The 72,089-nt window shown below is 35.0% G+C and overlaps 2 protein-coding genes across 2 annotated transcripts; one reads left to right on the top strand and one right to left on the bottom strand.

Moving 5' to 3' along the window:
- The first annotated feature begins 42,420 nt into the window (after positions 1–42,420).
- LOC133834450 (pentatricopeptide repeat-containing protein At2g13600-like) lies at positions 42,421–45,451 on the top strand. The gene has a single exon (XM_062264066.1). The coding sequence runs from the start codon at positions 42,865–42,867 to the stop codon at positions 45,406–45,408; it is 2,544 nt and encodes an 847-aa protein (XP_062120050.1). The 5' UTR covers positions 42,421–42,864; the 3' UTR covers positions 45,409–45,451.
- A 16,788-nt stretch (positions 45,452–62,239) lies between these two features.
- On the bottom strand, positions 62,240–68,875 carry LOC133780271 (2-oxoglutarate-dependent dioxygenase 19-like). Its single transcript, XM_062220107.1, has 4 exons — positions 68,636–68,875; positions 65,837–66,060; positions 64,822–65,155; positions 62,240–62,683 (listed from the first exon to the last, which is right to left on the bottom strand). The coding sequence occupies exons 1-4, from the start codon at positions 68,822–68,824 to the stop codon at positions 62,432–62,434; spliced, it is 999 nt and encodes a 332-aa protein (XP_062076091.1). The 5' UTR covers positions 68,825–68,875; the 3' UTR covers positions 62,240–62,431.
- Between the last annotated feature and the right edge of the window lie 3,214 nt (positions 68,876–72,089).

Raw genomic sequence — 72,089 nt, 5'->3', positions numbered from 1 at the left:
TGTGCCAGTTCATATTAGATCTTTGACACCCAGCTCGAAGGAGGTGTTCAGCTTGCGGAAGCTGGTCATGATGCACAGAGAAGGATCCCGAAAGACTAAAAAATTCCTTATACGCTCATTAATGCTAAGATATTATTATGTATTTATTACTCTATATTGTGGGCATAAAATCAATAGGCATTAATGCATTTATGTAAATGAGATGTTACCCAAAAATGTATGTTACCGTATTTATGCATGGTTACCCAAACCCTTCTAGGCAGAATTCCCTATAAATACATGGGAAAATTGTATATTCTAAAACTCTGGTGAAATTGTCACAAACACTTTCATGGTGAGAACAAAACAAATTAATAAGAGTGACTCGTGGACTAGGTGAATTTTAACCACTGAACTGCGTAAAAAGTGTTTGAGTGCTCTTGATATTTTTCATTTGTCCAATTATGGTTTAGCAAAAGCCTAACTCTCTATTTTCAGATTCCTTAATTCATTGTTGGCGAAAAACCGTGTCAACAATTAGCATGTCTGATAAGGATAGAGTCACAAATTTTACATATGTTTAACCATACTAATAACATGTTAGTATCGATAGCATCCCTCCTCCGAGGAAGAGGCACACTGCCGGGTACCACGTGCTATGGCTACGTCTGAGATGGAATGATAGCTAACGAAAAAGTGACGAACTTAGGTCCGACTTAGCCAATACCACTGAACGAATAACTTGGGTCCTCGAAGAGGGCCAAAGTCACGATTGCATTGCATTTAGCATGTACGATAGGAATAGAGTCATGAATTTTACATATGTTTAACTATACTAATAGACCATGACATTACTAAGCTAGTTTTCTGCTAGTTTTGTTAATGATGGGAAATAAATTATTTTTTCTTTATATGAAATTGGTATTTTTCCAAAGAGAAATTATAGGAAATGACCCAAAATAAAGCCATCAAGAAGCTAATGTTCCCATTTTTTAAATTGTAGATAAATGATCCTTTTACATTGTTGATTACCTAAATTTCTATTTTTTATAATTTATTTATTTATTTAGGACTGTATGACTTTAATATAGTGGTATATGTATATTAGTTTTGTTTAATTAGTTTTTATTTTAAAGTTATATTGATTTTTTAAGTTTTTTATAGGTTGTTGGTATATTATTTTCCAATTAGTGTATATGTTTTTTGTTGTATGGTATATAATTTTTTTTTTATGATATTTAATTTCTATTTTATTATACATAGTGGCAGTATATAATTTTGTATTATGGTATATACATTTTAATGGTAGTATATAACTTTGTTAGCATAGTATATACACTTTTAAGTAATAATTTTGTAAGTTTTGATTATATATTATTTTTCAACTCAGTATATATATTTTGTGGTATGGTATATCATTCAACAACCCATAAAAAACGAAAAATAAATCAAAATAACTTTAAAATAAAAACTAATTAAACAAAACTAATATACATATACCATAATATTAAAATATTTAGAATAAAATAGTAATTTGTTAAATGGTGTATTTGGTAATATGTGATATTAAATAGATAATTAGACTATTTTACTACAAAATTAAAAACATGGATTTTTACTCACTTTCACACAACATTAATGACCATTTTGCAACATGTCATTTTTCTTCGGCCCAACAAACAAGTATCGAAGTAGGTAGGCCCCGACATTTATTTAAACTATATGAAAAAGTTAAAAGCTTTTCGTACGACGTGGGACTTCTGACATGCATGTGCATTTTCAATGTTTAATCACACATGTACTTGTTCTCTTAATCATTTACGAAAGTCTGCCTCACAAAATTGGTTAATGCATGGAGTGAGCATATTGTTTATATTCATTTCTTTGGTTTATTATATATTTTTTGGACGAGATGATTGCAATCTATAGACTCTTCATCATGTTTTTCCATACGTAAATATTGGAGAATACTATATATAATAAGCCGTCATGGAGGATAAAGTATCACCTTAGTTTATATTAGTATATGAAATTTACTAGATAAACTTATATTATGCTATAAGCCTACTGCATAAATGAATTTATATGTGGACAATCCATTAATGCTTTGTATGATAATATTTTAATTCTGATATTAAGAAAATCACTTGCCCAATATGCGTTGAAATCCTAGGCCAACTTGTCTCCATTAGCAGCTGGATAGTCTTGAAGCCGAAAATGGGTGGGGTTAATGACTTTTGGAAAAATAAGTAAAAAACAATACCAGTACATACCATAACTTTGCCTACTCCCACTCTATTAAACCCTAATTGTATACCTAAAACGAGATAACTTTTTAACTTAGAAATCATAACACTACATAGTTTTAGTCACAATAAATTTTGTGACTAAAAAAATTGTTTTATGTGTGTCATTACTAAAAAGTATGTGGTTATTAGTTACAAAATTCATAATTTATTATTACTAAATGTATTTTTAGTCACAACAAACTTGATCACTAAAAATAATATGTTGCCACTAAAACTAAATTAGTAACAACTTGTGATTAAATATGACTTTTTAGTCACAAATAATTTTTTATTGTGACTAAAAATGGCATTTAGTCACACAAAATATATGTTGTGACTAAAAAATTGTCACATATATTTATTTGTCGTGACATACTAACTTCACAACTTTATTAACTATGCAAGGTCTAATCTGCCCACACCCCTACACCCTGATATAATCTCAATGAGCGATTCTCCAATGGTGATGGTTGTTGGGAATGGTTTAAGAGTTTTTCCTCATTGAAAAAAGAGGAATTTAAATTAAAAAAAAAAAAAAAAGTAATGATCAAAACCCTCATACGAATCTGTACAGTACAAGCCCTTCTAGAGGTCCGTAACGTGTCATCCTTTGTTGAAAATTAACCATAGGTTACTCTAACATAATGTCTTTTTCACCATAATTTTCTTAGACCTGTGCGCATGAAATAAGGGACAACACTTAAAGTGGAAAAGTAAGACTTCAAGGACAAAAAGCATTACCCAAAGCCAACCTCTTCCATGCAACGTCTAATCATACTATCCCATAAATCGTAATTGCAATTTTTTTAAACCAGGATTTAAGGGATATGGATTTCCAAAATCTAATAAAGCATGATAGGGTTTTGAACTGATGTTTTTAAATTATGAATATATTGACAAATTCTAATTGATTGTATTCCACCATTTTGGTTGGCCCATGAGATATCTCAATCCAAAAACAGTGCATTTCATTAGAAGTGTCGCTAACACGTGACCTTTACGAGTAAGAGATTACATGGTGAAAGAAACCATGCATTCCAATGCATATGTGACCTCAATCTACTTATTAATTCTTTTAGAAATATTTATAAATTGATAATGTTCCCACCTTTAAGTTACATAAATTTGTATCACAAGCAACTTAAGTTTTTATAGGTTTGCAATTATAACTTGTTTACCGAGTTTTTCGGAAACGAATACAAACAAAATAATAAAAAGATAAGAACTGTAGAAGTGCGGAAATATAAATAAACAAACAGGTTTTTTACGTGGTTCAGGCGTTAACGAGCTTTAGTCCACGAGTCGATGTTATTATACTTGTAGTGGATTACAGTGAAATGGCTGGTGTATAAGACCCTCACAAACTCACAATGTTTCTCTCGGGTTCTCTTGAAGAAGATGAAGCTAGAGAGATTTCAGCAGAGTTCTTGCTATGTAATCTTTTTGGCCGTCCCCTCTATCGTAAAATGAGGGGGTCTTTATAGCTAGGGTTTTGGATTAGGGTTTCACTCTGCCCCCCTGAGCCTTAATTACACCAGCCATAAATAGGGGATACAATTACCGTAGTTGCCTGGCTACCAGACTCTATGTGGGTATATTTACATGAAAGTATGGGGAATGCACAAAGGCAGCTGTCTTTTCCAGGCTGTCAGCGGAACAGTAGACGAAGTGGTACCTTTAGGCGTGCTGGGATGTGTGCGGCCTCGACCTGTCAGGCGTGTCAAGCGGGATCCTATGTCAGGTGGAGATCATTCCAACTATGCCTCCTCCATGACTCGGTCGCTTGGTCTTCTTTCGTGCGAGGCACGGGACTGTATCCGCGAAGGTAGCCTGAAGAGCTTCTCCTGGAAGAACCTTCCCCGAAGGATATCCCTTTGGGAGTCCGGGAGAATTGACGAGCTTCCGTGACCTTCGGTTGCTTGAAAGAGTAAGCTTGACACTAAACGGGAGAGGCGAAGCCTTTCTGTCCATCCACGAGCTCTGGTCACTTTTCGTGAAAGACTTTGATAATTCTGCTTCCCCGAGGCTATCCATCTAAACGCTATCCGGAAATCTGGATAACATAACTGTAATTTTAAAAAATTAAGATTCTGAAATGAAAATTTGAATTTAGTAACTAAAAATATGTTTATAAAAATATAATTAGTTTAATGACTATAAACTATTTTTTAATTTTAAAATACTAAATATGTGAAAATGAAAAAAACATAATTTTATTGTTTCCTATTTCCTTCGTAAAATCTAAATCTAAATTCTGATTACCAATCATGTATTTTGACTAAATCTAAATTCTGATTACCAATCATGTATTTTGACGCTCCCACTTATTTTAAAAATCTTGGAGCCAAATTGGATATCAATCACACACTTAAGCATTGTTAAAAAGAATTGTACACTAAAATCACTCAAAACTTGTATCTACACGGTCGTGCAATATCTTCTGATGAGTTCACCACTCCAATCCATTCGATCAGGTTCGACAGCCCTAATGCATCCTACAATGATCGAAATTCAACTCCTCGAAGTGGAAGCAGCCGTCGACTCACCCCTGGAAGTGGCAGTGGCCGACGTTCTACCCGCGCTCAATGCGAAGCCGGCGTCTCCGTTCCGCCGCGGCTGGTGCCTGCACCAACTGCGTGGTGCAATAGTCCCTTTATTCTAGGGGGAGACGACTACTTTGTTTGGCCACCGATACCATCGTCGAAGTTCATCAGACTTGTCTCGAGTTGGCTACTATGATGTATGCACTAGTTGACGCGACACACGCATGTAGTGACAAACTAAGAGATATTACACGTAACATGGACGACATGGAGATTCCTGTCCCAGACATCGTGCACATTGACTGAGTTTTTGGTATTATATGCATATATTAAGGATTCGGAATGAGAAGAATGACGGTGGTTTCGTTTGAGTTTTTGGTATAACCACTTGTACATTGTATGAAACCATTATATATTTTACTGTTTCAAGCCATCCTTGGCTTTAATTTTGTTTGTCTTCGTTTTGTTGTCCTGTGTAGTGTGTGCTATAGTGTCCATGGGGGATGTTATTTTGAATATGTGTCTGTACTAATCTATTTAGTTTAATGAACTATGCTTTGACGCAAAATTGATTTCTTTTTCCATACACATCTTCAAAATCTACAAAATTTTTTAATATGCCATGCACATATGGCTACATAATATTCAATAAAGCAAGATAATAATGCTGCAATGTTGAATGCAAGCTGAACCAGTTAGTCTTAACAAGATAATACTTCATATATCCCATATTAAAGTAGTATCAAATACTCAAAACATAGACATTTATATTCAAAATACCACTACAGATGGTAGATATCATAAGATAAAGGAATGGCTACATAATATTCAAAATGCAAGCATAAAAACAAATACAACGCAAGGCAGTGCAACATATTATTTGTTTTCTCCATCATTTTTCACCGTAGCATCTCTGTCTCTGTTTGATTCATCTTTGGTGGGATCATCGTTCTTGATGTCGGTGTGATGACTAGAGTCTTCGCCGCCGATTTTGCTTGTGCCCGATGTTTCACCGGTGTCTCCAGCAAGATCCACCTCCTTCTCGGCTGAGTCACCTCTCCATCTGTGAAAAACGTGTGCTTGTTGATGACACACCCACACCCACACTCAGTGAAAGTGTGTTTGAGGGGGGTTAAATGTCCCACCATGGTAGCCGTTGAATGCAGCAACTTCTTGCACAAAGAAACGATATGGAACAATAATACGTTGGATTAAAATCTTATTTTATGATCATGTATAATGAATAATGCTATTATGAGGTTAGATACAAAATTAAGTGATTAATTATATTATAAGTAGATATCATATGCTATTAAAGTGTTATGAATTTAATGTATAGAAATAGTAAAGTGAATTTTTAATTTTACAATCAACAAAATTGAAAATTATTAATTATAAATTAAGGTTGTAGTCACCTATGTAGCAGTAGAACAAGAGAGAGGAAAAGTTGAGAAAAGAGCTCTGAAGTAATGCAATGACTGGCTTACATTCAACAGAGACAAATGTTTTTATATAGCTACAGAGTTTATTACAAGACAGAATATAATTCTGTTATAACAGATTTAGTTAGTAACAGAAAACTAACTAATCCTATTTTATTAACAAGCTATTAGTTATCATCCCCCCTCAAGCGAAAAGGGGAAGTCACCACTTTGAGTTTGTCTTTAAGATAGTGAAACTGATCGATGGGAAGAAACTTTGTGAAGATGTCTGCAACCTGATCAGATGTTGGGACATAACGCACTGCCAATTCATTGTTGAGTAGCTGATCACGGACAAAATGCTGGTCAATTTCAATGTGTTTGCAGCGAGCATGAAAAATAGGATTGGCTGATAACGAGGCTGCACCTTGATTATCCACCCAGATGACAGGAACATCTGCTAATTGGACTTGTAAATTAGTGAGAAGAGATCGGAGCCACTTGATTTCGGCTGCTGTGTTGGCTAAGGTACGAAATTCAGATTCTGTGGAGGATCTTGCTACCACTTGCTGCTTCTTTGCAGACCAAGAGATGAGATTGGAGCCTAAGAAAACTGCATGCCCCCCTGTGGATCTTTTGTCATCAATACAACTTGCCCAGTCAGCATCTGAGTATGCTGCCAAAGACATTCGAAGAACAGGTCGAATGAGAAGACCATCAGATATGGTGCCTTTCAAATATCTGAGTAGGCGCTTACAAACTTCCCAATGAACATGCGTAGGAGCATGAATAAACTGAGAGAGTTTATTAATAATAAAGGCAACATCAGGTCTATTTAGAGTTAGATACTGAAGAGCTCCTAATGTACTTCTGTAAAGAGTTGTGTCTTCAAATGGAGAGCCTTCCATGAGAGAAAGTTTGTGAGAACTCGAAGTAGGCCTAGAACAACTCTTAGCTCCTTCTAAATGAGCTTTAACCAAAAGATCTGTGATATATTTTGACTGAGACATATAAAGACCTTCTGGGCTGCGGTGAATCTCAACGCCGACGAAGTAGTGAACTTGTCCCAAATCTTTTAGAGAAAATGCAGTGTTGAGATCATTAACCAGCTTCTGAATAAGCTTAGTATTAGGCCCTGTGAAAAGTATATCATCCACATATACTAAAAGAATGATTAAGTCAGGTCCAGTACCATAGATAAAAAAGGGAGGTGTCAGCCTTGGATGCAGCAAATCCCCAGTGAAAAAGAGTGGATTTGAGCTTGTCATTCCATGCCTGAGGAGCCTGCTTAAGGCCATATAATGCCTTATGTAATTTGCAAACATGATTAGGTTTGCTAGGATCTTGAAAGCCGTGATGTTGACACATGTACACTGTCTCATTGAGAGTACCATTGAGAAAGGCATTTGCAACATCAAGCTGTCGAATTTCCCATTGAGATGAGACAGCTAATGTTAAAACAAGCCTGACCGTAACTGGTTTGATAACTAGACTGAAAGTGTCTTCAAAGTCAATGCCCGGTTTCTGAAGATAGCCTTTAGCTACTAATATGGATTTTAGCCTGTCAAGAGTACCATCAGCAGTAAGTTTCACTCTATGCACCCACTTATTGCCAATAAGATGCATCTGAGGCTCATAAGGAACTAATGTCCAAGTGCCTATTGAAAGAAGGGCATTATACTCTTTTTCCATTGAAGCAAACCAGCCTGGATGTTGAAGAGTAGCTTTGAGTGATTTGGGTTCAGTTGGCAATAATGATTCTGGTAAAGGATGCTTAGTAGCCATATATGCTTTGGGTTTATAAATGCCTTTTTGAGATCTTGTAACCATAGAGTGTGTCCTTAAAGGAACTGGTCTGACAGAAGTGTATTCAGGGGCACCATTTGAACAATCTGACTCAGTCGGGGCATTAGGTGAAGATGCAGTAGGAGAAGGAGAAGTTGCAGGCACAGGATATGGCAATGATGAACCATCAGATGAGGAGGATGACTTAGGTAATGAAACTTCAGAGGCATCAGCAGCAGCAGGAGTCATTACATGCTCAGAAGGAGAGGACACAGGAAAGGCCGGTGAGGTAGTCGATGCAACAGGAGAAAACATGGGATTAGTTGCTGAAGCTACACCACTTGTAGAAAACTGAGCAGTAGGGAAAGAAGAAGAGGAGTCAGATTGTACCTATGGTGATGAAGTAACCCAAAGTGCTGGGTATACAGATTCATTGAACTTCACATGTCGAGCGATTAACATTCTTCCAGCCATATTTTCACAAAGATATCCTTTATGCTTGGGTGAATAACCAAGAAAAATGCACTCTTCAGATTTGAACTCGAGCTTGTGATGGTTATATGGCCTAAGATGAGGAAAACAAGCACAACCAAAGGACTTCAAGGTGCTGTAGTCAGGAGCCTGTTGAAAGAGACATTCATACGGGCTAAGATGATGAAGAACAGGCGTAGGCATTCTATTGATAGAGTAAGTTGCACACTGAAATGCATGCCACCAGTAAGACATGTCAAGACCAGATTGAGCAAGAAGAGTTAAGCCTGTTTCAGTGATATGCCGATGCTTCCTTTCCACTCTCCCATTTTGTTCGTGAGTGTGAGGACAAGAGTGTTGAAACTGTATGCCCTGATCTTTTAGAAACTTGTCAAAAATTCTGTATTCACCCCCACCATAAGCTTGAACTCGCTTTATAGGCAAGTTAAATTGTTTCTCAACCAAGGCTTTGAATTGAATAAACAATTCAAAAGGTTGTGACTTAACAGTCATAGGAAAAACCCAAGAAAACCTGCTGAAATCATCAATAAACACAATGTAGTATTTGTAGTTATCTTTGGAAACAACATGTGACGGCCCCCATACATCAGTGTGAACAAGTTCTAAAGGTTGGTTAGCACGAGTTTGAGACAATGAGAAAGGTAATTTGTGACTTTTACCTCTTTGACATGCAGAACAAAAGTGCAGATTTTTAAGGGAATGAGGAATATGGGCTTGAGTCAATATTCTGGTGAGAATGGCAGGCGCAGGATGGCCAAGTTTGCAATGCCATAGATTAATATCAGTAGATAGGACTGAGTTATAGACAATAGCAGGTGAACTTGTAGAATAGGGAGATATCAAGTCTTTATTCATATTTGTAGAATTACATGAAAGTGGGGTACATTTGTGATTACAAGAATGAACTGTACAATTATTTGAAACTAAAAAAGCAGTAGACTCGGCTAGATGACATTGAATTGAAGTGTTTGACAGACTCGAACCATCATCCCCAAGGAGGTAAAGGCCATCATTAAGTTTCCCTTTGATTAGAACAGCTCCTGTTTGCTTGTCCTTGACAAAACAGCAAGATTTATGAAATTCAAGAAAGACATCATTATCATTGGTGAGTTTAGAAACACTAACCAAATTTTTAGTGATAGATGGAACTTTCAAGACAGAATTTAAATGCAAGGGAGAAGAGGTTTTGGAAGGAATTAAAGCTTTACCAATATGAGAAATGACAAGCTTCTTACCATCACCAACCGCCACAGTTTCTTGTCCACCATAAGGCACAACACTCTCAAGAGGGGCTTCATTATAGGCAATATGGTTTGTGGCGCTAGTATCTACATACCAACCTTGATCATCACCAAAATCAGAAACCATTTGAGCTATGTAGGCAGACGGGTCATAGTCAAGAAAGTGCTCAGCAAGATTGGCTTGAGGTTGAGGTTGGCCAGATGCAGATTTAGGGGTGATCCAGTTCTTATCAAACCGATAATGACACACTGGAGCAGTGTGTCCATATCGCAGACACACTTGACACAATGGTCTATTTGGATTGTACGAACGGGTATACTGAAAGTGTTGAGAAGTAGGATGGCCACGGGAAAATGATCTTGAAGAAGGCTCATGTGTAGTGCCTCTGCCAACACCAGTAAACGATCGAAAACCACCATTTCTTGAGCCAAAAGTGAGATTAGCAGCCATCTTTTGGAAAGATCCATCATAGTAGTGTGTCTCTCAAGCCGAGTTTCATGAGACATGAGTAATGCTTGAACTTCTTCAAGAGAAAGATTGTCACTCCGAGATGTAATGCCAGAGACAACAGGATCAAATTTGGACCCAAGACCATTCAAGAGGTGGAGAATTAGATCAAAATCAGAGATAGGATGTCCAGCTATGGCCAATGAATCACAGAGAGCTTTAAGTCTATCAACATAGTCAGATATGGATTGAGTACCTTTATGAACATTCGACAACTGACTTTTGAGCTAGAGTAGTCGAGCCTTCGATTGACTGGAGAATTTCTGCTCCAAGGCTTTCCAGACCGAATTGGAACTAGTGTAGCTGGCCACCGTGCCAAGAATACTCTCGGTCATAGAGGACCTAATCCAAGAAAGGAGAAGTTGATCTTTCTTGTGCCACTGAGAGAATGCAGGATTAGGATCACCATTGATGAGATACTGTGGTGGTGAAAGATCAGTAAGTAGAATTTCATCCAAATCATGGCCAATCACTGTTGGAAGAACTTGAGATTTCCAGGCAAGAAAATTTGTGCGATCTAACTTGATAGTTAGAGAAGAAGTGAGTGAATGAGAAAAAGGATTCCAAGCTTGAATCGCAGGAACATTTGGAAGAACACCAGGATCGGAGATGCCCGCTGGGGACGAGTGGTCACCAGAGGAAGCCATTGACACAGGTCAGGGGCTGTGATACCATGTAGCAGTAGAACAAGAGAGAGGAAAAGTTGAGAAAAAGAGCTCTGGAGTAATGCAATGACTTGCTTACATTCAACAAAGACAAATGTTTTTATATAGCTACAGAGTTTATTACAAGACAGAATATAATTCTGTTATAACAGATTTAGTTAGTAACAGAAAACTAACTAATCCTATTTTATTAACAAGCTATTGGTTATTAACCTATATATATGTATCATTTTATTCTATCCACAATCTCATTTACTGAGAAGAAAAGTGAGACTCTTATCTCATAGAGATACATATTATATAGGAAGATTTAAACTTTATGTGTAATCTCCAATAATAGTTTCAGGTTAGTGCTTCCACTCTCATGTTCATCTTATTCTTACTTTTAGTAACATAATTAGGATTTAGGATTATGTATTGAAATATTGATATTTATGCATGTTGTTTGGGTGTTTTATAATTCATAACAAGTAGTATGAGAGCTACTTTTGCTAAATTAATTAAAGATTTGATAATTTTATTCATAGAAATTTAGAGATTTTCTAAAATTAGGATTTGGATCTTTATTAATACTGCTGGATTTTTTAATCTTAAATTAACGCAATTCAGATGTTTCTTTTCTTTAGATATATCTGTATAAATATATATATATATTTTTTGGGTTATATTGTCCGGATATATATATATATATATATATTTCTGGGTATATTGGTTTCGACGGTGACTTTTTGGTATCTCTTTATGTGATATCTTAATGGTTTTTCTGTTTTCTGCCGTATACCTTTTGACTGCCGCAATATAATGGTTCAATATTCTAAATTTTACCTTTATCATATAAAATGAAATTTGAAATATTTGTTGGCTTTTTGTTATGTACATTATATGTTTTGTGGATTCCAATTTTTGGTTTGTTAAAGTTTTGTTTTATATAATCATGGCTTCAACTTTTCCTTTTGTTTATATATACACATGATTCGTGTATATGTATATATATATATATATATTCTTATAAAATTTATTTAGATACTTTTGTACAAATTTTTAATTTAGTTTATATTTAATTGAAAGATAAAATATTAATTTCTTTAGGAACAATTAAATTTAAAATTTGGTTTTGGGAATTTTCTTAAGGATGTCTAATATTTTAAATAGGTTAATTGAAATAACAAGTCACCAAAGTGACATTTTTTGTGTAGATTAAATTATTTAAAATATCAAGATACTTGTGTGTTTGTAATTTATGCATATATTAACTGACCCAAAAGTAAGTGAATATTTCGTTGAATTTCATACACACCTGTGGTGATAAATGTGTGACAATTATAAGGTATTTTGTGTGAGCAATATGTTAGTCCAAAGATTGACTTATTGTTTGACATAATTTATTGTCAATGTTTGATTGCTATAACAAGAGTATCACTTACAGTTAATATTATTGTCCAAATATTTAATATTAATGTTGTGCTTGGTATCTTGAGATGGGATTAACCAATTTTTGAATTTATTGTTTGATTATGCATATTGATGTGAGCTTGTTTTGTTTGTTTTGTTCTATATTCAGCTAGTTCATCTTCTGCTGCCTCAATATCTGCTAATATTAATTCTATTCCTATGCTTAATTGGACCAATTTCAAGGATTGGAAAATTAACTTACTTATAATTTGGAGATGTATGGATTTAGACCATGCATTAAGGGGTGAACAACCTACACCTCTCACTAGGGAAGCACCCGTGATGAGAAAATGATTTTTGAGAGATCACATGAATTTAATGATTATGAAACACAGCATCCCAGAAGCTTTTTGCGGCACAGAATCCGAAGGGATTACTAAAGCCAAGAATTTCCTTGAACAAATTGAGGAACGTTTTGCTAAAAACAATAAGGTTGAAATGACAACACTGCTGGGAATAGTACCCTTAAAACAATTGTAGTTGACAAATATTTTAAATGAAATAAATAATTGAATTGAATTATTATACACTACAAGAAATTCGACATTTACCTACCAATTTTATTTGTGGGTAAAAATGGTATATTGGTAGGTAAATCCATTTACCTACCAATTTTGACTAATAACATATTGGTAGGTAATAGTTAGTCGAGAAATGTATTATTACCTACGATTAGTATATTGGTAGGTAAAAATCATGTGGACCCCACAAAAAATGAGTCAACATCATTAATCTAGTGTTTGACGTGGCATCATACGTGGCAAGTTACGTGGCACTTCATGTGGCACATGACATAGAAATTATGTATCAAGAAAGATGGCATGGCAAATGACGTGTCTTCCACCGTGGCAGGTGATGTGGCAGATGATGTGGCACGTGACACTAGCTTATTGGGTCACGTGGCAGCGTATTAGATTTGGACATTTACCTACACTTAAATATGTGTAGGCAATAATTTAATTTATTGGTAGGTATTATAGATAGCAGTAGCTTATTGGGCCACGTGGCAGTGTATTAGGTTCTGACATTTACCTACACTTAAATATGTGTAGGCAATAATATAATTTATTGGTAGGTAGTATTGAATTATTATTTTGGAAAATATTTAAAATTAATTATTTATAGATGATAAATTAATTTAATTAATTAAAAAACATACAACTTTTATAAAATAAAATAAACATACATTATAAAATGTTCAAACAAATAAACATAAAAGATAAAATGTCCATAATAATTTATCTTTAAAGTTTTGAATTAAAAACATAAAAAAAAAAACTACGAATCATCTTGTTCCTCTAGAATTGAAGGGACAGGGAGAATTTCCCACATTTGCATCAGAACATTGATCTGACAAAGGCGATGGCATCATATTGTTTTTCCTTAGTATTTCTATAGCAATACTTAGTTGGTCATTTGTATAATCAAGTCGGTTGTTTGCTTCATCAAGGCGTTGGGCTAGCTCATCATATGTTGGCTTGTTTGACTCAGTTGGATTGCGTTGGGAAGTATAAGTTGTACTTGAAAAAGATCGACCCCAACCTTTCAAGTGTGCAGAAGAGTGTCCAAGAATACGATCCATAATGTCTTTATCAGACATTTCTTCTAGAGTGTGTTGAGCTCTTAACGCCATCATTTTATCCTATATACTCATTTTATTTTCAAAGTAATAATGATAATTATAAATAAGTTACAAAATTAAAAATTAAAATTTATACTTACATATATTTTTGCTAAATCTGGTCCAATCCATATTCCCTTTTTCTCATCATAATGTTTTAGACGCCAAGTCTCGATTTGGCCAGTGGAAGATGTTAATACCATTCCCCTTACAATGTGATTTCACAGTGTTGAAACAAATCCATTTCTAGACTCTTACTTTCTCTTTGAACGATTAGCATTATTCTTCAATAAACTTTCCTAAAAAAGAGAATAAGAAAAGTTATTAACACAAATAAAATTAATTTCAAGAAAATAAATAATTACCTTAAATTCGTTGGAAAACCAATGATCACACAACATCTCCCAGTCTTATTGGCTATCATCCTTCAAATCAGGATGTCGTTTCCTCTTTGTCATTTGAACATCTTCTTCTCCTCCAATTTCTTTGAAATATCCATGTAACTTGTACTTGAAATTCTTCCAAGCTTTCCCATTTGATCATCAATGCATTTTATAGTGGTCTCATCATGCAAGTCAATATCAAATGAATCCTACAATTATATAAAATAAAATTAATAAATTTTTTATATTAGTTTAATTTATAACTGAATTTTTTTTAATATAAAACCTACCACAAGAAGATATCGTAATGGAGCTCTCACATCCTCGGGGACGAATCTCCAATCTTTGTAATGAAATGTGCCATGGTTGCGAACAATAAATCGAATCTCGTTATTAAATTTCTCAACATTTCCACAATAGGCTGACGACACTCAGCTTCAAATACAACAGGTAACTTCCAACTTTTAGTTGCCTTAGCATCACTAGCAGTTTTGTATCCACGAGTAGGCCCACATGTTTTGCTACTACTAGGACCACTTGATTCTATAAAAAAAAATGTAAGTTTAAATTCATCCTAATTTTAAAACAATAAAATGTCAAATGTATGAGACATACTAGATGATGTTTGAGATACATTATGTTCAGTGACAGAGTCAACAGCAGAGGCTTCTTGTTGACTCTGAACAATAGGGGGAATGCTACTTTCAGGTGGATCACCCTGAGTAGTAGAGCGGGTGGTGGGGGCATTTGGTCGAGGTGGTAGAACATGAATAGTAGAGCGAGTGATATAGACATCTAGTTGTTGACTAGCCTGCTGAGTATGAATGGTGGAGCGAGTAGTGCGAGCAAGTTGTTGCATGGCAGTATTAGACTCGAGCATGGGCAATGGAACGAGTTGTACGACGTCCAGGTGCCATGATAACTAATAATTTTATAAAATAAAAAAATATTAGAATACATATATAGATACTACATGTATAGAACGCATAGAATACATGTAAAATAAAAAATGATAACTAACAATTTTTTTTTAAGATTTCGTGTCATCATCAAATTGTTCTTCTAAATAATTTTCTACCTCACTATCACTAGAACATATCACTTCCCCATTAAAGAAGATATCTCCATCATCAAATCTTTGTTAAGTTCAATAAATTCTACTTCATCTACTTCCGCGCCAATATTCGTTTGAACAAATTCGCTTGAAAGACTTAAATGTGCAACATCTCTATGCACTAAGGACGAACTTTCAATCAAATCCTCTATAATGACCCAAATTTCCTAAAAGGTTTAGGACTTTGATTAGGAGGCAGGGACGACCATAATTGATTTATTATGTCATTAAATGATTATATGCATGATTATGTGAATTATATTATTATATGATGATAAATGCATGCATATGGGGTCTACTTTTCATTATAAGGGCATTTTGGTAATTTGGCCTGTTGATGGCATATTTGTATATTTTCATGCATGTTGGTGAATTATGAATAAGACCACATTATAATGTGGATTTGTTCGAGCCATTCGGCATGAGACGATCTTTGAAGGCAAGTTAGCGGTTTGGGGTTAATTTCGAGGCTCAGGGTGAGTCCCGGGGCAATTTGATGATTAGTACATCTCTGGGAATTAAAGGGTAATGGGATATGATGTATTAGCATTTGAGAATATTGTGAGTAACAGGAATTGGAGGACGTTAATTATGATTAGCGGGATAAGTGGGAAATGACATTTTTGCCCTTGGGGGCTGTTAAGAAAAAGAGATAGGCTTGGGGGCATTTAGGTCATTTGACCTTAGGATATGTTTAAAATTAGTAAGTTGTAGAAGAAAGAGACCAAAACAGAGCTTCTTCTTCTTCTCCTCCTAATCATTTCCTTCTCATTTTTCCTTTGATTGAGGCAGTGAGAGATTGGCCTAGACCGAGCAACGTTCCAGAGGTGAGAAGTTTTCTAGGATTGGCAGGATATTATCGGCGGTTTGTTGAGGGGTTCTCCAGGATAGCTACACCGTTGACAGAATTGACAAAAAAGAAGACAAAGTATGTTTGGACAGACAGATGTGAGAACAGTTTCAAAGAATTGAAGCGGTGATTGATCTCTGCGCCAGTGTTGAGTTTGCCGACAGATAATGAGAAATTCGTGGTTTACTTTGATGCTTCTAGACAGGGTTTGGGGTGTGTTCTGATGCAAGCTGGTAAGGTGATAGCCTATGCATCGAGACAGTTAAAGGAGTATGAGCAGAGATATCCCACTCATGATCTGGAATTGGCAGCGGTGGTATTCACACTTAAGATTTGGAGACATTATTTGTATGGTGAGAAGTGTGAGATATACACCGACCATAAAAGTCTGAAGTATTTCTTTACTTAGAAGGATCTGAATATCCGCCAGAGAAGGTGGTTGGAGTTGGTTAAGGATTATGACTACGATATCCTATACTATCCAGGGAAGGCTAATGTAGTGGCTGATGCATTGAGTCGGAAAGGCACAAGACAGTTGTTCAGTTCGAGACAGATATCTGATAAACAAGCTGAGGAGATTACTAGAGCGGGAATTGAATTAGTGGTTGGCCGGTTAGCCAACATCACTCTTTAGTCTACAGTTCTTGAGAGGAACAAGGAGGCGCAGGGGAAGGATTCCCAATTGAGAGGTCATAGGGAGAACGTCTTAGTCGGAGTGGCTAAGGACTTTTCTATTTCAAAGATGGGGTTACTGAAGTACAAGGGTCGGATTTGTGTTCCGATGGATTCTGATATCCGGCGGGAGATTCTAAATGAATCGGATACCACTCCCTACTCTTTACATCTAGGTACAATGAAGATGTACCAAGATTTGAGAGCTTTATATTGGTGGTCGGGCATGAAGAAGGATGTGGTGGATTATGTGGCCAAGTGTTTAACGTGTCAGCAGGTCAAGGCTGAACATCAGAGGCCAGCAGGGTTGTTGCAGCCTCTAGGGATTCCAGAGTGGAAGTGGGAGGACATTACCATGGACTTCGTAGTTGGTTTGCCAAAGACCGTGGGTCAGCATGACTCGGTGTGGGTGATTGTGGATAGATATACCAAGTCCGCCCACTTTTTACCTATCAGGACGACTTATACTGTGGAGCAGTATGCTTAATTATATGTGAAGGAAATTGTTCGACTTCATGGAGCTCCGAGGTCGATAGTGTCAGACAGGGACCCTACTTTCACCTCCAAGTTTTGGGAGAGCCTGCAGAAGGCTATGGGCACGCGGTTGCGGTTTAGTACTACTTATCATCCTCAAGCAGATGGACAGTCTGAGAGGACGATTCAAATATTGGAAGACATGTTGCGAGCCTGTGTGTTAGACTTTGGGGGATCTTGGAGTAAATATCTCCCTTTGATTGAGTTCTCGTATAATAACAGTTATCAGGCGATTATCGGAGTGGCTCCGTATGACATGTTGTATAGGAGAAAGTGTAGATCACCTATCCATTGGGACGAGTCGGGTGAAAGGAGTTATTTGGGTCCGGAGATGGTTCAGAGGACCAATGAGGCGATTGAGAATATTAGAATGCGAATGCTAGCCTCCCAGAGTCGCCATAAGAGTTATTCAGACCTGGAACGCAGGAGTGTGGAATTTCAGGTTGGTGACCATGTATTCCTTAGAGTTTCACCATTGAGAGGAGTGAAACGGTTTGGTGTTCGAGGCAAGCTGAGCCCTAGATTTGTTGGTCCCTTTGAGATTCTGGATCGGGTTGGGGAGGTAGCTTACATGTTGGCGATGCCTCCAACCTTATCGGGGGTTCATAATGTTTTTCATGTATCCATGCTCCGAAAGTATGTATCAGATTCGACACACGTATTGAGTTATGAGAGTTTGGAGCTGGACCCAGATTTGTCCTATGAGGAGAAGCCGGTTCAATTTCTTGACCGGAAAGATAAAGTTTTGCAGAGCAAGACCATCGCCTTGGTGAAAGTGTTGTGGAGGAACAGCAAAGTTGAGGAGGCGACATGGGAACTTGAATCAGATATGCGGGAGCGGTATCCCGAGTTGTTCAAGTAATTTCGAGGACGAAATCTCTGTAAGGAGGGGACAGTTGTAGCGACCCAAATTTTCTAATAAGGCTTGGGACCTTGATTAGCGTGCCTGGAGGGCAATAATTATTATATTGTATTAATATATGTGAATTTAATGAATATATGATTAGAGTGCATGTTTAGGCGATTAAATATGCATGTGGGCCCTATTTGGTTGTCAGGGACATATTTGTAATTTTAGCCCGTTGAGGGCATAAATGTGATATATGTGATATAATGGTGATATATTTGTAATGTACGTTCCGAGACGGTCCTAAGGAGCTGTTTAGTTAGAAAGTCACAATGGGGTCAAATACCCAGCTCGGGAGGAGCCTAGGGTTATTTTGGGAAAATAATAACTTGAGTGTGGGAGTTATTGAGGAATGGTTAGTGGCACTTTGGTAACTTGGGTAACCATAGGTAACTCTTGAGGATAGTTGTATAAAGTGGGAAAGTGGTATTATTGCAAGAGATTAAGGAAAAGTCTAGGATGCCCTTAAGGATTAGCTAGAAACCAAGTTAGAAAGGAGGGCAATTGGGTCATTTGGCCTTAGGAGGGGATTAACTTGGCTGAGAGGGGTTAGTCATGTTACTTACACTTAGGCTATTCGGGAACTTTCTGCTGGAAGTATAGAGAGAACCAAGAAGCAAAAGGGAAGGGGAGGAAGGGCTAGTTTCTTGAGATCAAGGAAGGAGTTCAGGGCTGAGTTTGGGGCAACTGGAGTCAAGCTTAGGCCAAGATTGGTCCAGAGGTAAAGCATCATCTCTGAATCGTAGTTTCTTGCAAGTTTTTTTTTAGAGATTGGGTTGAATACTAAAAGTTGGGTTTTGGCTTAGTAATTGTGAAATTCAGCTTGAGAATCAAAGGGAGTCAAGCTTGGAATTGGATTTGGTGGTGGCTCAAGGTCGAATCCCTGTTTAAGGCAAGAATTTCGTGCACCCTTGAAGTTGATTGCTGGTGTGGTTTAAGATTTCTGAAGGGTGGTTTAAGTTTTGTAAGTTCTAGTTTAAGTTTTATAAAGTTTTAAAACAATTTATGAATCATGGGTTTGAATGTGTGTCGAGGCTTGTTGTTGATATTTCTGAGTTGTTAGATGGTCTATATGGGGTTTTGGATTGAATTTGAGACTTAGGTGTGCTTTGGGAGTGTTTTGGCTCGGGGAAAATGTTGGGAAAAACCCAGATTTCTGGGTTCGCGTATGGGCGCCGCGGCCTTATTCTTCCGTGCCGCGGCACTAGGAGGCATCAGGGGAAGGGAACCTCTCTGGGCGCCGCGGCCCCTAAGGGTTAGTGTCGCGGCGCTAGGCCATTTTTGGACAGGGGAAAATTTCAGTTTTTAGGCTTTTGCCCAGGGGGCTCAGGGGATGCTTCCGCCACCTTGTGTGGGGATCTGGGAGGTCTCGAGAGCTCGGGATTGGTTCCGGAAGATGTTTATGAATTGGTAAGTAATGAGAGTGTTATGTATATGTTGTGACTAGGTTTTCAGCGAGGCTTGGGTTAGAGGACCGTGCTTGAGGGTTCAATGCTCAAGAAGCTCGGGACACAAGTAAGAAAGTTGTTGTACCCATAGAGCAGGGCGAGGCCCCATAGTTGTGTTGCAGGACACAGCCCTATATGATTATGTGTTGGGTGTAGCCCATTGATTATGTTAGTATATGCTTAAGTTATGTTTAATTATGTTGTGTGTGCATATATGTGAATGATCGGCAAGAGCCGGGAACGGTGAAGGCCGGGTACGGCAAGGGCCGGGAACGGCGAAGGTCGAGAACGGCAAGGGGCCGAGAGTAGCGTTTAGCACGCGGAGTGCGAGTTGCCAGGGTAGAACCCTAAAGGATACCTGGGATATCCTTACGGTATAGACCGCAACCCAGGGCCTAGTAAAGTGCCTGGGACGACATGGCCGTATGTGTTTAGCCTGTTGACGAATTTGTTAAATGCTGAGTGGTTCATATGCATATGTTATCTATTTATGTGGAGTTTTCTTGCTGGGCTTCGGCTCACGGGTGCTCTGTGGTGCAGGTAAGGGCAAGGAGAAAGTCAACCGACCATGAGTATGGAGAACGTGAGGCGACGCATACATGTCTGGTCTACCTGGCTGCCACGGCCAGAGGTATTTTTGGAAGATGCTTGTAATGAACACTATTTTGTCGTATAGTCGACTTTAAATATATTTTGAGTTGTAGATATTTATAAACAGTGTTTTGGGATCCCAAGTGTTAAGCGTTTTATGATTTTCAGTAAATGGAATTATTTTCAACTTTTATGACTCTGTATATGGTTTAATTACATGTTTGTTTTAAAACCTCGACTAGTGAGTTAAAAGCACATTTTAAACTCACTTAGTAACGACTCTAAGATAGTAGGGCATTACATAAACCATGCTTCATGTCAAGAAAATAAAAAACTTGTTGTGCTTGAGTTGCCAGAATGAATGGTCGTCGGGAAACCAATTTGTGGACGTGTTAATGAATGTCAAATTATGATCCACAAAAATAGAGTTTCCTTTAGGATTGGAATTATACCACTTGCAACGAAATCAAAACACTTTCCGATAAAAAAGGAATGACAATTGTAAAATCTCAAGCAAAACCCCATAATACATAATAATATCGTTGTCATGGTCCCCTTTAGTGCAAACTCCAGAACATTGTGTACGAAGATTATCATCATGATCCTTGCACCGAAATCGAACACCATTTACAATACAACTATGATAACTAATGTATCGTTCTAATGGACCTTGAGATAGAGAATATAAATCATCATTTGCGAGAGAAGATTGTTGGACTCGCAGTTTAGATATCTACATGAAGAAAGAAACATATTACTTAGATATTTCTTAAATGGGGAAACAATTCTAATGATAATCCCATATATACATTTGTCTTAAACAAAGAAGAGAATTCTTCCATATGGGCAGTAAGAATTTGTTCGCTTGAAAGGCCTCTTTCTTCCAACAATGTTTTATGCTCACTACATAAATCAAATTGATATGAATTAGTAAGTGAAATATAAATGTATATTGTTGGAGTAGTAAAGAAGATTATTACTTATTCAAGATAGTCTTGAATAACATCAACACAATTATTCAATATGTACCATTAAACAATTTTACTGAAAAAATCCAACAACTTGACAGATGATGCGCCTATTGGACGAACATTGGAATTGAAAATGTCAAATTGATGACTTGTAGAAGGAAAATCCCAATTACGCTCAGAACGTGTGAATCTCGTCTCTATGTTAGAAATATATCTTGACAAGAAAGTTACAGCTTCATCTATAACAAAGGCTTCTGCAAAGGAACCATCAGGTTGTGGCATGTTTCTGGTATACTTTTTGTACAATCCCATATGACGTTCAGTCCCGAACATCCACTGTGAAGCAACTGAGACACCTAACAACACTTGATCTGGTAGGTGCACACAAAGATGAACCATTATGGTAAAAAATGGAGGGAATATTTTCTCCAATTTAAACAAGATAATAACAATTCCATCATTCAATTTAGTTCAGTTATATCATCAACTTGAATAGTTTTTGCACAAACCTTTTGAAAGAATTAACATAGCTTAATCAAAGCTGTTCGAATTTCCTTCATCCTGCATCCAAATCATCAGTTGGTTCACCATCCTCAACATCGACTAGCACTTCATCTTGTACGCCCTCTATTTCCTCACCATGGTGGTACCATCTAGTATAAGTACTAAGAAAACCATGAGTGAGCAAGTGCAACTTGATCACATTCATAGATTATGATTGTTTATTCATGCATCGTCGGCACGGTCATAACACCATCCCAATAGAGTTTATGGACTCACTTGTGTTATCCCCAAAAATTGGAGATCGATGACGTGGCAATAGAGGTGACAAGTGGCAGTACATAGTCCGTAAAAGACACATTAAGTAGTCAATAAATACATTGACTCCTCAGAGTTGTGATAAAGTGACCCGGTAGACTGATGAAGAGTTTGGACTGCTTGAGAGATGTCATAATCAAGCCAAATGCACCCGAGGAGAATACTTGGCCTAAGGTGTGCTCGGCTCGGACCCTAGTCCGAGGAGCCCAAGTGCTTGGCTCGGACCCTAGTCCGAGGAGCTCAAGTGCTTGGTTCGGACCCTAGTCCGAGGAGCCAAAGTGTTTGGCTCGGACCCTAGTCCGAGGAGAAGCCCATGCATGGGTGGCAAGTGATTAGCTCGGACCATAGTCCGAGGAGTGCCCCAGGTGATTGGCTCGGGCCCTAGTCCGAGAAATGCCCAAAGAGATGGGCTCGGACACTAGTCTGAGGAGAGGCCAAGTGATGTGCTCGGACCTTGGTCCGAGGAAGGCATCCCAAGAGGTCCGGTCGGACCATGATCCGAGGAGAAGCCCATGCATGTGTGCTCGGACCTTGGTCCGAGGAGAGCCAAGGAAAGTGTGGCTCGGACCATGATCCGAGGAGAGCCATGCATGCATAACCTTGAGCCAAGGAGAGCCTAGAGGAGTATGTCCGACCAGCACTTGTATGTATCCAACATGCATGTGTTCAACCAGGAGACTACGTCAAATTCCCAGAAACGACTTCAACAAGAATCGGTCTAGGCACCGCGGGAATCTCTCATTCCTCGCTCAAATTGAGGAATCTGTTGTATTTTGAATATTTCTTGTAATTTAAATAGAATATGAGTAATAAAATATCCCGATCCTAGGGGATATCAGTTTAGGATCCCAAGCCTATAAATAGAGGGTTGATGGGATCATAAAAGGATTTTTTTTTGGCAATTTGAGATTTGGTCTGAGTTCTAAAGAGAGAGAAAATGCGTTTTCCTTGAGAGAGAACCCTTTTTGTATTCCTGAACATTTACACTGAAGAAACTCAATTGGCACTGATTCATCTGATCTTGAGTGTAGATAAAGTAATAAAATCTCTAACTGGATTAGGCTATTACCGACTGAACGGGGCTGAACCACTATAAAATCTTGTGTGTTATTTACTTTTCTTGATTAAACTGTCTGTGTCGTTTAAATTTTCTTGAAGGTTTGTCGTTATTGACGTTCTCACGTCGTTGGCTAAAAACACAGTCAACAACTTGCAACACTTATAAATTCGTTTATACCAGCAGCATATTCTGGTGATAACTTATCAAGTATGTTTATCCAACTTCGAACTATAACAAATCTAACTCTGCTGGTATTTTGACACCCCGCCTAATAACATTAACTATAAAAAACTTACTAAATTTGAATTTTATGAAACATATTATGTAATTGACACAAATTTATAATTTGCATTTTATGAAATAAATTATAAAATTATATTACCAAATGCGATTTTCTTAAACTAATTTAATTTTCATCATAGAATAAATCATTTTACTTAAATTTTATCATAAAGTTTCTTTATTTTATTGATTCAAATTTTATCATAAAATCAATTTTTTAAATTACTTTATGATTTACATTTCATAAAACAAATTATAAAATTTTACTACTACACGGGAAACAATTTCTAAATTTTATTAATAAAATCCCTTTATTTAAAATTTACCCTTATGCACACTATTTTTTAATTAAATCAATTCATAAAATCCCTTTATTTTATTTATTTATTTTATTTGGAATTTTTAACCATGAATGCTTTTAAAAATTTAAAAAAAAATTGTTTTTGGGTCATAAACTATTAATTTCAATAACATTTTAAAAAATTACCATTTTGAAGTTACATTTTAAAATCAAATGAGTTGATCATTGAGAAAAAATTAAAAATTATAAAACATTAATGATTTATTTGATTACTTCATAAAGACTTTTTTTAACAGAAAAAAAAATGAGTACATTAAGTTTATCACTTGTTGGAAAAAAATTTCCATAACTAAACTTTTTTATCTTTCCAACTAATTTTTTACCAAAATATTTTTTATATGTTGCCAAACAATATTCATTGATAAGATAAACTTGAGGAACATGAGACAATTAAAGATAAACTTACTAAATATTCAATAATAAACTTAAGATAATATACAAACTTTTGTACAATCTGAATATTTATACTTGTCATTTTTCAAAACTTAATAATATATTATATTATTATAGTAAATTAATACAAATAAAATATCACCACTTTGATCATCACAAAGATTTCATAAATTTATATAATATGAATTATTATGGCATTTACATGACTTGGTATACGAGCATATATATATATATATGGGCACAAAATGCACACATAATCACCAAACATAACAATCATAATCATTTTTAAACATCATAGGCTAAAAAAAATTAAAACAAGACACATCCAAAAAAAATATAAATCAAGACATATCCAATATATATATATATATAAAACAGATCCAAAACAAATATAAAACAAGAGACAGATCCAAAACATGAGACATATGCCATAAAAGCTTCAGAATCTTGGATTATAAAACAGATGCAGATTTTGAACATAGCAAACAAGGCAGATAGATTTCCAATTTAATTCCCAATTTTTTTTTATAAGAATAGAAAAACTAGCAAAATAAATAACTAATTACCTAAAAAATTCCTAACTGAATAGACAAAGATACAAAATTTATACAATTATAAATAAATGTTCAAAATTTTATTCAGAAACATTAACCCAGATTTATATACACAAAGTACAGTAAAAAGCATTTCTCATCAAAATAAGAAAGCATAGGGGAACTCTCTGAGCATAAACAAAATTCCAACACAAATAACAGTTCAAAGACTAAGAACAATTACAAAAATGAAGCAAAATATAACAATGAAAACATAAACCAAATTACAACAATGACACATAACTGAAAAACTCTAAACAAAATCATAGCTAAATAACAGTGAAACAACTCAGACCTGAAACACAATAATCATCAAAACTGAATTTTCTCAAAGCATAATAATGAAAACATAAACCAGATTACAACAATGACACATAATTGAAAAACTCCAAACAAAATCACAACTGTAATCATAACATTCACAAAGCCTCAGAACAACAACAACAAAGCCTCACAACAACAATAACAAAGCCTTAGAAATATGAATCATCATTAATCTTTCAGATCAGTGGGGATTTAATAAAAAAAATCATAGATTTATACCTCAAAGCTACCAAGCCAATTTGTCCGAAACTCAAAGCCACCAAAAACCAAACTTCCAAAAAATTTACAGCCACCAATCCAACATAAAAGCCACCAGAAAAATCTCAAAGCCAGGCCAATCCACCCCAAAATAATCACAACCTCCAAAGAAACAAAAACCAAAACTTAAACAAAATATTAAAGACATTAATATCAGCAATCACAACAAAATATACACAGATCTGAAATAAAAAATTACCCAAAAAAAACTGAACAACAATGAGTGAGGCATAGAGATGGAGGCAGCTAAGAACTCAAGAAGAATGGCAGCGGCCCAGAAGTGAACAACAATGGTACGAAGGATGATGGTGGCGGCTCAGAAATTCGAAGAAAATTGGCAGCGGCTCTGGGATTCAGAGGAAGATGGTGGCAGCTCAGAAATACGAAGAAAAATAGCACTGCCTTAGAGATTGAAGCAATCGTACACCACAGAAACTGGTCCGAAATGGGAGAGCTATTGTGAGGGAGCCCGAAAAAGAGAGTTATCTGGGGAGAAGGGGTCCGAAAATGGGAGTAACCTATTGAGAGAGAATCGGAAATGGGGAAGATGAGAGTAGAGTGGGGGATGTTAAATTGAAAAACAATACTATGAGCATTATCAGTAAATCAGATTCAAAACAACATTACATGCTCATACAACAATCCAGAAACGCATTTTATTTAGAGCATTGAATTGAATATACATAGATGAAACATACCTGACATTGAGTCTCCAATGTTCATCCTTGAATCTCTCACGATCTACACAAAACAATATTAGAAAAGCAATGCAAGAGAGATCTTATGGAGAGCAACCCTTACCAAACCATATGCCACTGTCTGTTTCCCAACAACATATATGTTCAATATATATGTCTCATATGCTTTCTTACCCTAAGGGGTATATTGGGCCTATTGGGCTTATATTATCAGATATGGTGGACTATAATTTAATGGGCCAACCTATAGTCTTTAACGTGCTACCATGTGCCTCAATTGCAATTAGATTAATATTAACTATCCCATTATAGTCTTTAACTATTCGTAGGCACTCTAGAAAATGACTGTGATAATGGAATTATGTTTGTAATTATATTAGTCCATATAAAATTCTAACATTCTCCCACTTGGACAATATAATCAAACCACCATAATGTTGTCCATCACAAAAGACAGTCTAATAAATCATATATAACATCATATCAATAGGATACATATATTATTTATGATTCGGTCTTGAAGACATTAAAAAAAAAACAATAACAATCATTAAACCAAACATGCATGTGGTACATTAATTTGAGACTATGCGCATTCATCTCCTTTTGTACCTGTCACTTCGGTGAACAATAGTATATACTTATATAAACATATATACGTAACAGCAACAATAAGAAGTGACTTCAATTATCATTATGCATGTTCATAACAAAACACAAGCTATAAGCAATCCATACAAAATACTAGCATGTTTGATACATAATAACAAAACTCCCACTAAGCTCAACAAGCTAGGCTCCTAACAATCCCATTCAAGCAACATGCTCCAGAAATACATATATGGGTAAGCCTTTCGTTAGTGGGTCTGCCAACATGCTAGTGGTAGGCGTGTACTCAATAGAAATGAGGGACTCAGCGACTTTCTCTTTAACAAAATAGTACTTTATATCAATATGCTTTGAGCGAGAAGTACTCCTAGTGTTATTAGAGAAAGCTACTGCTGCGGAGTTGTCACAATACAATTTCAGCGGCCTCGAAATAGAGTCTACAACATTCAAAGCTGAAATGAAATTCCCCAGCCATATTGCTTGACAAGTAGCCTCATATCACGCCATATATTCTGCCTCCATCGTAGAAGAAGCTGTGAGTGTCTGCTTGACACTTTTCCATGAAACAGCTCCTCCAGCCATCATATAAATGTAGCTTGAAGTGGACTTTTTATCATCCACGCATCCTGCATAATCAGCGTCACTGAACCCAACTATATCAAGAGTGTCAGCTCGCCGATAAGTCAACATATGATCATTTGTACCCTGAAGATACCTCATGACTTTCTTAGCCGCTTTCCAATGGCTAAGACCAGGATCACTCAAATATCTACCCAACACGCCAACAACAAAAGAAATATCAGGGTGTGTGCATACTTGAGCATACATCAAGCTACCAACCAATGACGCATAAGGAATGACTTTCATTTCATCTCTCTCTTTATCATTTTGTGGATATTGGGCCTTTGAGAACTTATCACCCTTCACTATCGGTGCCTTCCCAGGAGAACATGCATGCATATTGAATCTTTTCAAGATCCGATCAATGTAAGTCTTCTGAGACAAACGAAGAATACTATTAGCCCTATCTCGAAGAATCTGAATCCCAAGCACATAGGAAGCCTCACCAAGATCCTTCATATCAAAATGGCTAAACAAAAGTTGTTTTGTCTCAGACAACAGATCAGAATTATTAGATGCAAGCAGGATGTCGTCGACATACAATACTAAAAAAAATGAAACTGCTCCCACTGACCTTCATGTACATACATTGATCTACAACATTCTCCTTGAAGCCATTTGCAGTGACAATCATATCGAACTTGAGATACCACTGCCTTGATGCTTGTTTAAGCCCATAGATAGACTTTTTGAGCTTGCAAACCATGCGTTCTTTGCCAGACTTCTCAAAACCAATAGGCTGAGTCATGTAAACATCTTCAAATAAATCTCCATTCAAGAAGGCAGTCCTCACATCCATTTGATTGAGTTCTAGATCAAAATGAGCAACTATAGCCATAATGATTCGCAACGAATCTTTGGTGGAAACAGGTGAAAATGTTTCTTTGAAATCAATACCTTCTCTCTGGCTATAGCCCTTAGCCACAAGCCTAGCCTTATACCTTTCCACTTGCCCATTGGAGTCACGTTTGATCTTATACACCCATTTGCATCCAATGGGTCTGCAACCTTTTGGTAATTCAACCAACTCCCAAACTTCATTTTGTGACATAGAATTGAACTCATCTTTCATTGCATCCATCCACAACACAGATTGAGGACTATTCATAGCTTCTTGATAGGTAACTGGCTCAAAAGTGTCTCCGACATCAAACTCATGTTCCTGTAAATAGACAAGGTAGTCATTAGGAATAGCAGACCTGCGGGTTCTCTGTGATCTTCTCATCATAGCTTCATCATCCCCAATATCAAGATTTTCACCTTGGTCTTGATTTTGAGGTTCATCATGAGTTTCTACCGGAATCTGTTCAATCACAGGGTCATCAATAGGAGCGGAAGCGGAAGCAACAGGTACAGGGACATAAACACGTTCTTCCCTGAATACAATTTCTCTTGACCCTTGACTTGAACCAAATTCTTCTTCAAAATAGACAGCTCTATCTGATTCTATCACTCTGGTGGTGTGAGAAGGACAATAGAACCTGGAACCCCTCGATCCAATAGTGTAACCTACAAAGTAGCCACTAATAGTTTTCGGATCAAGTTTCTTAGATTGTGGGTTATAGGGCCTTACTTCAGCTTTACATCCCCAAACATGAAAATGACGCAAACTCGGTTTCTTACCTGACCACAACTCATATGGTGTCTTTAGGACAGACTTACTAGGTACTTGATTCAAGATATAACCAGCAGTTCTTAATGCCTCACCCCATAAAAACTCTGGCAAGCTAGAATGAATCAACATACAGCGCACCATGTCAAGAAGTGTGCGATTTCTCCTTTCAGCGATTCCATTCTGTTGGGGCGTCCCTGGCATTGTATATCTTGCATCAATACCACATTCCTGCAAGTATTTGGCAAAAGGCCCGGGGTTCCTTCCAGTTTCATCATAACGTCCATAATACTCTCCACCTCTATCAGAGTTGACAGTTTTAATCTTCTTTCCCTTTTGAAGCTCAACATTCGTCTTGAAAATCTTAAAAGCATCCAAAGATTTAGATTTTTCACGAATGAGCTCAACATGACCATACCGGGAAAAATCATCAATGAAGGTGATAAAGTATCTATAACCACCCATAGCAGGTGGAACAAAAGGCCCACAAATATCAGTATGAATAGTCTCCAATACATCTGTGCACCTGTCTGACTTGCTCTTTCTAACCTTGGCAGTCAACTTTCCTTTTATACAATCAACACAGGCAGTGAAATCAGAGAAATCAAGATCCTGAAGTACGCCATCCTTCACCAATCTCTCCATTCTATCTCTAGAAATATGGCCTAAACGTTTATGCCAAAGCATAGAAGATTTCAAATCTGATCTTGCACGTTTTGACCCAACAATAGCATTAAGAGAAGAAGAACAAGAAGAAGTAGAAGTAACAAGAACAACATCATGTAAATCAAGCTTATATAAGTTTCCACATAAAGTTCCATTTCCAACCAACATAGAGTCACGATACAAAGTTAGTTTTCCAGTTTCAAAATGAAGACTATAACCTAGTCTATCCAAAATAGATACAGAAATCAAGTTCCTCCTAATAGAGGGTAAATAAGCAACATCATGCAACTCCAAAAAATGCCCAGTATTTAGCTGCAGTCTAACAGTCCCAAAAATTAAACTCTGACTTTTGTATCGTCTCCCATGTATACATGCTCCTCCAACCTACTCAGTCTTCTTCGGTTTGTCACTGCCTGCAAGGAATTTGTAACATGAATTGTAGCTCCAGTATCTAACCACCAAGTGTTTGAGGGCACATCAATAATATTGGACTCTAAACAAACCATGGAGATACTTCTTGTCCTACCTTTTCTCATGTCCTTCTCTTCCTTGGCAAGAATAGCAGACATCTCCCCAACAGTCCATTGCTCCTTCTGAGCATTGTAGCTTGATCTGATTGAATCAAACTGAGATGGAATGTTCTCCATCACCAACCACACCATGTAATCCTCACCAAGGTCCATATCCATGGCCTTAAGTTTATGATAGTGGCCCATGAGCTTGTCAATGTGAGCCCTAATGTCACTTGAACCATCGTAAACAGTGTGATGCAGCATGTTCAGATGTTCATTCTTCTCATTCTTTGAGAATTTCTTATACTTTTCCTTAATGGCAGCAAGAAAATCCTTTGCATTTTCAGACTTGGGAATACTATCACGAATGGATTCGTCCATGTGATATCTCATAAGCATCAAGCAACAACGATTGGAGTGTTCCCAGTCCTCATAAGATTTCTTAACCTTCTCAGTAGCATCATTAGCAGGCTTAGATGGTTCATCAATTCTCAAGGCCAAGTCCATTTTCATGAAGGTCAAGTTCATCGTGATATTTTCAATCCACTGCTTGTGGTTGGTTGCATTCAGCGTCAAGACGGCAGGAGATCTAGGAATGCTTACAGCTGAATGAGAAACAAGAGCAATAACTATTAAATACATGTTATGATAAAACATGTCATTTGTGCTCTTTTCTCATCAATATATGATCGCAAAATAACCAATGATCATTATGTATGCTAGAGTTCTTAGACAAACATACAAAATAGAACTCATACACAGGTAAGAACAATCTATTAAACATTATAATCAAAAACATTAATTTACTATCGAAAGGATAGATAAATTGTGATTGATGACGTTTAATAAATTTTCTTCACCATATTAAGCATCCTTACCAAGCAATTATTATCGATAGGATAATTAATTACTTATATAGATTTTAATGTAATTTTGGAGGAAAAAACACAAAATTTAAATGTTCCTCTTTACTAAAAAATTCACATGCTTATTCTTACGACAGGCAAGAAAATAAACAATAATTGTTGACAATATATATAATTAGATTTATGCCACAAAAGATTAAATACAAATACAATTATGAATAAAATTCATGGATTAATCTTGTGCATAAACATATATAAAATAGGGTATTAAAAGTTGAGTGAAATAGTGAAAAAATGGTCCAAAATGGACCTCCCACGTGTCCCCACGCCCCAAAAAAAAATCTGTGTGTTATTTTTTTTTTTTATATAAATAACCATAAAAACGACATGTAGTTTTTTGAAAAACGACTTGTAGTTTTATGAAAACGACTTGTAGTTTTATGAAAACGACATGTAGTTTTTCTGTGAAACGACAAAATTTTTTTTATCCAAAAACGGCATGTTGTTTTTCTGAAAACGACAGGACCAATAGGCTAAAAACGATGTGTCGTTTTTTTTAATACCTATGAAACGACATGTCATTTTTGCCTGACAGAGGCAAAACGACGTGTCGTTTTTGTTGTCCCTGCCCTTGAAAATCAGATCTACGGGTCTGGTTTCGACCCGATTTCGATCCGGCTGGTTCTTGGCCATTTTAGGCCGATTTCAAGCGCTTTTTGTGGGGGTTTTCATCCATTCGTCACCCATCACCCCATCTCTTCCTATAACTCATTTATTCCCAACAAAAGATGAAAAAACCCATAAATCTGAAATGGGTTTCTCCATTGTTAAGCTTTAAAAAAAAGCTTGATATTTTCATAAATAAAATGCCAAAAAACAAGTTGAAAACCAGTATTCATTATCAAATCTAATTTCCCCATTAACATAGAATGATTTCGAAATTTATTGTGAAAAATTAGATTTTGAAAAATTGGGTATATATCAAAATTTCAAGCCCTAAAATCAAATAACCTAGCTCATGATACCAATTGTTAAATTGAAAAACAATACTATGAGCATTATCAGTAAATCAGATTCAAAACAACATTGCATGCTCATACAACAATCCAGGAACGCATTTTATTTAGAGCATTGAATTGAATATACATAGATGAAACATACCTGACATTGAGTCTCCAATGTTCATCCTTGAATCTCTCACGATCTATACAAAACAATATTAGAAAAGCAATGCAAGAGAGATCTTATGGAGAGCAACCCTTACCAAACCATATGCCACTGTCTGTTTCCCAACAACATATATGTTCAATATATATGTCTCATATGCCTTCTCACCCTAAGGGGTATATTGGGCCTATTGGGCTTATATTATCAGATATGGTGGACTATGATTTAATGGGTCAACCTATAGTCTTTAGGGTGCTACCATGTGCCTCAATTGCAATTAGATTTATATTAACCATCCCATTATGGTCTTTAACTATTCGTAGGCACTCTAGAAAATGATTGTGATAATGGAATTATGTTTGTAATTATATTAGTCCATATAAAATTCTAACAGGGGAGGCGGCTCATGAGAGTAAGATAGGTTAGTGATGTTAGGGTTATTATAGTTAGGTTTATATAAATATATATTAATTTAACAATAATTAAATTAAAATTAATTTTTATTAAAAATTTATATAATTTTTTTACATATAATGTTAGTGCCACGTGTCACTTAGTAATACTTCCCTTGTATTACTCACTGGACATGTCACTACATTTCTCACATGTCAGCTGCCACGTATTTTATTATTATTATTATGCAAAAACGGATGGAAAAATAAGCGGGAATCAGCAAAATATTTCCCTCTAAACATAATCGTAGGTAAATCTTTTACCTACGAATACTAATGGTAGGTAATAATAAAATTTATAGCCCTATCCTTTTTATTGGAGAATCCCCTACCAATAGTCACTACGAAAATATAATCGTAGGTAAAAGAATTCTTTAGCTACCAATAAATATATGTAGGTAAAAAATTGGTAGGTAAAAGTTGAATTTCTTGTAGTGTATATACAAACTATGTCCGATATTATGTTGATAATATTATATAAATATCATAAAATTCCAAAGTTCATCTATATGGTCTTAATCTCATATTGGTATAAGAGGATCAAGATTGAGATAATGAACTTGAAACAGTTCGCAGTAAAATAAAGTTATAGAATCTTTAGATTAATTACAACTAGTACTGTTCACTAGCATTATGAATACAAGTGACCTAGATCCGGGTCACTAGTGTAGTAGGACACTTTAGTGAAGTGTAGCATCTCAGAATTTTACTTAGCTAGATAGTAGTTTGTAGTATTTTAGTTTTAGTGGTTATAGGTTCATGCCGGGATTTAGTTGGAAACTCATAGAAACAGTTATAGAGATTTTATAAGTTTAACCTATAGTTTAGAAATATTAATTATAACATAAGGTTTGATTAATATATCTGGTCCTAGAAATATTATTTATTATAACCTAAGGTTTAGATAGAATAATTAAGAGCGTGACACTTGTCACAAGTATGTTTATTGATGATTTAAGCATTTTAGATGAATAAATTAATAAAAGATAGATCTAGAAGCTCGAGAATCTTCCAGCAGCTGTTAGGATTACGTCTTTCTCAGTCAAAGTTGTTTTAACAAACATCAAGTGTGCTGAAATTATGCAAAAAAGTGTTTAAAATATCAGCGTATGCCGATATATCGTAGTTATGGGGGCCGATATGTCGCCAACGGAAGATACGGAAAACACATCGACTTCGCACGAACGAAACCACGAAAGCTCGGGACATAGGTAGGGGCGATATATCACCTAGGGTGGGCGATATATCGGCTCCTGGAGCCATTTTTGAAACTTTGTGGATTTAAATTAGAAACAACCCTCAACCACTTGGACTTGCTCTTGAACGTTTTTGACCGAGTTCTGGGCATCTGTTGAACCAAAAATTCAAATATATTCAATTTATATTCATTTATTTATTCATTTTAAAAGGGGTTAGTTTCACTCCTTAAACTCTATAAATAAGACCTAGTACTCAACCATTTCATTCATCATTCAAGAATTTTTCAGAAGCTCCAAGCTGCTAAGTTTGTTCTAGAGAGAAAACACTAGGGTTTGGGATTTAAAAGATTTTCAATCTAAGCTTTATAAACACTTGGGAAGTAAGATAGAGTGTTATTACGGTATTGAGGTGTAGATCAAAGTTCTAGTCCATTCAAGGTATTCTTATCCTCAGATTTAGTTCATCCTAGTTCTTTTATTTTCTTTCAAATCCTAACTTAATTTTATGGCTTCTTGGTTAGGTGTTTAAGTTCTTGAAACTTAAGGATCTTCGGTAAGTTTCTATGTTGATGGTTTAGATCTCCTTTTCATCTCCATTTCTTAAGAAACTCATGATTCTTACTGTTGATTTTAAGAGTTTTCCAATCTCGTTCTTGTCTACAATATCCCGATTTTTGGTAAGGAAAATAGGTTGGATTATATGTGTTCTGATATATTTATATGCTATGATATGTTATGTGCTATGATATATGTATGAATATGTTTTTAGTCGCTTGGGGCTTATAGTTGCTTAGATAGCAAACCCCAAGATTTTTATCATTATCGTGGTTTAGAGTTATGATTTACCCTACCCTGATTAGTAGATTGAGGACCTAGATGAGTTATGATATACTATTTTGTGATCTAACCTACCTTGATTAGTATACTGAGGACCTAGATGGTTTTATCACATGCTACGGTAATGAGTTAATGATTGGTAATATTGTAGTCCTATATGATACATGTTTTTACGTCATATGTTTTGTAGTATATGTCTTATGATATAGTCTTATGATGTATGATATATGTTTTTAGTAGATTTTCCTTGCTGGGCATTAGGCTCATTCCTTTTATTTTAGATGGTGCAGGAAAATAAACTTGGAAGGTGGGATGGATTCGTGGCAGCTTGGCATGTGTATTGGGAGAGGACTGACTGAATGGACTGCTAGAAGATCGAGGATGACGTTGTTTCAAGTCTTTTAATTTATGTTCTTATGTATTTCCACACTTAGTTTTTAAACAATTAACTAAAGGTTATGTTTATGTTTTTATATAAATAATAATGGGATCCCATACCATATTTTGTATTCCGTACCGTATTTTGGATTTTTAATAAAGTTCTATTGTATTCCAAAATAGTAGTTATGTTTAGTAGTTTTTAATGGTTCAAGGTCTAGAATTAGTCGGAGCATTACATGAAGGTACTTTATATATAGTAATATATAGAACTGGACCATATGTGATTTGTTAACACTTGCTTAAACATTATTTCATAGTATTAATCAAACACATCAAACAATGATCATACACATGATGATCTTAATCCTGAGGTTACTATGAACTCCTATATATGTCATCTGATCCTTTGATTCATGCGTTAAGGTTTGTCAGAATGATTAGGCTGAGAACAGTTGTTTTGGAGACTCAATGATATATATGGCCGTGAACATACTTTAATAGATATGAAATCTATACCTTCTTATAGACTGAATAATGGTTCCCTATTTGGTTGACTTTTAGGACTGAAAATGTTATGAGCACTCACGTCGCAAACTTGTTGTGACACAACCTTCACTAGTAAAGTCAATGGTACACTAGGAACTAGAAATAGTTAAAAGGGTAAAACGGTAATTTTATTCCCTTTTAATTATGAACCATTAATAGAGGATTAACGTTGTATGTAATGATTATATCAATGGTCACTTCATTCTTTAATAAAGTACTTTGTAAATATATGTTTATAATTATCAAGAGTTCAATCTCATATTTATAATCATGAGATTAATAAATATAATTATTTAGAAGGGTGGCTCTATCAACACAATATCAATGTAAGAGTTGATACAAGGGTAAAACTGTAATTTAGAAATTTTAGAAGAATTTTATTATTCGAGTCAAATATTGTTGACACAGTTTTTCGCCAACAGTGTATTAAGAAATAATAAGGCAGATTAGTGCTTACTAGTAAATCGTAATGAATAATAATATGAATTCACTCAAGAACACAGAACTTCTATATGGTTCAGTGGTTAAAATCTGCATAGTCCACGAGTCAATATTATTGTTGTTCTTCTCTCTATTTTGGCAGAGTTTTGGTATTACAGAATAATGGTCCCCTTTCCTGTCCAATGTTCCCAGTATTTATAAGGGAATTTCATGAACAGGTTTGGGTAACCACGTGAGTCAATCACGCATTTACATAATGATTACATTTACTACAAATAATATCCATTTATATTGGGATATAATTTGATAATACAACAAATAGATTCCCGCTATCTCGGGTAATTAATATGACAGCCTAGTCATAAATAAATGTATAAAGGGATCCCGAGTCTCTGGAGATCTGTGGGTATGCAATATACTAGAATTATCACGAGTTGGATATCTCCTCCAAGCTCGTGCTTCGACAGCTATTAAAATTATGAGATCGCGCTTCACAGCCATTGCATCCTTAGTTCGGGATAAACTCAGGACGCCTTACACCACGTATGACCACTATGAATCTCGAGTTGTCCACGTGGATAAAAGCAGATATCATTCTCGACTATTTCTCTGTATATTTATCTGCCAGTTGTACCCGAGTTGAGTGCATGGACTCGTGCTAAAATCATGGTACAAAAAATATACAATTATATGATAATTGAGGTTGAATAATTAATTTGAAATTAATTATTAAATTTTGAAAATATATTTATTTATTTAAATGTTCAATTTTTGAAAAATATATATAATAATAAATAAATTAATTTTCAAAATTAATTTTTTTATTTGAGTGGGAGAAAATTAAAATGGTAAGTCAAAATAGTTTTGATTTATTAATATTTAAAAGAATGATGATAATGATGATCATTTATTTGAATTTTGAATTTAAAATTTAAATTTGAATTATGGTTGTGATATTTTCCTTAAAAAGATGATACCATATTTTATGGAAGATATTTATTTAAATAAATAAAGGAAAATAGGAAAAATGTAAAATTCCATTAATGAGAATAGATAGTGCTACATGCATGACACAGTCCAAGGACTGTGCCATGCATGCGTGTGGTATTGATAAAATATCAATATTATTTTTTTTCATATTTTTATTTATTTAATTAATAATTTGAAAATAGATTTTTCAAAATTTGGCAAGTTAGATATTACCTAAATATATTCCTCTCATCATTATATTATTATTATTATTATTGTTATGAATAATGGTGTAATATACAACCTATATATATGTGATAATAAGATAAAAACAATAGGTGATTCAGAAAATTGTAAGACCAGAAATTCTTCATCAATCTTTCTCAAGCTATAATCCAAGTATTCATGTGTTGAGATAAACTTGTGATTTCTAAATTACAAACATTTGTTCTCTATGTGCCCACCCACATCTTGAGGTGTAGAGAACACTCTGGAAGATCGCGATCTAAGTACTCAAAGCGTTGGATAGGAAGATTGTTATCTATACGAAAAGACTCAATGACACTTGATAGACTTCAAGAGGTAAATATTTATGTCCTTAAATATTTGTATACGTGTGCATGTAACATATAGTTGTGAGTATATATATATATACACATATGTATGTGTGTATATCCATGTATATATACATGTATGGGCGTGTATATATATATTGCATGATTAATAATATTGTATATTAATGGTTCCTGCATGTATTCTTGAACGTATAAACTATTTATATGAGCGGTGGGAAAAAGTTTTGATGTTAATCAACGGGCCCACCGTGCAATATCCCTGCGCAGTCTGGATGTTTTTCCAACAATTGGTATCAAGAGCCGTCATTAATCCCTGCATATTGTTAATTACTGTGTGTGATTATGTGCATTTTTATATTATATGTGATATATATATATTTGAATGGATGGATGTTTATATTGATGATGATAGATTCTTAAGGGTTCTTTATAATGGTGCTTTTAGGTTTAGGAATTGTTCATAGTATTTCTAGATGAAAATGTAAGCCATTTTTGGGGCATAGGAATTTTATAATTTTATTTTTCGAAATGTAAATTATAAAATTGTTGTAATATATAAATTAGGGTTTAACCCTAGTTCCTCTGTGAATCACCGGCCGTGGTGGTCGAGCAAGCTACATATGTACACGCTGCCACTGAAGCTCTCCAACTTATGGTTGGTCTAGCTTTCCTTTTCCCTTACCTGCACCACATAGCACCCGTAAGCCAAGTCTTATCAAGAGAACTTAAACATGCTCATAAGCAGCTAATAACATATTACAAAATCATAATCAGCATGCCTAGCTATAATAACCCTACTCATGCATGCATTCAATCCAAATAAGTGACTATTAAGTCACACCGGGGGTCGTTGCTCTATACAAGTGACTATAGAGTCACCCCGGGGCCCATCACCCTAGGATAAGTGATTGTAGAGTCACCCAGGGGCCGATTTCCTTATCCTCTATATAACTAGCCTTAGGACTGGCCAAGCGTACCTAGCGCGTTATTTTCCAAACGACTATAAGGTCGGCCAAGCGTATACCACGCTCCTAGATAGGCCTAACCATATCGCCCTGCGCTCAGTGCGCTGTTGCTGTCCTTGACTTATAAGTCAAGCCTTTCAGTCAGCGCTCAGTGCGCTACTGTCGCTCTTGACTTACAAGTCAAGTTTTCCAATAAGATAATACAGATTAGCATACATCATATATCACAAGTATGCACAACATAGTTAATATGTCTAATAAAACAGTCCAAGCATGGTCATAACAATGTTCAATAACCAGGTCAAGCCTTATTCTCATAAATCACGTATTGGGTGCAATTTTCTTACCTCTGGTCTAGGCACTGAATAAATAAAAATGACCATCGAGCGCGATCCTCTTCCGAGCCCTAGCGGTACCCTAGTCACAATCATAATAAATGATATCCATCAATATTGAATAAATAAAGGCTTTCGGACCGGGTCCTAGCCTCCGGGACCTCGAATTCTACTCAACTGGGCTGTAGAATCCTTCCCGAGCCCATAGGTTTGAGTCCCCGCAACTCGAAGCCTCACTTGGCCAACTTTCCCAACTAGTGCTGCAGTGCACCCTTGAAGGGCCACAACGCGCCTCAAGTCAGAGAGCCCCCCAAGCTATCTCCCTGGAAACACGCCGCAGCGCCAAAACAATTCAGAGAACCACCCTAGCCTCTGAGTTCATGCTGGTCGCAGCGCTCCAAGAACAGCGTCGTAGCACAACCCCATGAACCCAATTTTCCAACAATTTCCCCTGAGCCAAATCTCTCCAAATTCATCCCAAAGTTGTACCAAAGTCTCAATTAAACCTAGGACTCTCAATAACACATTATAGACAACATATAAAACCCATAAACCAAACCAAAACCTCACCACAACTCAAAATTCAATCATTGAGTTCCAAAACTCAAGAACACTTAAAGCCAACCAAACAAATCACAACAAACACATAGGTTAAACCTTACCTCAGTTGTGTAATTCGACCCCTAAGCTGCTCCTAATCCAATCTCAGCTCCAAGTCTTCAATTCCAAGCTAAGCTCCTCCAAAAATTCAAAGGATTCAAACAACTAAGGGAGAGAGAGAAATGTGAGGGAGAAGGAGAGCTGAGTGTTTGTGTTGATTTTTGCTTAGTTTCTGAAAGTCACTAGTAGACTAGGCTATTCCCAAGAGCCAAAATGACCAAAATGTCCCTGCTTATTCCTTTGCTTAGTTCTATAATACCCTCAAGGGCAAAATGGTCATTTTTCCACCATTTCCCGCTAATCTCAATTAACACCTCAAAATGTCCCAACTTAGCACCAAATAACTTCCCATTACTCGATAAATTCCGGTAATGTACTATATTATCAAAATACCCCTAGGCTCACCCCGAGTCGAGTATTGGACCCTATTGTGACTAAGCCGCTAACTTGCTCATTAGGATCGCCTCGTGCTGAATAACTCAAATATATCTACATAATAATGTGGTCGCAATCACAAACACACATATATTTACAACTATACCCTCAACGGGTCAAAATTACGAAAATGTCATTCTAATAAGAAATGAGCACACATACATATTTAATACACTTAAACATGCAAACATAGTCACATCATAATATAACTCACGTAATTCACATAATCATGCATCTAACCACATAAACACATAATAATCTAATTATTGCCCTCATGGCCTTAATTCTAAGTCTAATTAGGGAATTTGGGACTTTATCACTATGGTGGCTACTGTTGGTGTTTTTAATGATCCAGCGTGACTTAATATGGGGTTATCTATATATTATACTTTTTTTTTAGTAAATACCACTTGGGGTCCCCAAGCTTTACTACTTGTATCACTTAGGTCCCCATCTTTTTTTTTTTTTTTTTTGTAGCAATTAGATCTCATAACTTTATATTTTGGCTCACATAAGTCCCAAATATTAAATTTCATTAAATAAAACCTAATTTATAAGGGTAAACTGAGATTTTTAACCAAAAAAAATGTAGCACCCATTTGTTTTTTCTTTTTAACCAAATTAATTAATTAATTATTGCCAAATATATTATTTTGGTAAATTGACATAAATATTCTTATCAAATATTAAAAATTTATTTTCTATCATTCCTCTAAAATATTTAATATCAATTATATATTAATTAGTTTATTATTTTTAATAAAAAAAATTACATACTTTAAATTTTAGAAGCATTAAATTTATTAAGGGTGTTTCTATCTATAACATCATTTTTTTCTCACTACACACATTTTTTATTTAAAGTGGAGAGATTTTTTAACAATTTATGAGGAGTTTAAATAGAAATGTGTGTAGTGAAAAAAAAAATGATGTTATATATATCAACACCCTTAATAAATTTCATGCTTCTAAAATTTAAAATATCTAAAAAAATTTATTATTTGTTAATATTTCAAGAGAATATTTAAGCCAATTATCAAAATAATATAGTTGGTAATTGTACGCCTTGATTTTCCCACGGACTGATTAGCAAGCCGAGCTGCAGACTAATCATGATTATCTCATGGACTCCCCTAAGACCGGAGCTTCTGTCGATTAGCTCGAGGAAGCCCCAAGGGCTCGCCTCCATTGTCCAAGACCGGAGCGGGCCCCCTGAGGCAGAAGGTCGAGTCCAGTATGCAGCTCGCGGTACGAGCTGGATATGGAGCTATGACCCTTTGAGAGGTCAACACACGTAGGGTAAACGTGCATATATCTGGCATCACGTGTCTGATATCCCCCTGACTTCTCGGACACGCAGCAGGAACGTGCGTATTCAGACACCCACGACTGGGTTGGGCCGTGCGGCCCATTACCTCCTTACCTATCGATTTGACCACACTTATGTGTCAGGTTTAGGAATTAATCATGAATGTCACAGAATTGATACGACAAGTAAGAAGGTCACGGGATGACCTTCTTACCAACTTCCAGGTGCCTTCTCCTATAAATATGGAGACCCTGGGAGTTGATAGGGGTTGGAAAAATAATCTCTTGTAAGAAATACTCTGTAATCAAATACTCAGTATAGATCAATAATATTTACTAGTGGAGTAGAAAGATTTTAACCTTCGAACCACTTAAAAAACGTGTCTTGAGTCATCTCTTTCATCCACTAAGATCATATATCTATTTCGGTTCATCTTTAGCACTAATCCCTTTCTCTCATTCTCTTAATTATCTGTTGGCGAAGAACCGCGTCAACAATAATAATTCGAATTATTGTGTTTGTAGCACTTAAGTACTTAAGTTATTTTTTTGGCAGCGAAAATACCTTCCGTCCATGTTTTGGTGGAGTTTAGTGCATCTGTTTGTTTCGTCGTTTAGTCCGCCACCATGACATGAAATTTACTTACAACTTTGATACTTTCGCCACAAATATCTCTTAAATTGGGTACTTTCGCCACAAATATCCCTTTAATATGTATTTTTGCAGCAAATATGTATTTAATTTGGCACTTTCACCTACATGTTACAATCGAACTTAACGATTATAATTGACAATTATATTAAACTGTACCAAAACATCAACGTAAAATATTTCGCAGCTAAAAAATAACTAAGATACTCAAGGGCTACAAACCTTATAAATTGTTTCTTTCACCTCTAATATCTCGTATTATTTGCCTACCTTTTCTTCTTGTGTAGTCATAAACCCTAGTTTTGGAGTCTATTTCAAAATAAAAGGTTTGGGTACAGGAGTTATGGTCATCTCTCTCTCTCCGGTGTTTCTTCCCAACCTTTCCCAAAAATTGCAAAAGAAGAAAGCATTGAGCACAAAATGAACAAAGCATGTACTCCTACCAATAGTACACTACAGAACCAACATTCTTATTCATAAATTCTTAATAAAGTTAATGAACCTGGTCTCAATTAAAACTTTAAATAAGCCGAACCTGAATCAGAACCCTTTCGATCCCATGGATCAAAACAATGGGTCGGGTCATAGAATCAGAACTAGTGAGTCGAGCGAGATCCACAGTCCACTCGCCGGAATCTTGTCATTCGAGGTGGATATGAGCGAGATCCACAGCAGAATCAACCTCTAAGTATTTATATAAGTATCCCATGTACGCAAAATCAATTGTCGTTTTGCTATAATAATCAATTGCAAGTGAAATTGTGTCCGTGTCCAGTGCTCCAGTTTGAACATGGTCAGCTCAAATGTCTACTCACTCAGTGGAACTCAGTACTCACTCACCACCACAACTTCTAAGACATGGTTCCAGTACCACTCACTCTCAGTCTCACAGCCTCACCACCCTTTCCTGTCGAAGACCCGGCCTAACCCACCAGCCCATCTCCATTTCCAAGACATTTGACAAACCGGTAAATTCGAGTTCTTATGCTTCCGTTCTTGACTCCTGTAAATGCCCATATTTGGGAAAGCAGCTTCATTCTCACTCTGTTAAAACTGGATTTACTGGGCACGAGTTTGTGGAAACTAAGCTGCTCCAGATGTATGGGAGATGCGGTTGTTTGGAGCACGCATACATCTTGTTCGACAAAATGTCCCAAAGAAACTTGTATGCTTGGACTGCCCTTTTAGGCGTCCATGTTGATTTGGGATTCTTCAGAGAAGCTCTTTCACTCTTTTTAGAATTGCAATTAGAGGAGATGGGGTTTGATTTTTTTGTGTTTCCAGTTCTGTTCAAGATTAGTATCGGACTTGGGTTTTTGGAACTGGGAAGACAACTACACGGGATTGTAGTGAAGTCTGAGTTTGTTGATAACATTTATGTTGGTAATGCATTGATAGATATGTATGGAAAGTGTGGAAGCTTAGATGATGCAAAAAAAGTTTTAGCAACTATGCCCGAAAAGGATTGTGTTTCATGGAATTCTGTTGTCACGGCTTGTGCTGCCAATGGGATGGTCTATGAGGCTTTGAACTTATTGGATAGAATGCCTTCAGATAAGTTAAAGCCTAATCTTGTTACTTGGAGCGCAGTTCTTGGAGGCTTCTCTCAGAATGGCTATGATAATGACGTCATAGAGCTGCTGTTTAGAATGCAAGCAGAAGGATTTGAACCAAATGCAAGAACCTTGGCCAGTGTCCTTCCAGCCTGCGCTAGATTACAGTGGCTTAGTCTCGGCAAAGAAATCCATGGCTATATTACAAGAAATGGATTTATGTCGAACCCTTATCTTGTTAATGGATTGGTTGATTTGTATAGAAAGTGTGGTGATATGAGAAGCGCTTTGGAGATGTTTTTGAACTTCTCAATGAAAAGTAGCGTCTCTTTTAATACAATGATTGCTGGGTATTGTGAGAATGGTGATATTTCGAATGCCAGGAAGTTATTTGATAATATGGAATTGATGGGTGTTGAAAAGGATGTAACTTCGTGGAACTCTATTATTTCAGGGTATGTCAGTAACTCCTTGTTTGATGAAGCTTTGTGTCTGTTTCGAGAATCCCTACAAGAAGGGATAGAACCTGATTCTTTTACCCTAGGCAGCGTTCTTACAACTTGTGCTGATATTACATCTTTGAGACGAGGGAAAGAGATACATTCTCATGCCCTTATCAGGGGTTTGCAGTCAAACACTTTTGTGGGTGGCGCTCTTATAGAAATGTATTGTAGATGCCAAGAACTACCGGCTGCACAGAGGGCTTTTGATGAAGTAAGGGAGAGGGATACTACTACATGGAACACTTTGATATCTGGCTATTCTCGCTGCAATCAAATAGAAAAAATCCCAATATTTCTTCAAATGATGAAGGAAGATGGCTTGAAGCCAAATTTATACACCTGGAATGGTATAATTGTTGGCCATGTAGAAAATAATCACCTTGATTTAGCCATGAAATTGTTCTCTGAGATGCAAGCTTCAAATTTGAAGCCTGACATATACACGGTTGGTATTATTTTATCAGCTTGTTCGAGGTTGGCAACGATTAAGCGAGGTAAGCAAGTTCACGCACATTCTATCAGATGTGGGTACGACTCAGATGTTTACATAGGAGCAGCACTTGTGGACATGTATGCAAAATGTGGAAGCCTAAAGCATGCATTTTTGGCTTATAACAGAATCTCAAATCCTAATCTGATATCCCACAATGCCATGCTTACTGCTTATGCCATGCATGGACATGGGGAGAAAGGAATCGCCTTATTTCGCAGAGTGTTAGAAGATGGATTTAGACCAGACTCTGTGACTTTCCTATCGGTTCTGTCTTCATGTGTCCATGTTGGGTCCATTGAGATAGGTTACGAGTTCTTCGATTTGATGGGTTATTTCAATGTTAAACCGACACTTAAACACTATACATGCATTGTAGATCTTCTAAGTCGAGCATGTAAAGTAAATGAAGCTTATGAATTTACTCAGAGACTGCCAATGGAGCCTGATTCGGTTTTATGGAGTGCTTTGCTTGGAGGCTGTGTTCTCTGCGGTAATGTTGAGTTTGGAAAAGTTGCAGCACAGAGGCTAATAGAGTTGGAGCCAGATAATACTGGGAACTATGTTTTGTTAGCTAACTTATATGCCTATACAGGGAGGTGGCATGATCTGGCTAAAATGAGACAGTTAATGAAGGATAGAGGAATGCAAAAGAGCCCGGGATGTAGTTGGATTGAAGATAGGGAAGAAACTCATGTTTTTCTTGCTAGTGATAAATCTCACAACAGAGCAAAAGAGATATATGCTACTTTGGAAAATTTGCATTTGCACATGAAACAGGATTTTACAACTAGTTTGTGATTACATCAAACAAAATATAAATAAAACATACTATTGTGTGATATTATATGCTTACAATGTCTACAAATCCATTATTGCTTCAATTATAAGGCATTTTGAAAACTTAAATATAAACAGTCAAACAAAATAGGACTATTCAGAAAACAAAGAGAAAAAGTTGGAGAAATTCAGTACAGGCCTAAGGACAAATGTGCAGAAACTTTCAACGGCTAAACTAAACTAACAATACAAAAAAAGGTGAATTTTAGTGACAACTTTTTAGTCATAATATAAATTGTGTGTGACTAAATATAACTTTTAGTAACAATAAAAAATTACTTGTGACTAAAACATCATACTTAATCACAAGTTGTCACTAATGTAGTTTTAGTTACAACCTAATATTTTTAGTGATAAAGTTTGTTGTAACTAAAAATACATCTAATGACAACAAATTGTAATTTTTGTGACTAATACCTTTAAGCATGGACTTTTTAGTGATGACATAAGTAAAATAATTTTTTTTAGTTACAAATTTTTTGTTTTTAGTCACAAAATTTATTGTGACTAAAACTAAGATTTTTTGTAGTATAATATTATAATTAAGATCAAATGTGAAATTATCAGAGCAACATGGCTACTCCAGTAACAACCAAACTTGCATCCATTATTGGTTCTGGAGGCTCTTCTGGCCTTTAATTGTTGCAATAAGAAACTAAAACCATCACGATATAAATATATATTTATATAAACAGAAGTAAAAACACGATATTTTCATCTAGTTTTTCTGTTATAAGCTCTGCCCGTAACATGCTTCAAAGTCCTGATCAAAGATGAAAAACACAGAAGATTTAAATTTGGAAAATTTACAAAAATACTTGAGATTTAAAAAAAAAAATACCAAAAATACGTAGTTTGGTAAAAATTACAAAAATACGGAGGGACATAACCATAATTATGGAGCTTTTTTTTTTATAAACAAAGTTTACAAATTTATAATAATACATTTTTTTGTAACCAAAGTTTATAAATTTATAATTAAAATATACAAGTGTGTAATTATATGTTACGATTTGCAAACAACATGTACAGACTAAATAGAAAATTGTAACAAGCGATTACAGAACTGTTACAAACTATTATTCGTATTTTTGTAAATTTTGTAAAACTCTGTATTATTCAATTTTTTTTGAAATTTACAGTGCTATGTATAATTTTTCCATTAAATTCACCATCATATATTTTTATACTATATGCTGCAATGAATAACAGAATAATATGCATTGTACCACACGACATTATTTGATTCTCATTCTTGTGAAGGGTAATCAACTTAGGAAATCGGGTACTATGCTAGGCAAATAGCTAAGGTGCAAATAGACTTTGTGACATGTATGTGTTGTGATTATGGTTTTTCTCTCTCTCTCTCTCTATATATATATAATATATAACATGATTATGATATTTAATTTAATTAAAGTGAATTTTGAGCTAACCAAATAGGGTTTTCTAAGTTTTTTTGTTTTCTTCCATTTTAGGAAATACTCAGTTACTGAGATTGGTGGATACTGGTTTAATTGGTAATAGATGTATTTTTTGTTTAGTCCTACCCTTAGTTAATTTATGTTTAGTAATGTTCAAGATGACATGAATGTATAACTTGAAGTGGATTACAGATTTGTTGTGGTCTCTAGGATATGATTACAAGTTATGTTTACTTTTTCTTTTCTTTTTTTAAGAAAATTTTAGAAATGATTAACTTAGATCAAGTTCGTTATAGGTTGGAGAAGCTCAAAGAGTTCATACATATCTCACTAAGAGATGATCCAAAAAGGCTATCTAAGCCATTGACAAGTAATATAAATTCAGATTAAAAGCGAAATCAGAATCCCCACGCATAATTGAACTAGTGAGTTCACCTTTCTTATAAGACACTTTGGTAAGATCAGTGACACAATGATTAAAATCCAAATAGATCTGAGGACAAGGGTAAAGATCAAATACAATATTTATGACAAAATCCAAGTAATCGTCAACTAACAAAGGATGACAATAAGCACCATTATTCAAACTATCTAAGAAAATAAGCAATAACAAAACAAGACTAAAAAATACATATAACTATCCATTATCCAACACCATGATGCCCAGCTTGAGCCCACCGAAGAAGCCCACACTCACAATTCCCACATTCGACAAATAGCAAGAAGAAAGTTACCCACCCAGCTGAACACCACAGCCACTAGCAGCAAGCCTCTAGCACCGAAGAAACAAGGAGCAATGGCGGAGCCAACAACCGAGCCCAACCAACTAGTGAAGCCCTCGCCCCACCCACTGTGCCATAGATGCAAGATAGAGCCACTAGGAGAGAAAGCCACCATCTAAATCGAGCACGGAGAAAACACACCACACCATGGGGATGCCAACCCCCGACATGCTACATAGATGGATCCTTTCGGCCAAAGCACTACCAACGCGCTGGTAGAGTTCTGGCCGAAAAGAAGCAAAGATTGAGTTAGGGTTTCTAAGAGAAGGGGAAGAGAAATATTGGGAAAAAATTAAGCGAATTTCCTTATGAATCAGATTAGTGAGAATAAAAAATAATAGCAGAAATAACACACACACACAAAAACATCTAAATCTGCTGCAATTCTTTTACTGAAATTGAGAAACAAAAATACACAGTGTTTACAACACTTCTCACAACTCACACCCCAATTGTTGACCGGGTTTTTGGCCAACGACGTGTAGACGTCAAAACGACAAAAAACCTTCAAGAGAAAAATACGACATAGACAATTTTTATAGTGGTTCAGCCCCAAAGTGTTGGTAATAGCCTAGTCCACTTAGAGTTATGATTATGAATCTACACTCAAGATCATATGAACCTGAGTCAACTGAGTTTCTTCAGTGCAGATTAAAAGAATACAATATTTCTCTCATGATACAAATATTCTCTCTCTGGAAAATTAGAATCCGAATCCCTTTAATGATGCCATGAGCTTTGTATTTATAGGCTCAGGATCGTACAAATGAAGTCCCCCATAATCGGGATATTTTGTTATTCTCACTATATTTAATTAATAGTAATATCTAAAATACAACAATATGCGATTCTTTGGGATAAAATGAGAGATTCCCGCGCTGGTATGACCGATTCTAGCTGAAGCTGTTACTGGGATCTTTTGCGTAGCACTGTTCTGCTTGGTCGGTCCACATCACACCCAGAAGGAAAACTGGAGGGCCAAAACACTTCACTGGTCGGCCACATCCTCACTGGTCGGCCAAACACATGTCCGGTCGGCCAAACACTTGACTAGTTGGACAAGCACCTAACCGGTCGGACAAGCACCTGATTGGTCGGTCATGCACATGACTGGTCGATCATGACACTTGACTGGTCGATCAAGCTCATGACTGGTCGGTCATGACACTTGACTGGTCAGTCAAAAATCTTCACCGGTCTACCGGATCACTCCTAAGCCAGATCACCCAGCCATTCCTTGCCATTTGTCACTTCTATTGCCACGTCATCATTTTCAAATTTTGGGGATAACATTTTCCCCCAAGTTTATTATATGATATTCTCACATAATAAACTTTTTTCTCCACTACTGACGACACAACAATAAAAAATCTAACTGTACACTTTCCCGCCTATGCAACAAACCACGACGCCATAGCAGACCATGATCACTGTAATTAACTGCTCCAGTCGTGGGGGAGAAAATATACCCAAGGGAATTCCAAGAGTCTAAGAATAAGTGACAATTTCCACTTTTTCCCTTTAAATAGACCCATAAGTGCTCATAATCTCATAAGCAAAAAGAAGACTAAACAGTTCCCCATCTTCCTCATCTTTTTTTTTTCTCTTGGCCGTGTACCCCAAAAGCTCTCTTCTTGCTGAAAGCTTCAAGGATTTCAAGAAAAAGCTCAAATTTCTTCAAGATATATTTGGGTAAGTCCTTCTTCTTCATCTCCACTTATGTTTTTTTTTTTTCAAAGCTTAAGAAAAAATGTGTAGGCCGAAACCCCCATAAGAAATTCTCCCTTGAATTTGTGCATGAATCTTTGGTATATAATGTGTATTGTGGCTGTTTTGATGTTATATAGGCTATGGGTAGATCAATTTTATCTTCAATTTCTTGAAAATTTGAAGAAAAATTAAGTTTTTATCCCAAATTGCATATTTAGGTCCATGGGTATTTGATGATAGATAGGATCCCTAGAACTTTTTGAAACCTTTCAAATTTCCTATTTTGATCTTGTTGTTGTGGATTTTTAGTGAGGAAAAATGTTTGTGCTCTTTGGGATTTAAGCTTTTTCGGAATGGGTTTAGGGAGAAATGTTCTCATGGCCGATCGGCCATGGCTTTTTTTTTTCTTGCCTGAATGTTCAAAAATGCTTATGGCTGCTCGGATACAAAGGGATTTGTTTTGAATTTTATACCCATCGATCGGTCACCAAGCAAGAGCCACTTGGACCAACACCCCATCCGATCGAGTGCATACGTCTACTCCTCGGATGCGCGCTGGCTGGTCGAACACGCCTGCCTCCGCTCGGACCAACCCGTGACTGCCCCTCGGAACCCCAGCGCAGCCCCTCGGATGCTTGCTTGATGCGACTCCTCGGGTGCATCATCATCCGCTCGGCCAATAGGCCTATCTCCTCGGACGCGTGCCATTGACAACTTCGGCATCCTCTACTCGGACGCACGCACACACCATCCGATCGGCCCCTACGCACGCCCGCTCAGAACTCCACTATAGACTCGGAATTGAACTCTTGAATTCATAGAACGTATTTTCAAAACCATAAATACGTTATCCATTGTTATAACCATTACAATCAGCCAATCCTCTATCGATGACTTACTAACGAGCTGGGTGCAAATTACCGTTTTACCCCTCATCAGTATTTTATCCTTAACTCCCATTAAGTTCCTTATAAATGATATTTCCGTGAACTTAATCACAGAAATGAGATCTCAATCATTTAACCTTTTGAATAAAGCAATTAAGGAAATCATCTTTTCACTTCTCATACAGAAGTTATAGATTTCGTATCTATGAATAATACTCCCACTCAATTACACTAATAAATCTCCAAGATGTAAGTATGGGCTAGACCGTAGGGTAAGCTGGTAACGAATAAGTCAAAAGATTTAAATAATATAATTAGCAGAATATTATCACTCAGAATTAAGATCGACTTAACATATGGCCAACGTTGTGACATTGATTAGATTTGATAACAACGATGCTTATTTATCAATCAATAATCAATATCGTTCCTAGTCCGATGTAACTAAATACATCCAATCTTATCTACTTGGTCGATGCCTTGGACAAGACATCACACCCTGAATGTGTAAGTAGATCATATCGTAGATTGCCTAATCAGTGAAAATCCAATGCACTGATCTAATCTTAGGACTCGTTCTTTTGAACATATAATTACAACTATAATCCACTGTGACCTAGTCACTATAATTGTAACTATCCATATATTCGGGATTTTATAAATGTTTGTATTATTTCAATAATCATGTAATAAAACAAGCAAGCAACACGGTTTTCAAACTAAATGATTTCTACTACTTTTATTGATAATATGAAATCGTGCTACATGTCCGACATGGTTTTATAAGGGCATAAAACCCAACAAACTCCCACTTTCCCTTTTAAAAGAAATGGGACATGTTTCTCAAAACCATGCATTCTACATGCTTCACAATTATGTTTTCTGCTTATATCTTTGTAAAGGGATATGAAAGAGTGCCTTACAATGCTATCTTCATCACCTTCACTTCACACCTTTGCCACACATCCTCGATAATGTGGTACTTTCTCTCTATATGCTTTGCTCTTTTGTAGCTTCGAGGTTCTTTCGAATTCGCTATTGCCTCATTACTATCACTAGACAAAATGAGTGGTTTATCCATTTCTGGAATAACACCGAGATCCGTATAGAACTTCCTTAGCCAAACTATTTCCTTAGCCGCCATAGACACAGCTATGTACTCAGCCTCCAAAGTGGATTCTAAAATGGCAGATAGCTTAACGCTTCTCCAAATCATAGCTCCACCCCCAAGAGTAAACACATTTTTCAGAAGTAGACTTCTTGTCTTCAACATCAGTCTAAAATCTGAATATGTGTAGCCTAACAGGTATAAAGATCCACCTAGAAAGACTAACATATAGTCTCTAGTCCATCAAAGATACCGACTTCCATCTATTGTTTATTTCCAAGGTTTTACTGACACTTGCTCACCACTCCTACTGCATAGAAGATCTTCGATCACAACACACAACATAGCATGCATTAGACTTCTAATTTCAAATGCATAAGGAATTCATTACATCTTTTCTTTCTCTTGAGGAGTCTGTGGAGACTGCTGCTTAGAAAAATAAATTCCATGTCAAGACACTAAACATCCTTTCTCGGAATTTGTTACAGAGTAATGACCAAGCACCTCACTAAAGTAGGTCGCTTGAGTTAGAGCTAAAGTTCGGTTATTTATTTCCCTGATGTTTTGGATACCAAGAACACGACTTGCTACAACGAAATCTGGAATTTCGTTTCTAGCCAGTTCTTTATGTATGATAATTTCTTGACATTGTTTCCAATGAATAAGATATCATCTACATAAAGGATTCAAAACACCACAATGTCTTTTTCCTTAAGTTGTCAAACACAAGGGTCAACTACATTTTGTTCAAAAACTCAGGTCTTAATGTTTCCATTTAACCTTAAGTTCCAGGAGCGCGAAGCTTGTTTAAGTCCATAGATTGACTTACTTAGCTTGCCGAATTTCTTGTCCAACTACTTTAAATCCTTCTGATTGATGCATGTTAATTGTCTCATCAAGATAGCCATTAAAAATGCTTCTTTGATGTCCATTTGCCTTATCTCTTAATCAAGAGTTGTGGCTATGGATAAGAGTATACTAAATGAATTTTAACATGGCTACCCGAGAAATTTTTTTCTCTAAGTCAAATTTCTCTCTCTGCCACGAGTCAAGCCTTTAATATCTCGACCTTTCTATCAACTCCTCTCTTCTTCTTATAGATCCTCTTGCACCCCATGGGCCTAAAGTCCAATGGCACATCTACAAGATCTCAGACAAATTAAGAGTACTTAGACTTTATTACCTGGTACTTGGCTTCGAGTCAAAAATCCCTTTCAGACTTACCCATTACCTATTTAAAGGCCAACGAATCATTGTTACTTGTGTCCCCAACCAAATTGTGGGTTTCACTATCCATATCATAGGTGCCGGGTTCCGAGAAATCCTCCCACTATGACGAGGCATCGTAACTTTCTGACTTGGATTAGTGGTTTCTAAATGTACCTTGTTTTCATCGACTTGTGTCGGTAAGGATGGAACAATAGTTTATCATTTTTCCATCTAATACTATTTTTCTATGAGACTTGAAATTCATTATGAAGTCGTTATCCAGAAAAGTAGCATTTGTAGAGCCAAACACTTTCTTGTCTACTGGACTATGAAACAGACCACCCTGAGTACCTTTAGAATAGCCATCAAACCAGCAAACCCTCAGCTCATTATTCTAGCTTTCTACCTTTTTCCTCATGTAAAAAGCATGACACCACCAAATTCCATAATGACGTAAACCATGTTAACGACCATTTCATAATTCTAGTGGTGTCTTGGAGACAACTTTTGAGACGGCACAACATTTAAAAAAAAATATCACATGCGGTCTAGGTAGTATGTCTCCAGAACAGATCTGGGTAAGAAGTTGGTAGAGTTTAATAGCTTATCATAGAACACACATTTTCATAAACGTGCGATTCACACCGCTCATCAACACTATTCTGTTGCGAAGTCCTTGGTGCTTGTTTTAGACAAATCCTCAAGTTCAATTAAATGATCTTGGTTCTGATTATCCAAATATCCTCCACCCCTATCAAATCGCAAGATCTTTAACGTTTTATCTAATTTGGTTTTAAAGCCATAGTAATGAATTCTTTAAACTTCTTAACAAATTCGCAGAATTCCTATGCTTTAGGTACTTACATGAGTCTCTAGAGCAATCGTCGATGAAGGTGACGAATTACTCATAACCACCCCTCGCTTGAACATTCATATGTCCCCAGACATTTGAACATACTAGCCCTAGTGGTTCTTTGGCCTTTTCTACTATCACAGAGAATGGACGCTTTGTCATTCTGCCCTCGAGACTAGATTCACAAATAGGTAGATCACCCTAGGTGAGTTCCCTCAAAGGCCCAGCCTTTGTTAGTCTTTGAATCCTATCATAACAAATATGACTAAAGCGAAAATGCCAAAGGTACGTCATTTCTAACGTTATTGACTTTTTGTCGTTTAATAGTCCTAGAATTAGCTGTCTTAAACAACTCATTATTTATAACATCCGGTTCGTTTAGTTGCAATAGGTATAGCCTATTTTTCATACATCCACCCCACAATTCACATCCATTTAAAGAAATAGGATTTTATTACCTGTGAAAGTAACTACAAATTGTTGTTGATGTAATAAGAAAAACTTAAATTAAAATTTCCATTGAAAATCGAAATAAAATAAACATTGTCTTAAAACAATATATTTATTTCCAAAATTCATTCAAGCTTATCCTTTTGCCTTGTTTGATACGAACAACCCTTGATGGATACCAAGCCGTGGCTTTTTATCCTTCATGGCTTTCCCAATGCTAAAAGTGTAAAAAGGTATATGCATGTGTTAGTAGATTGTGATTCAGCGATCCAAAACCGAAGTATCATCCTCTAAAATCACATGCATCCAAGAAAAATTTAATTATTTTGGGTTCCATATGCCTTGAGTTCCAGGCAATCTTGTTCCAATTCTCAGTCTCCTTGCAGTTGGAAACACTCCCTTTTTTGTGTACTTATAATCAGGCCTTGCTCCAAGATGCTTTGCAGCATTTGGTGCCTTGCCAGTTAACTTCTTGTTCTTTTTGTATGAATTTCTTCCTCTCTTGCTCTTCGAAGAAGAAGCTCAAAGTAGCTTCTCCTTGAGCTTGTTTAGTAGTATTAGTATTCTTTCATTTGCTCGAACTACCATCAACAATCCTCTTTGAAGGATTTGGTGATCGTTGCACGGGAAAAATAGGAATATCTTTGATTATCACGAACTCGATGTTGTCTAAAATCAACACCATATTGATGTTGGACAAACATTTCGTGAGGTTCTCACCATAGAGTAACATTTTAGAGATCAGAGATAGTATGAGGTGGGAAGCCTAGAGATTCTATTATCAACTAAGTAGAAATCAACACATTGCTTGACAAACATTTATTCATTAAATATTTTAGAAATAGCATAACATACAAAATGTTTTGAGATAAGCAAAATACTGAAACACTTATCTTCTATTTCTTAGGTACTTTAGCTAGCCATGAACCCATGTGTCCCGGTAGGCGAGAGTCACAAATATTCACGTAGTTAAATAGAGAAGCATCTCAATTAATAAAACGTCATAGACTTTTATTAACTACCTATTCCATCCGATCAAAGTAACGAAAACTCATGTGTCCCGGTAGGCGAGAGTCACAAATATTTCTTACTTTATGAGTTTGACCCACGGTTTCGATTATTATAGACTTAATTCCTATAGTCACCGTAGGGATGAGTCTATAGAAGGTCCATCTATAACCATCTATCCTAAGAAATTTAACCATGTTAAGAAGTCCAGTGAACACCTTCCGTAGGGAGACGAAATCAAAGCGCCATGAGGCCCCATTGAACTCTAACCTTGTTAAATCAACGGTGGAGATCGCATTGAAATTTTTAAAACTCATTATTAAATATTTTAGTATTTTATTCTTTTTGAAAAAAAATATCAACTTAGGTTTTCCAAATTATCAAAATAATCAATAAACCAAGTAAGGTTCACTAAATTATAAAAATAATCAACAAATCATAGTTTATAATTTTTCCATTAATTCTAAAATTATCATTGAAAATTAATCCAAAAAATAGAATTAATATGTTTCTAATCAATTATTAGGTCCAACTAAAAAGAATAACCTAATACAATTAAGTCCAACTTAGGTAAATGGGCCTTAACAATTCGAGCTTGCATGGAGGAGAGCTGAGTTCAATATGTCGGACCCACTACTAAGGCTCCCTAACTTCCACACAAAGCCCAAAAAGACAGGAATTTGAACCTTTGTTTTATTAATTATTATTCAATTGATTAGGCCCAATCTAGTAATGCAAAGCAAATGGGCATTCACAAATGGAACCACCCACAAGAGAGGAATTTGAACTTTACATGTTCAATTGGGCCCAAATAAAACCTAACATTTTATGAAAGTTTTATTTGAGTTTTCCCACATTTTTTAAACGCAAAAATTGGGCCATCATTATACTTATATTTAAAGCCCAAATGCAAAAAATAACTTAATAATGATGTTTGGTATGTTAATAATTGGATGGGCCTAACATGTTATTCTATAAGCATGTATTATTAAATTATGCAAATATACCACAACAATATACTATTTTGTAAAATACTATAATTAATTAACATAGAATTCATCGGACAAAATTCAATATAATTAATTAAACAAGTTACAAAATATTAAATTAATTAAAATAGAATTTATCAAACAAAATTCAATTTCAAATAATTAATTTAACCAAGGTTGTTAAGTTGTTAGGAATGATAAGATATTTTATTTTTAAATATTTTAACAAATTTTAAAATATCAAAATATATTTTAACCAAATTTAAAATATCTAATATTATCTGATAACTAATTATAAATATTTTAAACAATAAAAATATCTTGAATAATCAGATAACTAATTTTAATTTTTATTTATAACAAAAATAAAAAAAAATCTTAAAATATCATGATTATCAGATAACAAATTCAAAATATTTTAAAAAGAAAAAATATGTATAAAATTATTAGATAATCAATTTTAAATATTTTAAACATTTTAAACCTAACTGCACAAAATATACAATTTTTTTTTTTTTTTTTTGCGAAAAATTGCCACGCGCGGGTTCCGGCACCATGCGTGCCCAGCACACACTGCAAAAATCAGTCCAAAAATTAAAAAAAAAAAAAAAATCTGTACAATTTTTAAATCCAAAACAACCAAATTATTGCTAAATTTACATAAGAAAACATAACACATACACCAATAATATGTACCATCCAATTAACACCTAACATATCAATCAATTTCATACATGTTCATTCATGAAAATAAACTAGCAACCTATGGCTCTGAGGCCAATTGTAGGAAAAACTCATTGTAGGATCTTTATTTATTTTTATGCAATTTACATATTATCACACAAACATGCAAATTCCTAGAACATGCTCCTATAAAATTGATACAAATACAGAGTAAAGTAAAAACTTACATTACGCAGCGGAACTGGAACAACTCCATCCTTCAATCTCTCTAACCCTTGATTCCTTTCTGTAGCAGAGTATTATCAAGAGATTGAACAAGATCAGCAACACAGTCTTCCTCACCAAGCCTTTGATCAACCTGAGAACTAGTGTGGGCTGGTTCTCAACACATGAGATAGAGATCTAGAAAAGAAGAAGAGATTGTGGCTAAGAAAGGATTAGAGTGTCTAGGTTTTCACTTACCCAAATCAACTGAGACTGACTTGCTTTTGAAAACCCTAGATATCATATTCCTTATATAGGCAACTTAATGAGATTTATTTAAATTTAAATTAATTAAAAATAATAAACAAAAATAAAAGCCTTGGGCTGCCATAAATGGACTTGGGCCCAATCTCTTTGTTTTGAATTTAAATCCCAACTGGGCCTAAATTCAAAACATTTTATTTATTTATTTTTAATTAATTAATTAAATCCTTATTCAAATTAACTAATTATAATTTGAAACTTGATTTAATATTATTTATTTATATTGATACCAATTTATCAATATTAATAAATTTACCCAAAGATTCTCTTTTATTCTCTAAATTTCATATCTCTGTAAATTTTCCAAAATTGACCTAGTCAACTTTAAAAATCCTAATTGATAATTAAATCAATTAATTGAGACATTCTAGATGATTTACTCAAAGGTGATGCAGGGACCATGGATCCATGAAATCAAGCTCCAACAAGTTACCGTGAATTTATTTACGAATAATTTCACTACCTTATTAATTCCTCGTAACTCCACTATAGACTCGGAATTGAACTCTTGAATTCATAGAACGTATTTTCAAAACCATAAATACGTTATCCATTGTTATAACCATTACAATCAGCCAATCCTCTATCGATGACTTACTAACGAGCTGGGTGCAAATTACCGTTTTACCCCTCATCAGTATTTTATCCTTAACTCCCATTAAGTTCCTTATAAATGATATTTCCGTGAACTTAATCACAGAAATGAGATCTCAATCATTTAACCTTTTGAATAAAGCAATTAAGGAAATCATCTTTTCACTTCTCATACAGAAGTTATAGATTTCGTATCTATGAATAATACTCCCACTCAATTACACTAATAAATCTCCAAGATGTAAGTATGGGCTAGACCGTAGGGTAAGCTGGTAACGAATAAGTCAAAAGATTTAAATAATATAATTAGCAGAATATTATCACTCAGAATTAAGATCGACTTAACATATGGCCAACGTTGTGACATTGATTAGATTTGATAACAACGATGCTTATTTATCAATCAATAATCAATATCGTTCCTAGTCCGATGTAACTAAATACATCCAATCTTATCTACTTGGTCGATGCCTTGGACAAGACATCACACCCTGAATGTGTAAGTAGATCATATCGTAGATTGCCTAATCAGTGAAAATCCAATGCACTGATCTAATCTTAGGACTCGTTCTTTTGAACATATAATTACAACTATAATCCACTGTGACCTAGTCACTATAATTGTAACTATCCATATATTCGGGATTTTATAAATGTTTGTATTATTTCAATAATCATGTAATAAAACAAGCAAGCAACACGGTTTTCAAACTAAATGATTTCTACTACTTTTATTGATAATATGAAATCGTGCTACATGTCCGACATGGTTTTATAAGGGCATAAAACCCAACAGTGTTCCATTCCTTTTATTTTAACTAAGAAAGGACAATGTTATTTCTTTAACAAGAAAAAAAGACTCTCAAGAGATAGTATAAGTCAAGTATATTTTTCATATTATGATATTAAATCTACCTATTTGATTACTACCTAATTGTATAAATATACTTAAAGACTTTATCAACCTTCCCATACCATTTTTTTTGGAGATTGTTTCAAACCATATAATCTCTACAACAAATTTGATATACAATGACTCCCTACAATGTCTTACACCATTGGTGTAAGACATTAAAACTTATCAGAGATTTTAAATGTCTGATGGTGGGAGACATTGAAAGTTTTTATTAATGGCTACAATTGGAAGACATTAAAAATGGTGGAAGATGTTGAAAATATGGTGGACACGCGGCACGTCTCCCAGTGGGAGACGTTGGATGTATAAAGAGGACATCCAATGTCTCCTACTGGGAGACGTGCCACGTGTCCCACATCTCCCAGTGGGAGATGTTGGATGTCCCACGTATATTTATAAACCCTTGCCTTCTTCTTCCTCATTCACATCAGTCGATTACAGAGGCAAAAGATACGAAGGGGGCTGCATTTTTTAGGGTTTTAAGGTAAGTTTTTATCAATTTTCATGAATTTTAGTTAATTATTTTGAAAAAAAAATCATAGGTTTATCATTAAGATGAGTAATATACATGATTTTATGTTAGTTTTACATTTTTATGCGTTTATTTCAATACATTGTAGGATTTATTAGTTTTTTCATGGTAGGTTTCTATAGATTTAGGATTTCTTAGTTTTTTTTAATTTAACCCATCACATTGTATAGATTTCATTAGTGTATATATGTTCATGATTTTTTTTTTCATTTTTTTCATTATTTATTTCGAAATTTAGATATATTTGTATATATATTTAAACTATTTTTTTAAATTCTAACTATTTTGTTATATATATAGTTATGTTAAAATAAATTTATTAAATAATTCTAAAAATATAAATATATGAAAAGTTTTATGTTTGTTCATTATTGAGTTTTTAGGTTATGAAATTTTTTATTAATTTTTTGTTTAGGTTAATTATTGGCTCATTGGAGTTTTATTTATTTATTTAACAATCATTTACTTATTAGATATTTAGTGATATTTTTTTAGTAATGTTTAATATATTAATTGATTTAATTTCGTAGGTTGTGATTTTGTTGATGATATTTTAGAGAGTATTTTGCATCAAAATTTCTATATCAATCACACATTTGGGGTAATTAAGTTTCTAAAATTACAATAATAAGTTATATATTGCTAGATATTTAGTGATATTTTATTTATTATTTATTATTTTAATTTTATTGGTTTGTGGATTTAATAACGAATTCGATTACTACGTGAAGTAATTTTGCTAGCTTTTGGATTATTAATTGCAAGAGATACATATATATTCTCTTACTTCTACTTTTAATATTATTAAACAAATGTTAGAGGAGTTTGAATATCTTAAATATTCATCCATAGTGAAGTAGGTTTTGAGATGAAAATTGTGTGCTGCGGTGATAACGGAAGGTTGAGAATTTGTGTGTTTTAGTGAAGTATGTTCTGAGAAATTTGGTTGTGTGCTGCGGAGCTATAAGGAAGAAACTTATTGTATGTTGTTTGAATTGTTTGTTTTTCTATTCACATGCAGATGTTTAGGTCACTATTATAGGGGAAATGCTGCCCGATTTTATCTAGGATAATAACAATTAGTTTTATATAGATATCCAACTTTATCACGTGCTTATTAAATGTCATTTCTTTTCTTTTTCATAGACATATGAGAATATATGGATAAGCAGTGGATGTTAGCGAATAGGTTATCTGCGGAATATAGGAACGGGGTCGATTTGTTCTTAAGGTTTTTGAAACCATATATATAAATGTAATCAAATAATTAATTAATATATTTCACTTTATATTTTTTGCAGCTAACAAGTATGCCATATACAGAGACACAAATTGATGAGTTGCGACGAGAATGGACGACATATATATTATCGATAATCCAAAGTTACCAGCCTCGTTATTAGGTTTTCTTATTTTTTACCTCTTTCTTCATACATGTACAATGCAATATTTGTTAATTTTGAATATGTCTAACAAATATTGTGTTTCTTATATATGTCTAACCAATTTTTTTTTCTTGCTTATTTTTATTTTATTAATTATGTCAATTTCAATTTAAATTAATATTGATTTCAATTTAATTAATTATTAAATTAATATTAAAATAATTTCAACTTAATTTATTATTAAATTAAATTTAAAATAATTTCAACTTAATTTATTATTAAATTAAATTTAAAATAATTTCAATTTAATTAATTATTAAATCAAATTAAAATAATTTCAATTTAATTAATTATTAAATAAAATTAAAATAATATTAATTATATATTTTTTTAAATCTGGGAGACTTTCAATGTCTCACATTGGGAGAGGTGGGAGACTTCCCACGTCTCCCAGTGGGAGAGGTTGAAAGTCAACGTTTGACTTTCAACCTCTCCCAATGGGAGACGTGAGACATATACCTACAATGACTCCGCCTACAGCGTCTCTCTAATTGGGAGACATTGTAAACTTTCAATGTCTCCCAAATAAAGTCATAAAACCCCTATTTTGTTGTAGTGAATGATTTGATAAGCCTACACGCTTTATATTCATTTTCTTGAAGAACAAAACCCTATGGTTGTTCCATATAGACCTCCTCAGAATATTTTTAAATAAATTTAAGTTGTTTAGAATACAATATAGTATATTTTAAATGTAAAATAAGAATATAATTTTAGTATATTAAATTTAGATAAAGTTTAAAATTTAGTTACTTTTTGGTCAACACAATATAAAAAAGAAACTAAAAGATTGCTTTTTATTCTGCTCATCTTCTCTAGCGATGGACAAAAAACATATGCTTCTCATATATCAAAATGATTACATTGAAGAGTAGGTCGCGATGATACCACTTTTGAGCCCAATCAACTAACAGTGTAGCCAGAAAATATTTTTGAAATTAAAGATAAGAGAAAATGTAAGAAATTAATAAAAAAAAAATATAGTGGAGAGAAAGAGAGGGGCCCCGTACCATAAAAAAATAAAAATAAAATAAAATAAAAGTTTTAAAAAGCGGTATAAAAAACAGTGGAAAAAGTAATTAATTGGTAACTTATTAACATTTTATGTAACCAAAATGTTACTTTTTTAAACCTAGAAAAACAGGAAAATTGGAATTTTGGAAAAGTTTCAAATTCAGGTATATTACTTTTCGAATCCGGTATTTTTTGATGACATGGCAAGGTATTTTTGTAAATAAAATTTTGTAGGTGATTTTTGTAATTATTTTATATTATAGTTATATAAATGTAAAGATCCCAAAAAATAAAAATTTACAGCCTTTACTGTTTTTTATAATTTAATTACAAAAATCACTTACTAAATTTTATTTACAAAAAATATTAAAACTAAAAATTTCCGTTATCTACACATTTTTTATATAGAAGAGATATATTAATGGGTGGATATATCATCACCTTCGAAAATTATATATGTTATTTTGAAATATGAAAGATTAAAAGATTATTTATGAGTATTATTTCTAAACAATAATTTAAGTGTGTTATTTGACTAACTCAAATTATGATTATTATTTTTCTAGATTCGTAAGTATTGTCATCCAAAATATATTTTTTTAAACTAATAAATTTTTTCTGTCAAACATGGTGGTGAAGACTGAAGAAAGAGTACTTAATTTATTTCAAAATGCATTAATCCTGACATTTTATTTATTACATGGTACATACTGCCACACTATGTAACATTATTTAATAAAGATTCAAAACTAGTAATAAATACCAAGACTTATTATCACCCTCAAACTGCATCGATCCCTTCCATCATATAACTTTATATTAAATAATAATTAATAATGGCTAAAATGAAATTAATGGAAACGAAATTGGTGAATACTAGATTGAACATCAATCTCATCATGACCATTGGCTTGCAAGTAGTGCTTGTAGGTGGCTCCACCATACGCCGGTGGGTGAGTGTCATCGTCGACGAACTCCGGCGCTGGCTTTACAAATGCATCCAACGATGGCCCGTGAAGTGTAGCCACAGATATTCTCTTTACTTTGTTGTTGTCTACCACCACTCTATGCACATGACTCTTGTACTTTCCATTTGTCAGAATCTGTATGTATAGTACGTACAAATGCACAAGTTAATAATATAATATCATCTATTTTGGTATATTGAATTTTGAGTACTTAATAATATTAATTAGCTAGTTTTAACTCTGGACTTGCCACTAATCATGTATTTTACCAAACCAGTACAGTATTTATGCTTATTCTTTCATTTATGTTGTCATGATAACCCTTTTAGAATTTTATTTGACTTACATAATAATTAAGTAGAGCTGATCATGTATGTTTTATTTGAATCTATTCTTCAAGTACGTACATTGGTTTTTTTTAAATATTAAAATATATATAGGATAATTTGGCTTCACTTTAAGCCCTATCAGTGGGGCTCTCAGTGTTTTTCGACCCGTGAACAGTTTTCGGCACGATTTTTTTATGGTCGTATATATTGTAGCTATATAGAGCATCCTGCAAATTTTCAGAAAATTCTGAATAGTTTACAGTACCGAAAATTAGGTTCAAACATGTTGTTTTCCACACGCATAAAAAAATTAGTCACGCGTGCAACATGTTTGAACCTAGTTTTCGGTACTGTAAACTATTCGGAATTTTTTGAAAATTTGCAAAATGCTCTAAATAGACAATATACACGGTCATAAAAAAAATTCGCGCCAAAAACTATTCACGGGTCGAGAACACTGAGAGTCTCACTGGTAAAACTCTTATTAGAGAATTTCCATATATATATATAGGGGGCTTCTCGAGTCCCTCACTTAGTATTGAAGGATTTAGTCATTCAATGTGTTTGGATCGTCCGATGTGTATACTTTTTGAGTTTAATGACTAGATTTTAATTAAAGGCTGGTGGTACAAAAAGACAAAAATACCCTAATATTTTACTCTTTAACTAGCTACCATTTCTTTACACCTATTCATGAGTTCTTCATATTTTTTAAATAATTTCCTCATCAGCTAAGCCACCAAATATGGTGTGCATTTTAACTCTTATATCTCACTATGCATTTCAGCTGAACTAAAAAGAGTGCATTAATTATTATTTTTACAATCATTATCTCTCCAAATATTATCACTATTCTCTGTTTCCAATAAAAAAAACACAAGCAAAGTGCTATAGTACTAGTATTATTTTCTTTAAATATTGTCACACATAATTAGACGTCGATTATGAAGTCATCCAATACTAAAAGAGAAAGGACTTCAAAAAAAAAACCAAAGCATTGAAACTTAATTGAAAAAAAAAATTATACAAACTTACACCAAAATATATGTTCTCGTTATGTTGTACTTTAATTTTCTCACTTAACAAACCCTCAAAAGTCACTTAGCATAATGAAACTTCTTATGTAGCTAATACCTATACTAATATGCTCAATATTCATGCAAAATAAAAAGTCCATGCAAAAATTAACTACTAAATGGTAATGTAGTGTATCATTCAGTAATCCCTACATTTAAAAAGTTATTATTAATATTAAAAACTTTCCACCACATTTTATTCATTTCATATATCGCATTAAAAAAATAAAAAAGTTTCAGTTTTTGTTACGTTATTTTATTATACATTTATGTAAGTCAATTATAATAGTTATTTAGCTGCAGTCAAATATTTACGTGTCCACAATCGTAAATAAGTCACAATTCCTATCTAAATTTACTATAAAACCCTCAACTATACAGTTTATTGGACCTAAAATTACGCTTCTACCCCTCATTTATTTAAGCTGCGTCAGCTCAAAAAACACAGTCGGTTGACACAACCGGCTACACCAAGTAAAAAGTTAAAAAGTCAACATTTTAACACCAATCCAATATTGACACTTGGCAAAAATCTGGGCCCCACATGAAGGACTAAGTCATGTGAGGGACGCTAGAATTCTCCATATAGGAATATATATATAACTAATAAATGCTAACAAATAATTAATGTATAGTATATATTTCCTTAAAAAGAAGAGATCTAATGTGCACAACAACAAAAGAGGTTGCATATTGTTATTAGTGCAATTTAGTATTAGGTCTCAAACATTTGAATTTAATAAGTATTATGCAATATCGTTAACCATGTCGCCCCACGTGTTGTTGGACTTGGACATGAGAAATAACAATACTCTAAAAAATTAGAAATGTATGTATGCATGTATGTGGATAGCAAGTAGGTAAGTACCTCAAGATGATCTCCAATATTGATCAAAATAGCATTAGAAGGCATATAATTTACGTTGATCCACTTTCCGGTGTGGGATAGAATCTGAAGACCTCCATTAACATCTTGAGTGAGGGAGACAAAGAAGCCTGGGTCAGTGTGCTCAGGAATACCCACACCACTTTTGGATTCGAAGTTTGGTGGATAAAGATTAATGGAAGACACATCAAAGCCTGACTCCAACTTCAACGCCTTCTCTATGAACAACTCTTCCAATCCCAGTGTTTTCGATAATGCTTTTCCTAGCCCATGTACCACTTCTCTCATTCTTCTGTAATAATCTCCCATAGCCTCACTGTAATAAAAAAAAATCACAAATAATAATAATAAAAAAATAGTTTGTAATTAAATATATATAAATTAATATAGAGTAAAAAGCCCTCACTGTTATTAATTACTCTACTAAATATGGATTCCAATCTAGCTATATTTGATTAAAATTATTATTTCTTGATTTGAAATTGTTAAAATATATATGACAATTTTTTTATAGGGCTTCACTTTAAGCCCTACTGGTAGGTTTTTAGTGTTTCTCGACTCGTGAACAGTTTTCGACGCGATTTTTTTTATGACCGTGAATATTGTAGCTATTTAGAGCATTCTGTAAATTTTCAGAAAATTTCGACTAGTTTACAGTACCGAAAACTAGGTTCAAACATATTGTTTTCTACGCGCATAAAAAAAATTAGTCACGCATGCAACAACATTTTTGAACCTAGTTTTCGGTACTGTAAATTATTCGGAATTTTATGAAAATTTGCAGGATGCTCTAAATAGCTACAATATACACGGTCAAAAAAAAAATCGTGCCGAAAACTGTTCACAGGTTGTTAACACTGAGAGCCCTACCGGTAGAACTTAAAGTGAACCTATAAGAAAATTCTCATATATATATATATATATAATTCGTTTTCTTCTACAAACAAAATGAAAGATTTTTAGTATATATATATATAAATATATATATATATATTACCTGAAAGTGGTTGGTTTATGAGGGCAATGGTAGTGGGGATGAGTAGCCATCTTGAGATATTCCCTGTTCTCACCAAGCGACGAACGGTGGCCCCATCGGATCCTATCTGTGGAACTCTTTCTGTCATATTGCCTTCGGTTTTCTAACTCCATTGGATCAAAGAAATCAGATACTCCTTTGAAAACACTCTTCAAAACGCTTTCGGGAACACCATGATTCACCAGCTGCATGCATGCACCTCACATTTATATACATTTACCAATATATGATGATGATGATGTGAATTTTTTTTTTACATTGTATGAAGTATAATAATATAGGGATATTTGTGGTTAAAGTACTAAAATTATTACTTTTTTTATACTTAAGTACCAAAATTTTTTTTTACACTTAAAGTACAAAAACGTTACTTTTTCTTGCATTTTGGTAACAACCATAAAGTCTAACTTTTGACCCGTTAATAGACATATGTCAGTTAAAGGTTGGTCCACGTTTCAGTACGTTCACCACAAAAAAAAACAAAATTTTGGTATTTAACCTAAGTAAACACAAAGTTTATGTATTATTTAGTTGTAAATAAATACAAAATTTGGATATTTTAGTCGCATTTCTCTTATTTATTTTTAGGCTATTTAGGATTTTCACCCCCCGAACTATTACTACTACCGTATCGTGCCCCCTAATTTTTTCAGGCCGTTAAAAATTCTCCCCGAAGTATTCACAGTGATGTAAAGTAGGACTTCCATTAACTTTCAACACATGTGGCTAACAGAATGCTGACGTGGCTCTTTACTCGATGATGTGTACTTGGCCACGTCAGCGCCACATGTGTAATTTTAAATTAAAAAATCTATTATCTTATTAAAAATTAATAAATTAAATAATAAAAAATAGAATTAATAAATTAAACCATATAAAAAAAATAAAAACCAGATTTAAAAACAATTAAATTAAATAGAATTCAGTTTTTTTTTTTTTTTTCTCATTATTTTTCTCTTCATGAACCTAGATCCCTTACAAATGGCACCAAGCCCATTCTCACCAACAATTTTCCTTCCAATCACACCCTTACTTCTCCCCACGAGCTTCTTCAACACCTCTACACACAAACCAGGTTTGAAGTCATCTCCCAAGCTTTCCTTCATTTGTGGAAAATCTGAAACTCCATTGGAACCGCAGAGGTTGGTTGAGTCGAGGTCGGGGGTGGCAATGCTAGGTTGAAGATGAGATCGGAGACATCTGAATCTGGTGGGAACTGAACGGCTGGGTCGAGGTCAGTGATGGCTGGGTCATTAACGGGGACTGGTTGGGTCGAGGTCATTGACGGTGATGGAGCTCCTTGAGTGAGGATGAGGGTTGGCGATGGAGATGAGGCAAAGGCCAGATCTAGGAATTTTTTTTTTTTTTTTTTGCTATTTTGTTCATGGGAAAATGAATGAAAGTGAAAGAAAGCAAACCTGTTGTGATTTGTGATTTTGGTGTTATCGATTTCTCTAATTGGGACTTTGATTATGTGATGTTAAGAAGATCTAATTATATTTAAGTAATTGTTTATAATTTTAGTTTTATTTGAGTTTACTTTTTAATATAATTTAGTTTTAGTTATAAATGTGAAAATTAGATTTTAATTTTTCAAGTATTTTTTAAAATCTGGTTTTACTTTTTTTAATATATAAAATATGGTTTAATTTAATAATTTTATTTTTTAATATTTAATTCATTAATTTTTAATAAGATAATAGATTTTTAAAATTTTAAATTATTTTTAATTTAAAATTACACACGTGGCGCTGACGTGACCAAGACACATTAGCAAGTAAAGAGCTACGTCAACATTCTGTTAGCCACATGTGTTAAAAGTTAACGGAAGTCCTTCTTTACATTACTATGAATATTTCGGGGGGAATTTTTAACGGCCTGAAAAAATTAGGGGGCACGATACGGTAGTGGTAATAGTTTGGGAGGTAAAAATCCTAAATAGCCTTGTTTTTAAGAAGACAAAAATATGTTCAGGATTTAATATTAATTTTTTATTTAATAATTTATTTTTTATTTTAATTAAGCTAGATTTTAAATATATTTTTTCATTTTAAAAAAATTAATTATTTTTTATATTTTAAAATAGATTTTAATTGTGATATGAAACTAAATGATTCTATAAAAAACTATTTTTACATAAAAAAAATTATATAATCATGTTTTGAACCCTTAATTTATACTACAATCACCACTATTGGATTTATTTTTATTCTAGGTTTTCCATTTTTTAGATCCTATATAGTAATTTTAAAATTAAAATATAGTTTAAAATATATAAAAAAAACATATGTTAATTGATTTTAAAATTAAAATATAGTTTTAAATATATAAAAAAAAATTATATGTTAATTGATTTTAAAATTAAAAATATATTAGAAATCTATTTTAATTAAAAATAAAATAAAATCCTAAAACTTACTTTTGTCTTCTAAGAAACAAATAAGAGAAATTTGCGTCTAAAGTATTTAAACTTTGTGTATACTTACAGATAAATATCAAAACTTTGTTCATTTTGATCGTGAAACTACCAAAATATGGACCAACTTTTAGCTAATACGTGACTATTAACTGATCAAAAGTCAAACTTACCAATTAGTACCAAAATGTAAGAAAAAAAATATATTATTTTGGTACTTTCACCGCAAAAAAAAAATAGTACTTGAGTGTAAAAAAAATGAAAATTTTAGTATTTTAACCGTAAATATTCTATATATATATATATATATATACATATATACATAAAAGTAATGGTATACTTACATAAAAGAAGCCATAGTTCTGGCAGGCGATAGTAAGATAATGGAGGGCTTTGGCTTGTTGATTAGGATCAGTAGAAAAGTGCATGAAGTAGTCGATGGTGGGAATTTCATCACAAACACTTTCTGCGCTAATATTATTGGAATTGAGTACTGTCGTACCTTGAAGAAAGACATTATTATTATTAGCCATTTTAGAGAGGGAGAGAAAGAGAGAAATTATTATTATAGGAAGTTGCTTTGTACGTAGCTACTTTTTCAAGCAAAGGATTAACTGATAGATGCCCTCTCTCAGCCATAAATTTATACAAATAAAAGTCGGGACCTTACTAGGTAGAATTAATTGAATACTATAATACTGCATCGATCTAAAATAAGTCCTTTTAAGAAAAATAATTAAAAAATAAAAAATGTGAAATCTGATGCGAAATTCTACTATTATGTTATGTACGGTGGTGGTGTTGGATACTATTGGACTCTTTATTAAATATATTTTTTAATAAAAACGAGGTAGTTGAATATATGGTCTGGTATTCGTATTCTCGTTTAAAACATTTGTAACATTCAAACGAATAGTCACATAAATCTATTTTAGAAGAGTATGGTAATATGCACTAGTAATGTCCAACACCGTAAGAATGTGGTATATTGTTATTGATGTAATCTAGTATCAGTTTTTTACGGAGTATCGCTAACTAATCACAAAATGTCATCTTATGATTTTGGACACTTTAATGTATCAAATAATAACACTACTTTTAAAACCCTTTGACCTCTATAAAAATTGTTTAGTTTAATAAAAAAAAGCTCCCATTCTCAAGACTTTTTATTATTGCTTTCTAGTCTCTTAAAATTCTAACAGGCTTATTTCACATAAAGTGAATTTTAAAAAAATGATAGTTGTTTCATATATTTCATTTTAACCAATAAAAAATTTGTTTCATCGTCTCAAAAGTACTACAAATTAATTGCTTTACGCTACTATAATTGTACCATGTTGTTAGCCCCACATCAGGCTACGCGTGCGCATCAGGCAGACGCACGCTCGCGCATGGGCGTAGGTCTTGGTGAATGGAAACACCACAGGCCAAATTCATAATCCTTGGGTGGAGTATGGTCGAAAAGGTTCCTAGAGGGGTCTAGGATACGAGGTTAAAAGGGCTTGGAGATTCTAGTTTGAGAAGGTTTCCAAAAATGGAAATATGTCTCTCAAGCAAAAATCATATAAGTTCCTGCCAGGGGGTTAAATCTCCATAATCCTTCTTAGGGAAGGTGACCCTAGTGGCCCAGGGAGGGTCTTCGGCCATGGCCTAGGGATGGTGTCTAGGCCATGTTAAGGTGTGGCTAAGCTTAAGAAAAGGTGGGAATCAAGTGTTGGATGGTTGGCGCCATGTTAGGATGTGCGCGCACATAGGTGCGGGCGCTTGCTGGGTGGCGCGCGCCAGTACATCCACGTGGTGGCTGATGATGGTACCTTGTGAACAGATGTGATCAGGTGGTTACAAGACGGTTACTCGGGATTATCAAGAGGATCCACGTGGAGTGTCTTGATCCTTTGTAGGAAGAATCCAACGGTGCTTGTCCCAGATGCTTGGCTGAGCAACAGGTGTCTGTCTAAGGGGCATGTGGCTTGCCTGATGGACATGTTGCAAGCTGATTGGTCCAGCTATCACCGAGGCGGTTGGGGTTGTCAACCGATGCCTCTGTTGGCATATAATTTATGTAGCCTAGGCGCCTGAGGCATCAGAGTGTGATGTCCGGTGTGGCGTGTTGCCCCCTTGGCACACCCACATGGGTCCATTTTGTAAGTGAGCATGCCTTGGTGCTTGATCATTAGTCAATTCTTGCACCAAGCAACCTCATGGGGTAGGCTAGTAGCAATTTTGTAATTATGCATGTCTCCCAGACAAAAATCATATATGTTACTGGGAAGACCTTGTATCCCTAGAAGGCTCCTTAGGGGGAGGTGAACTGGTGACTTAGGGGAGCACCATGGCCACCAACAAATAGGGGCCAAAGATGTGTACTCCCTTGTCCTATTAATGCTATATATTAATAAAACGATGTTTATCCATACTTGCCCTGGTATGCTTCCTTATTGCCTATGTGTTACTTGTTTGTCGTCTTCGTTGGGCCATCGCGTGCCACTTTCCTTGTTGTGTGCTTTGTGTTGTGTGGACATTCCAAGGAATGACTTGCTTTGTGCTTGCTCATACTTCGTTATTGCCCGTTGCATGTCCAAGATGTGTTTGTGGCTAATCACTGAGTTTGTTTGCCTGCAGGTGTGTGTTGTAGGCTGACTTGCTAGCTTGGAGTGTCCGCAAGTGCCGCACATTCCATCTACTTGGAGTACCCAAATAGTCGGCCCGTGACAGTTGGTATCAGAGCCAAGTTAGAGAAATCTTGGCAGAACACACAAATGGTGAGCAACACTCAGAGGATCGAAGTGCTCGAGAAGCGCGTGGGGGAACTAGATGGCCTGGACGAGAGGGTCAGGGATCTTTCCTCTACAAGTCGTAACTTTGGATCATCAGATGTAAGCAATCGCATAGCTGCGCTAGAGAAGGAAAACGATGTTCTGCTATCCAGAATAATTGCGTTGGAGCAAAGAAACACTCCAACAAGTACTTCTGTTACCCCTCAGTCGGAAGAGCGCATTGCAGCGGTGGAGCGCATGTTGAAGGAATAACAAGTCTCCATAAATGACACCACAAAAGACTGTAGGGAGTCAGTTGGCGTGCTCAGAGAAGAAATGATTAAACAAACTGCAAAGGTGAACCTAACCATGCGAGCGGTTGGGAATGCACCTGCAACAGGGCCGATAGGTATGGAATATAGCCGAGTTAAAGTGCCTAAGTCGAGGCCCTATAACGGGGCTAGAGATGCAAAGGACTCAGAAAATTTTCTCTTCGATATGGAACACTACTTTAGAGTCGTGCGGGCCGATTCTGAAGAAGGAAAGGTCGCCATGGCTACCATGTACTTGTCTGGGGATGACAAGGTGTGGTGGAGGACAAAGTATGACGACATTGAGAGTGGTAGATGCACCATCACATCATGGGGAGACCTGAAGAGAGAACTGAAGGCACAATTTCTGCCAAAAAATGTCGCCTACATGGCTCGACGCCAGTTGAGAGAGCTTAAACAAGTCGGGACAGTCCGAGAATATGTGAAGAAGTTTTCGGGACTGATGCTCGATATAAAGGACATGTCCAAAGTAGACAGGCTCTTCTGCTTCCTCGAGGGATTAAAACCGTGGGCCAAACAAGAACTTCAGAGACAGCATGTTTCTGACCTGGCCACCGCTCAAGCTGTTGTTGAACGCTTGACAGACTACACTCCGAAGAGCAGCCTGCCAAAGAGGGCTACCCCTCCAACCAGCTCAAGTAGCACTGGGAGTAAGAAGTTTGGGAAGTCATGGCAGGGAAAGAGTTAGGGAGAGAAGAGGACAGCAGAGT

Source organism: Humulus lupulus, chromosome 5, assembly GCF_963169125.1.
Source record: "Humulus lupulus chromosome 5, drHumLupu1.1, whole genome shotgun sequence".
NCBI lineage: Eukaryota > Viridiplantae > Streptophyta > Magnoliopsida > Rosales > Cannabaceae > Humulus > Humulus lupulus.
Note: the sequence above shows the minus strand (reverse complement) of the source record. Positions and strands in the feature narration are given on the sequence as shown.

Coding starts and splice junctions, on each gene's coding strand:
- LOC133834450 (XM_062264066.1), top strand. CDS start 42,865: ATGTCTACTCACTCAGTGGAACTCAGTACTCACTCACCACCACAACTT.
- LOC133780271 (XM_062220107.1), bottom strand. CDS start 68,824: ATGGCTAATAATAATAATGTCTTTCTTCAAGGTACGACAGTACTCAAT. Junction 66,061..68,635: donor AGAACTATGGCTTCTTTTAT/GTAAGTATACCA, acceptor GCATGCATGCAG/CTGGTGAATCATGGTGTTCC. Junction 62,684..64,821: donor ATATTGGAGATCATCTTGAG/GTACTTACCTAC, acceptor CTATACATACAG/ATTCTGACAAATGGAAAGTA.